The sequence below is a fragment of the Coturnix japonica genome, chromosome 1 (genome assembly GCF_001577835.2).
Source record: "Coturnix japonica isolate 7356 chromosome 1, Coturnix japonica 2.1, whole genome shotgun sequence".
Lineage (NCBI taxonomy): Eukaryota > Metazoa > Chordata > Aves > Galliformes > Phasianidae > Coturnix > Coturnix japonica.
This window is the reverse complement of record NC_029516.1, coordinates 93,398,512-93,470,600: the sequence shown is the minus strand read 5'-3', so window position 1 is coordinate 93,470,600 and position 72,089 is coordinate 93,398,512. Positions and strand designations below refer to the sequence as shown.

Below are 72,089 nucleotides of genomic sequence, written 5' to 3'. Positions count from 1 at the left end.
CATTAAAAAATACATCTAAAGAAGAAAATGCAGAAGATTGTATAACCATCTTTTTTATAGATTAACAAAATAATTTCCCATGAGAAATACACTAAATGATCTTGCAATTAGACAATGAAAATACAATACATAGGGTGAGGGCATCGAATTAATGTTGCCTAGATGAACTTAAATTTTATGTTCCTAAACCTTTGAATGTCTTGCTTTACACCATTAATTTAGTTTAACTGTAGTTAAATTGAACAATAAAAATTATATGAAGAGAAGGAATCTAAAGAAGAAAATGTGTATATACATAAATATGTACATATCTATATATATCTACATACATTTATTCACATGTATATATATAAAAGTTGCCCCAAACCTACCATAACAGTAATGAATATTCTTGCACTAACAGTAGTTTCTATAAGATCTTTATGTTGATATTTTTCTTCATTTTGAGTGGTTACATTTTATTGCTTCTGAGAGCCTGCACCAAACAGTGCAGATAATTTCATGTTATCCTCATTATCATCTTGTTGAATGAGGAATTCACATAAAGATAAAGCAGAAAACAAACAAAAAAGTCAGAAAACAAGATTCAAAGGAATAGAAGAGAATCTCACCTGACGTGTGTATGTCAAGGCTGCTTCTACACTAGCAATTTATTTTGGAACTGTATGTATTTTGAATTATCTGTTTGCCTCCACTTTGATCCAGCTTATGGAGTGGCTTTTGTTTGTGTTAATGGGCACCGCTTTAAGGGAAACTGAACTGGAAGCTCCTTATCAGCAGTGTGACAGTCTTTGATGGGGGTACCACGAGCACAAAAACAAACTGCTTTTTGTACATTTTGTACTCATCTGCTGTTAAAGTGATGGAGTGAGTGAGAAAGGATTGCTTGAGGATTATGGAGAAGTTGTGACCTTTGGCTTGTTGTTCTGTGGAAGTACTGTACTTCTCAAGTTTGGCTGCCTGAATGGATCATGTCTTCTCTTGCTTTTTTGGGCTGATGTGCTGTCACTGGCTGTAGGGCACTGGGTCTTGCCATGTTGTCTTGTCTACTGTTATGGTGGGATGGGTGAGAATACCTAAACCAGCCTTCCTCTTCTGCAGATCTGTGGCATTAAGGCCTGTACAGGATTCTTTTCAGGATCATTTTCTTGTGAAGAAATAGAAAATATACTTAAATCTACCATTACTTCCACTTCCACAATAAGTAAGTAGCTGATCCCATATACCATAGGATCAACAGCAGCAGGGTCATTCTTGACAGAAACCTTTGTGGTGCATCCTTAAATATATTGGTGATATGGACTCTGTAATTTTCTAAACAATCTATTACACTTCCACATTTTTCTTAAACTTAGACAGCACTTTTCAAAATGCCTACCCTAAATAGCTTCCATTTTAGATTAAGCCTATGTCTCCTGGTTGTATCTGCTGAAGTCCCTGAGAAAGATTACTCCTTTCAATGAAAGGCTGTCATTCTGTCTGTCACTTGTGTTTCCTACCTTCCTCTGCAATGAACAGGGACATCCATGGATAGATCAGGTTGTTCAGAGCTTGGTCTAGCCTAGCCTTGATTGTCTCCAGGGACCAGGCTTCCACTACATCTTTGGGCAACCTGTTCTAGTGTCTCTTTACACTTTCAGTATAAGATATTTTCCTTATATCCAAATGAAATTGCCTCTCTTTAAGTATAAAACCATTTCCCCTTGTCCTGTCTTCACAGACCCTGCTAAAGAGGTCCCCTTTAGATACTGAAAGGCCACTATCAGGTCACCTTGGTGCCTCCTCTTTTCCAGGCTGAACAGGCCCAGCTCTTTCAGCCTGTCCTCATAGAAGTGTACCATACCTAGGATCATTTCTGTGGCCCTCCTCTGGGTGTTCTCCAACAGGTCCACATCCTTCCTGTACTGAGGATGCCAGATCTAGATGCAGAACACCAGGTGACTTCTCACCAGAACAGAGCAGAGGGGCAGGATCACCTCCCTTGACCCGCTGGTCACTCTTCTTTTGATGCAGCCCAGGATGTATTTGGCTTTCTGGACTGTGAGAGCACCTTGCTGGCTCATGTCCAGCTTCCCCTCCACCAGTAACCTCAGGTCCTTTTTGGCATGGCTGTGCTCAGTCTTTTTGCCCCCAAGCTTGTACTGGGTGTTGCCATGACCCAGGTGAAAGATTTTGCACTTGGACTTGTTGAACCTCATGAGGTTCTCCTGAGGCCACTGCTTGAGCCTGTCTGGGTCTCTCTGGATGGCATTCCTTGTCTTAGGCATGTCAACCACACCACACATCTTAGTGTAATCTGTTAACTTGCTGAGGGTGCACTCAATCTCACTGTTTATATAATTGATGAATATCATGAAGGGTATTGGTCCCAGCACTGACCTGTGGGGGACACCACTCACCACCAGTCTCCATCTAGACACTGAGCCGCTGTCCACCATTCTCTGGACTCACTCCTGCAGTCTGTTCCTTGTCCATCACACCATCTCTTCATCAAACCTTTATCTTTCCAATTTGGAGAGAAGAATGTTGTGGGGAACCTTTTTCAAAATAAGCACCGAACACCATTTTACTCAAGGAATGTGTGTTAAAAGCTACAGCAAGGGCTATAGAAAAATTCCTTCCCAAATAAACTATTAGTTATCGTTTAATTGTTGCTTGCTACCAATTTGAATAGATGCTGCAGTTAAATATGGTCACACCCAATTCACAACATATGTGCCAGAACAGAGAAAAACAATTAGTCCTTCTGTTCTATTCAAATCACATTCATTGTGGAGGAAAAAAGCTTATTTCTTTATGCAGGAAGATTTTTAAAAGGGTTTCTTTTTCTCTCTAGCTATGCCAACATTCTTTTCACATTAGGAAACTTGAACAGATTTAAGCCCTCATTCAAAGTACAGTTTGTAGTACAAACATGCTACAGTTGTCAACACACAATGCACAAACACACAGGGGCAAAAATAGACAAGAGTGGAGCAGACAAGAGCTCTTATTACTAAACTGCTGGTGGGAGGAGGAGTGAAACTATTTTAAACAGCCAGCCAAACTCATCGAAGTCTCAAAAAGTCTATATTTGGAGTAATTATACGACTATGTTACATCTGGGCTAATTGCAGCAGACGTTAAATAATTACATTATTCAGCCATTTCCCTTTGTGTGAGAAATGGCCTCAGATGGTCACTCTCATCCATTTCATACCAATGCAGCATAGCGGCGCTGCTTATTAAGAGCATATGGAGGAAATATTTTAAGTATAGTGTAAGTAACTTTGTACTGTAGTTCATTTTAAAGAAATAAGCTAACTGCAATAATTCCTTGAATTTTTTATTCCAAAAGGAGAACTACAAAATTCTTGTTACATCCAGACCCTCAAAAATAATTTGACTAGGTGGCATAAAATTAGGTGTTACAGAAACTAATCACTGCTCTGTATGATTCACAACCCAAAAAGTGGGAAAAATAGTGTTGCCTATAAGATTTAAGGTACATACTCAATTAAAAAAAAGTTCAGTCTCTATAAAATACAATTTACCTCAGCACACTTTTGCTTAATCTTCTTGGATTCCACAGGTTGGATTTATAACACAACCAAGGAGTCAAGAGTTATTATTGAAATTCCACCTGTTCCCACTGGTATGTACCCAAAAATGATGCCAAGTCTATCATGTCAAAATGAATTCCCTCACACAAGAGCAGAATTAGCCTAACTGCAATTATTTGACATTATCCAGACACTCTTAGGAAAGGGAGGAAAGCTAAACTGGGATGAATTTTGATCAAGGAAAATATTATGCAAAAATGAGGTGCTAAGATTTCTGCTGAATATTCATCTTTGAAAAATATCTCATCAGTCTTCTCATTTAGTGCTTAGGTACACTGGGTCAGTGTTGTGCGGCAACAGCAATAACATATACACAAGGCTATCTCATTACATCCTAATTGAATGGTTCAATATCCTCTAACTGGTTATACGCATCATTAAAGACAATATTAGTGGAACAGCTCCTGAAAGCCTTAACCTCAAAGATGACAGAATAAAACCAGAGACATGCAGTATTACTACACTGCTAGTCCCAATCTGGTATTAAGGAGATCAAAAGTCTCTTGTTTTTGTATTTGCTGGTGGCCATGTATGGTAGTGTTAAGGTTTTCATGTATGCTGTTTTTTGCAAATCAGTTTTGAAATAGGAACAGTTTGGAGCAGTTCTGGATGAGGTTTTGCAATATTCCTTAATGCTATCCTTAAAAGAAGCACAGGTTGTCTAAAGTGAGGACTTCTGAAATTTAGTGTTGAAACTGAGAAATATTTTGAATTCAGTATCTCAGATAGCATTATTCCCTATATCTGGAAGTATAACTTTGAGAAGAGCCATAAAGACACAGACTTAGAAAGTCATCCTGGGGTATGAAACCAGTATTACCTGAGAAGAGGTCTCTCGCATGAGTGAGGGAGGGAACACTGAAGAAACTGATTAGGAGTACACTGTGGCTGTAACAAGGGAAAACTGTTTTGTGTGGGAAATTGCAGAGGGAATATTAAGTGGAGGAATGTAAATACATCAGGATGAGATTGGAGTTAGGAGGTAAATTAGAAAATGTGAAGAGATTTTAAGGAGGATACAGCCTCTCTTTTACCTCATGACAATCACTTGGCAACTGGAAGGATAGTGCAGGTGCCATTTGTCAGCACAAGTGCCTACAGTGCACTTTTTGGTGGCAATTGTTCTTGATGTTACTGGAAAAACAGGTAACAAATTCATAGAAAGGCTGGTAGTAGCATGCTGTGCACAAGTCTTTTGGAGAACACAAAAGATTGTCACCAGGTTATTTGATGGATGATTTCTGTAAATGATTATTTTGCATGAAATTGCTGAACAATCACTTTTAGTGTCCATGAGGTTTATAAGGGTCTGAGTTTCTTTCTGATGTCATATTGCAATTCAATTGTTTAGTGTAGTAGTTAACCTACAGGTTTTGAATGGTTATTTTTCCCCTGAAAAAGACATTTATGTGAGGCTTCTCACTATTAACTGGGGAAGATTTATCAAGAGGACACAGGACCAAAAAAGAAAAGAAAAAAGAAAAAAAAAGAAAAAAAAAGAAAAAAAAGGGAAGAAAATGAAAAAAAATGAAAAAAATGAAAAAAAGCTCCAGTATTCCATGGCTGATGAATCTGTAATAGCAAAGTTTATCTGATGGTTATAAACAACATTTAGTACGCTGTTATTCCTTGGGAACATAAAATTCATATGTGTATATATTGGAAACATATTGTAATTAAAAATGCTGCTTTATTAATAGGTGGTTTGTGAGCTATGTGATTCTCCACCCCAGCAAGCTGGAAATAAGACAAATAGCCAGATCCATGAGCTGAAACAGTACCAAGAAATTCAACATAAGTATTCAAACTGGGAAAAAGCATCCTTATGGATCAGACTACAGCCTGAAATCCTGTAAGATTTTCAATTGAAGTTCTAAGAATCTTTTAGAAATAAAGTGCAAACTTGAATCTGAAATCTATGTAATTTCCTTTGTCACACAGTACATGAGATCATTTCTCAAAATGCCTTAGGAAGGCTCTATTGAGACTTAGTGTTCTCATACACCAGTCTTTGTAAGACTGAGCATTCCTAACACAATGCCATTACCCAGGCAGTAGAAGGTGCTCTTGTAACAGCAAAAGATGTCCCCTGATTTGATGAATTAGTGCTTAGAATAATTCTGCCTATTGTGTAGTTCAGCATCTTGTATTTCAAAAGCAACCAAGCCAAATGATTGCACAATCTAATTGTTTTTAGTCAAACAAGGCCAGTTTTGGTTATTGAAACTGTATATATATATAGCTATACTTTTCAAACAGTTTCAATTGGTCTCTTGGGTGTCCTCATGCAAGGATTTCTAAATTGTATAAATAGATCCTATTGTTGTCAATGTGAGGGATTTGGCTAAGAGCAAGTAAATAAATATCAGTATCACACGTACTACATGCAATGCTAGAGTTGACACAGACTCTATGGTGTCAGTACATAAGAGAGGGAAATTTTGCAGGATTTCCTCACTGTAGCTTGGGAGAACAAGTAATTGGATAATAGTTTTCCACACATTTATTCCAGGTCTTAACCTTACGTGGATCTTTCTGTAGGGTTAACCACTGATCCAGTTCTTTTCCTTAAAAACTACCCAATATCCTGGTGTGATCTAGCTCTGAAACACAACCACTGCCAGCGTTTCCACCACCCCAAGGCTCTCCTGGATTTACAAATGTACAATAAATTTTTCAACAGAATAGCTTCATGGACTTACCCCATTGCTTTTTCTCCCTTAATCAAGTCTTTTATCTCCAGTAGCTGGCATGTCCCACATGCCAGTAAGTTCTAATGGCAAGGAATATTTTCCTTTTAAATAGAGTAGAAAAAGTCACTTCTACTATGTTTAGTTCAGCTATGTGCCCATTAGGACAGATAAGTGTGAAATATTTTTTACTGTTTCAAAATGCCAGTCTTTACTGCAGTAGGCTTCACTCCATCATTTTTCAGTTGTTTTAATAACTTATCTGGTAGCTGAGAGCATATATAGAATCACAGACTCCTTAGAGTTGAAGGACCTCTGAAAGCCATCTAGTCCAACTCCGCTGGAATGAACAGGGACATCACATCTAGATCAGGTTGCCCAGGGCCTTATTCAGCCTTACCTTGAAGGTCTCTGGGGAATGGGACATCAACCACATCACATCACAGCCTTCTCTTCTCCAGGCTGAACAGCCTCAGCACTCTCAGCCTGTCCTCATTGGAGAGGTGTTCCATTCCATGGATCAATTTACATCCAAGCCTTGCTTCAGTTCTATAGAGCAGCCAGAGCTGACCAAGCACTTTATGTCATTAGGTGAAAAAAGTGGGCAGTTGTGGAAAGAACTTGAGGCTGGGATGTTGTTGGAGCTGGTTCTGAGGTCTGGGATGTGTTTCTCGAGACTCAGAAAATGAGGTCTGCAGAAGAAAAACAGCTAAGTAACACATGTTAATTTAGCCAGAACATTTTGAAAATTTTAACATTTTCTGTAGAAATGAATAGAACAATTTTTGGTTAATTCCTACAAGAACTAAACCAACTGACAACTGGTACTTTCTGGAGGATGATGGCTTTGGTATTCAGACCACATGCAGGAAACTTCCATGTATTTTCATGTGCTCCTTAGTATCAGTATAGCAAAGCTACAACTATTCTCTAAGTTCCATTTTAGGATTTTGATAGATCATGATCTTTCCCTGTTTGAAGATATTTTGCACCAGTAAGAAAACGCTGTGAACTGCAATATTATGAGCTTAAAAGGTAATGAAAGAAACACGAGTACTTAAACTGAGGTGCACCAGCACCTGAGTAGATTAATATCCACCTATGTAGATAAATGCAACCTCATTTTCAGGGGTGTCTGGGAACCTGTGAAGAGATGGAGCAGCAGGAGGTCATTAAGTGTGAAAGCCCAGGTGTTTTGTGGTGAGTGCAGATGCCTATGAATATTTTTGGCCTGAGGGGCTTATTTGACTGCAATTAATTAGAAACATAATTTATTTAAAATATTTTTACACAAGTTTTTAAATAATACCAATATCTATCTGTAAAATAGAGTTAGCTTTTCAGCTTACTTGTGTCATTTTCTATTAAATGTATTTTAAAAGGAAGAGTACCATGTTTTTACAATCTAGAATGAAGTCTCTTAAATTTTTTATAATACGACCAAGTGCTAGTGAGACTACATTAATGACATGGTCCTATATTAGCTTGTTATCTTGTTCCATTGTAAATTAAGGCATTTTAATGCAGTAGATTTGGAAATGAGCCACCAAAGTGAATCACAGTATTAGTAGCACAGATGTGACAAGGCAGTTCAGAAGAACACTGATCAGCAGTAGGTAAATTTTATCATATACACTCAGAAACCACACTCTGATCTGGTAGCCACTGCCAGTTGGAGGGATGTTGTACTAGGGACTTGAATCTTATATGCTACAATGATTAATCTAGCCTGGAAACCTGTGGTAGAACTTCAGTCTCATGTCTAAGCTGTCCATGTCATGTACTATCTATATTTCCACTTACCTTGCTTTCTTTTGCTTTTGTTTCTTAGTGAATCAGCAATTCTGGTGTTGCATTTTCTGCATATAATTGCATATAGGTAGTCTGAACATAGAATATTTTCAGAGAGAGGCTGATAAATGCTCTCAGAATTATCAGAGTTTGTCTTCTCAGTATTGACAGCACCTCAGGACTCAGGTTCACTGCATGCACTGATGTCCGCATACAATGAAAAAGCATCAACATACTTCTACAATTCTTTATTATTTTTTCTGAAGGATTCAGTTTTAAATACTGAATGTAACTGTCAACACTGAAGTGGAAAATATTAACTTAATGCTATTTCATTTGGGAAGAGGCTTTTCAGTATAGAAATAGTTTGGCCATGAAAAAATTATCCTGAGGGGTATTAACTATTTGAACTGCAGTGTAAAGCATTCAAGGTATACTCTCTTTTTATGTAGGGGGAATTGGGTGGTAATTCTAAACATACAAAGTACTTCAGTTTTCTTAAGCACTTGCATGGTCTTCATTGATATAGCACTTGACCTCTCCAGTCTGCAGTCTGTAAATATTATCAGTGTACTTGTAGGGCAGGGAAAGTCTACTGCCCAGTTGTAATGATAGAGAAATATAGGTTCAAAGAGATGAATGGCCTTTGTTCAGGTTGCTGAAGATATATCTGACAGAGCAGGAAACACTTCAGATCAAAGATTTTTGACACAGATGTGCTTACTCTCTAAATTAAGTGATTTTTTTTTTTTCTTTCCTGTTTTGGGTTTCTTATGCACTCCTAATGTGCATTGTTTACATATAGAAAGCAAAAATCAGAAGAAAACACACACCCGCACACAAAAATTATTCTGGCTTTAATTTACTTTAATGAAATAACTTTTTTACAGTGGAAAAAGCTTTACCTACCATTTTAATGTTGCAAAATAACTGATTTTAATCAGACTTAAAAATAAAGAAAAAGGAAAACACCTGGAAAATATACTGAAAATCTTCTCTCATAAAAGTAAAAACTATAGAAAGTTCTGATGCAGAACATGTGGGTCATTGTCAATGACAAATACCACATCAGTTACAATTAAAAAGTAATCCACAATGATTTTACATTATCACTACCCTGCAAAACTTAGTATTTTCTAAGCAAGTTGGAGCTAGAGCAACCATTGCTATGGATAGGCATAACAATTTACTGGGCATAATGGTAATGGGTTGATGGTTGGACGAGGTGATCTTAGTGGCCTTTTCCAACGTTAATGATTCTATAATTCTATCAATTAGGAAGCAACATTTTTTCCATTTTTCCATTTGTAAGGATATATTGACAACTATGCAGTCAAAGGACTGAATAGTGCCTTGCTAAAATACACATAATTTATTAAGTACAGAAAAGGATTGATTATAGTTTGTTGAAACCATTGCTCCTTTCCAGCTGGGACCATTCCTCTTTTCATTAACAGGAAGAATAGAAGGGCCCAGTATCAGGCAAGATCCACCTAATTTTCTGTCCAGGAACCCTCAATATGAAGTCTGTTCTCTATCCTTTTAGTTTTACTGATGTCTCCTATAGGAAATTTGCAGAAGGATCCATGTAGTCTATAACCCCTCTTTGGTGGTGGTATATTGCAATGCTGATTCTCCTTTCAAATTTCTTATTGAACACTGCCTGTAAACAAAGCACCAGATCTGTTCTCAGTTTGGGATGGCAACAAAACTGCGTGTCTGGGATCGCAAGAGAATGCTGCAGTGCTAGTAAAGGTGTGGCCCCACTGACACAGTGAAGGGGGGGTCACTGACATGACAGGTAGACATGGAAAAGACCTGAAGGAGTTTAATACACCTTGGGAGTAAAGTCAGGAGCCCAAAGTGAACCCAAATTACCCTGTGAGAAACTGGGAGTAGACACTTTGTTTAATACGGATGTTTTAATACGGATGGGGAACATCCACCGCTGTCCTGTTTATTGCCATCCATGCAAAGCCACTTGGAGATGAACCAACGGAACTGTTTTTGGGGTCCAGTCCTGATTCGTGGTTTTGAGGGAGGATGAGTGAGTCTGTTTGCATTTATGTTCTAAATGTGAAGCTTTATTTACAGCCTACCGCAGCTGTCCTCATTAGCATTGGTATGTGCTACAGACTGGAAAGATGTGCCAACAAGTTTCCATGCAGGTTTTTTCACTAAAAAGAAGAAGAAAGGAAATTTAAAATGACATGATCATATCTAGGCAGTTGTTTCTTAACTACAGGAAGGATTCCTACATGGCAAGGCACAGGGTTATGAACAGATATTGCCCCAGATGAACTGCCACGTTCCTCTGTATGATATAGAGACATTATTATTGCAACAACTTTGATTTTCAAGAAGGCAGGACAACTCACACATCCTCAAACAACAGCATCAGACCCCCTCTTATCTTTTGCTAGGTGGAATGTTCAAATAGAGAAAATACAACAGATAAAGTAATAAATGCACCTGAAGAATCATTCCTGCCTCCCTTAAGGCAGCTCTGCTCATTATAGGTTGATCCATTGCCCTGACATCTTACCATGCTTGAACTTGTATTTGTGCTCAAGTTAACATGAGTTTATGCAAATGATGCACTTCCATATGAACAGTGTCCTGGTCTCTTCTGCTTCTGACTGAGGATTGGCAGGGAACAGCACCTCCCCAGGCTCACAGTACTGTTTCCATTTGTCCATTCCCATGTGTATTCTCTGTGAGATTCGCTCCTTAAATGGATCTCACATTCCACCAACCGTCCCTATCCCCACAACGGATACCCGTCAGAGGACAGATCATCATGAATGGAAAGGAGCCAGTGTGGTCTTATTTCTTAGATGGATTTCTGGCAAATGAGCAGACAGTTTGGAGCATGCATGAAGTTATGAAGTGCAACTGCCAAGTCACAAGGCATTTTCCTTCTCCTGATCAGCTCCTCTCATCCTGCTCTGATACAGAGGTTTCAGCACAGCTGCCACATAATGTCTGTGATTTTTCACCACCCAAGTATCAGAGTTCTGGTGCTTCCCCTCCTGCAGCCTGCCCTAGCAGCAGTGAGAGGGAGAGAGGGACTACCAGGCAGAGAAACTAGAGGAGGATTCATTAGCCTTTGTGAACCAAGAATGGTTCTGTGTATGAAGGGACCTAAGGAAAATCACTGCTCATAGGCAGACAGAGCCAGGAGTGCAGCCATTCTATAAGCTCCAAACACACTTATACCACAGTCACATCCCCTCTGATCTCATATTCATCCTCCTTTTGTAAACAATCCGCCAGTCGGGTACCACAGAGCACTGCTTTTGCAGTGTGCAGGATGACCTCTGAGGACATCATTAAGATATCTCAAAAAACTGGGCTTCAGATCTTTCCACGTGGAAATGCTGGATATCTGCTTGAAAGCTCTCTGACATGTTGCAGAAATCCAGGCTCCCTGTGCCCCTGCTTCTCCTTTCCAAACCTTGCTTTATACTGAACAGAGCAGGAGGAAGTTTATTTTGTGCTGAACATGAGTTTAGTTCAGGACTTTGTAATTAGTTAGCTTGTTTCACAGAATGTTGCATGTGGCATGCAGCAAATGATTGCAAAATGAATAATAAATTAACTGTAAAAAATGCGAAGCTTTTGCTCATGACAGACTTCCAAACAAAAGTGTTGGAAGTAAGATGTTATTTTGATTCCTAACACCTGCAAGTGCACGAAGATTTATTTCCCCACCACACGCAGATGCTACAGAGACATTTTGCTCACACTGCAAACCTGCTCACCTGGAGTGTAACTTCTGGTTAAGCCTTCAGGCACCAATTCAATAGCAATGATTAAGATGTGCAGTTGTGCCTACTGTAGTCACGCTGTGCTTCTTCAGCAGATTTTAAATTTTTGTCTATGCATTTATTCTTCAGTTTATCATGGCAGTACAAGAACTATGATTCGTCATAGAATCATAGATTCTTCATAGAATCATAGAAACATAGAATGGCCTGGATTGAAAACGGCCTCAAAGATCATCTAGTTACAACATCCCTGCTGTGGGAAGCGTTGGCAATCACCAGGCCAGGCTGCCCAGAGCCACGATTCTCTTGAAATCCTATCAAAATCTGTGCGTATCTTTTGCATACATTCATATAGGAATAAGTTCTCTTAAGTCTCTTAAGAAGTATGGAAACTATTTCTAATCCGAATTTGAGCATTTGTGTGCTATGCAACGCTCTTCTTTATTTTCCTATCCTTTCTCATCCGAACAATTGGCTCCACCAGCTTGTGGAAAATGTTGTGTAGTTACCACATGTAACATCTAAGACTTCCATGATGTGGACAGACAGCAAATCAGTAGACTGGTCTCCCTGCAAGGATACAGTAGATTTTTTCATTTGTAATATATGAAAATAGGCTTTACCTTTTAATATCTAAAATATGCTTTACATTTTAATATCTTTTTGTTCTCCTCTTGCATTTAAACTATTCTCTGAAATCAGAGAAAAACACCGTAAATTCACTTCGACTGATGGAACCCTAAATAATTTTCTCCAGTGGGACTTACCCTGCTGGTCAACACATGTTAAAATATTGCTCTATAAAAGCATTATTAAACTCACTAAATTCAGATAGAAAAAAAAACAACAAAAAAACACAAGAATTTAAAAGAAGTTGAAGAAATAATCTAAGTTTAAAATAAAGTGAGTCCTTCTCTTTGTCTTAAATATGCATTGTTAAAACAAAATGAATAGCTTGTAAATGTACTTTTTGAAGTATTCCACTTGAGTTTTTTAAGACCTGTAAGCACATAGGAGAACCTATAATGCTCACATGTGTTTAACTGAAGATGATAACACCTTCAGAATCATTCTATGATGAATGTGCAGGCATCAGGAGAGTCAGAAAAAATGCTCTCTTAGAGACATGGCTTCCCCGTTGAAATCTCCACCTGGAAAGCAGATCTGAGGATGATTCCCTTCTTCCTCTACTATTAGAAGGTACTTCTGTCTGGAAGGTACTTCTGGGCTATGGTGGGCTCTGGCCAACTTTTAGTAGTTTGTCTTTAGCATGGTGGGATCCAATATGGACTTCAGAAAAATGCCTAGAATCTGTCCTGTGAGCTGACAGTTCTCCGGACTGCATCCAGCCAGGATACAACTAACTGTGCATCACCACAAATTTCTTTCGTTCTTTTGCCATAGAGTATGAAGTGCAGGCCTGCCCTTTGAGATTTAGTTTGAATAAAAGAACAAAGTTTTTTACAATAAGGGGGATGAAATACTGGAACAGTCTGACATAGTACTTGAGTCATTAACGTACATTTTTCTTGTAAATTGCTTGTGGGAGCAACAACATTTTCATCCACCATCTTTGCTATCACAGTTAATACATTTTTGCTGTAAAAACTGTTAGGTTTGATATTTCCTTTAAGAAAGTTTAAAAAAAAAAAGAAGTTTAACACTTCTTCCTAGGTCTCAGAGTAGTGCATATTGAATAGCAGTTTAGCTCCTGAGAGCTGTCAGCCATTTATGTGAAAGAATTTGATACCATTACTTTAGTTCTTTGGGGCAGGTGTTTACATCAATATCTTCTGCCTTCCAGTTATCTCCTGCAAAATAGAGGTAGCATTGTGTTACTTTACCTGCCTCAGAGGAGACTGGGAAATGTTTTTCTTCTTTTTTGTACTATCAGCCATGTTGCCAGGATTTGTGCTCGCTATTTTAAATACTCTATTTAGCTAAAGTAGAGACATTCTATATTCAGGCTGTTTTCTTTTTCTTTTTTGAAACCCCCAGTTTATTTTCTCATCTTAAATTCTGTTTAAAAATGCCATTCAGATTTGTTAACGGTTGATTGCTTATGTTGGAAAACAAGCTTCGAGAAGATATCCAAAACAAATGTTTTTTGTGCAATTCTTTAGATTGTGGATACAAAGTGAGTGACTTGTGTCCTTTAATTAATATACAAAAATCACTATTTATTGAATTACAAATTTAATTGGCAGCATTTTAAGAATTCCAGAAATAACTGAAGATTTAAATTCCTACACAAATATGTTACTGGGTTGTTCTGCTTCAAATCATCAGGAAGAATGCTTTTGTTTATACAGCCTGTACAGTGATTAATCCACATATTTCCAAATAAAGCTGATCTGAGTCTCTGCTAAGAGAAAAGATTCTCTTCAGACTTTGTCAAAGGCTGAACCTCATCCATCCATCTCAGCACGAATGCATAGAAGGTAAATTGTGGTCTCTCAAAGCATGTCAGGAAGAGCAGACAGTGCTGTTCATTTCACTGGACTGTGAACTCAGCTCCATGAATAGGTAACAGGATGACCATACACCAAAACACTTGCCTTGCACTAAGAAGGTTTCACACCATATTAGAGTGTACCTCAGCATACAGTTCAGCCAGACTGAAAAGCCAGAAACAAGCCTCATCTGAGCTGCATGGAACATGAAGTTCCTTGATTTGTTTTCCAGCCTAAAAGAACTCAGAAAGAGTGTTTATTGTGATATTCAACAAAATTGGAGTGGTGCATTCCTGTCTGAAGTGTCTCTAGTGGGAAGTGAGGAAACAAAGGAGCTGGCTTGCAGACCTTGTGCAGACTGTCTTGTTGGCAGTGCTATCCATGCATTTGATTAACCAGGGAGGTTTGATCCCCACTCTGCCCATAGGGTTTTGAATTTATACCCTCTGCACTGGTAAACTGATGGATATCACAGACAAACTCTACTCTGTGCCATGCTGTTTAAGAAATAATTTCCTTGATTAACAAAGCTCAGCTCATCCTTTTGAGTCCTTAGTACTAATGATAGCCTCATCACCAACTGTTCTGATCTGCTGGTCTGCTCTTCCTCTGCTGCTTTGCTTGCTGAAACCAATGGTCACACATGCTTTGTTCTTTAGGCTGGCCTATCCTTTCTTCTGGTTACTTTTTCTCCTGAATGCTTCTGCTCTGCTTTTGCATGGTTTAATTGTTTGCATTTGTCACTCCGTCAAAAAAAGGGGGATGTCATTTTGTGAACAGCAGATCATGAAGTCACAACAGAAATTGCACAGACTGGGATTTTCCAGCAGAAAATACTTTGCCTCCGTATGCTCATTTAAAAAGTATTTGTTTTCTTGATTCAGCTGTTTCTTCTGGTAAATACTGTACTTTCACTTGGGTTTTTCAGTTACTCTTTGTATTTTTGAAATATGTTGGTTCATCTTTGCTTTTGAATACTGGATACTCTCTTCCTTTCTACCTGCACATTGTAGGGCATTCACTCTCACGTTGTTTTATGAAAGGTGTGTGTTTGGTGTGGTGGGGTGCAGCAGGATAGTGTATAACAAAATAAAAAGTACAGTGGGGACATGGTGAGAAGATTTCCAAAGGCTTACTGAATATGCATGAGAGAATGTTTTACTTCTGGAGCTTGCCAGTTGCAGTGCAAGATTCAGTTAAAAGAGGCACTGATGGAGGGCCCTGGCCAGTGCTGGCTCTAGTGATGGCAAATAATTTATGCATTTTGATACCCTGGCTAAATGCAGTCCAGTGAACAGGGCAAAATATTCAGAGCTGTATTTTCTGTTTTGGTACAGGAATTTGAGAATAGGAATCAAGATTGCAACAAAAATGATCAATTTGTATCTGCAAGACCATTTTCTGTTGACAAAAATAAGTTGCCTGTAAATTTTCAAATTGAATGTATAGAGATGCAGTTGAATATGAAATTCATTCTACATATCCTGAGGTAAGAGCAGAGCGTAAAACTTCCCAATAAGAAGCCCCTAAACATCTCAAGTAAATGCTGTCTTTGGTTCTGGTAAACATGGTGATCAGAGGTGGGAGACAAAGGGACTTGCTTGCTGAAAACTGATAGAGACCAAAGAGGGGAGGTGAGCACAGTGAGGGGTGGGTGGTTCATTTCAGTTGTGGCAACAATGACAGTGGGTCACCTCTGCTGGTACAGGTTTTGACAAGTGCAGAATGCTCTATGAGAATTTGTTCTATGAAACTGAGTTACTGTGTTCTTTGTATCTGCTGTAGGTTCCATGGAAATAAATAGGAGGCATTACTTTTGGAGGGAAATATGATGAGGCTTAAGACAGTTCACTCAGTGTGGCCCAGGTAAGCCAAAAGGTTGGACAACCAAATCCTAAGTCATCAAGTTGCAGAACTAAGCACCTGACAGGAAGTGCCAGTAATAGGAGTTTTTAGCCAACTTCTATGCCTCAGAGTTATGATTCAGTTCTACAAATATGTCAATCCCTGTCTCACTTACAGCACATGGCAGAGTGCAAAGCATTTCTTTATTTGATTTATATATATAAAAGAGGATTTATTTTTGGAAATTAGGTGTTCATCTGAAATAGGTTAAATAAAAACCTCACAGTCTTACAGATGTAATAGTGTCTTGGAGAGATTTTACCTGCAGTTTATCAGTGTCTCCTGTTGAAGAGACAGTTTATTGCCCATCCCAGTCTAGTGACATTCCCTTGTGTTGCACGAAGGATCCAGTTCAGCAAATGCATATTAACCACAGCCATAAGCCCTTTTGCTGAATTGGGGCCCTAGCAAATGATGCCTACCACAGTATATTTTCTTTTAAGAGTAACTTCCAGTGATGATTTTGATTTGGAGAGGCCTGAGATTCTCTTCAAACAGAAGACACCTATGAATTTGATTAATCTTTTTCCATACTCCATTGCCAATATTCAATTTAATATTTTTTCACAACCCCTTTTCCACTGCATTTAAACTGCACATTTTAAGTCAAAGTATGCTCTCCTAAATATTCCCATGACAGCTGCAGCTTAGCAGCTCTCAGACAAAAGAACAGAGATACCCAGCACTGTTCTTGGAAAGTGTGTTTGCACTGACGTGTGGAAGAGGTGCAAGGAACACATGCAATTTATATAGACTTACAAATCTTTCACTGTGATTTTTCATCCTGTGTGTTTGCTGTGCCTACCCACTGGCTCAAGCAAAAATTTAGTATGTACATGGCATGACAAAACATGTAATTTGTTTTTTCTAGAACTTGGTTCCTGCAAGGTTCATCTAATGCCCTGTATTTCTTATAGGAGTGGGAAGAGAACCCTCTGTATCATAATGTGATTTTGTAGATTTCCATCATGTTCACTTTCAGATATCTCTTTTCCTGACTGGAACAGAAGCTGCCCCATCCCCTTGATCATGTTTACTGTGCTTTTCTGGTCAAGGATGGCCACATGTAACTCTAGCCCTATTGTAGAATCATGGATGACATCAGTGGCTCCTCCTTTGTCTAGTGATGCAGTTATGCCATCATAGAAGGCCACTAGGACTTGCCCTTGGTAAAGCTATGCTGGTTATCCCCTGTCACTTCTCACTCTTCCATGTGCTCTAGCATAGCTTCCAGCACGATCTTCTCCAGGATCTTCTCTGGTGCAAAGGTGAGGCTGGCAGGGCAGTAGTTCCCTGGGTCATCCTTTCTACCCTTCTAAAAATGGGTGTGACATGATCTTTTTTCCAGTCACCAGGGACTCAGTCTGATTACCAAGGGTCAAATATTATTGAGAGTGGATTGGTGACTATATCAGCCAATTCCTTCAGGATTCTGTGATGCATCCCTTAGGGACCAAATGACTTGTGGATGTTCAAGTTCTTCAAGCAGTCATCAACATGATCTTTGCTTACAACGGGAGGTGGCATTGCATCCCCAGTCCCCACTTTCCAACCCATCTGCTTGAGAACTGTTTGTAGAGCAGTCTCTGGTGAAGACTGAGGCAAAAATTAAAGTTGTTGAATACCTCAGCCTTCTCCTTGTCTGTTGTTACCAGCCTGCCTGTATTGCTCACTAGGGAGGGTATGCCCTCCTGGACTTTTCCACTTAATGTACCTATAGAAGCCTTTCTTATCCTTTTTTGTCCACTTTGCCAAGTCCAGTTCCATCTGGGCCTTGGTCTTCCTAACCCCTTCTCTGTACAGCCTAACAGCATCTCTATGCTCCTCCCAGGCTGCCTGTTCCTGCTTCCACTGCCTGTGCATTTTCTTCTTGCACTCTATTTTGGCCAACAGGTCCAGTTTCAACCATGCCTTCTTTTCCAGACTTTCCACATCTGGGAACGGAGAGCTTTTGTGTGCTAAGGAAAGCTTATCTAGCTTTGCCAGCTCTGCTCTACTCCCTTGTCCTTCAGGACAGATTTCCAGGAGGTTTTGTTGACTCAGTCCCTGAAGTATCAGGAAATTGAATCTCCTAACAATTATCAGCCTGATTTTACTCTTTGTCAGCCCATGCCGAATCTATTGCTTGGCTGAAGAAGTTATCCTCAAAACATTCCAGGAATCTCCTGGATAACCTATAGCTTGCCATCTATGTCAAGGTGGTTTAAGTTCTCAAGCAGAACAAGAGACTGTAAACTCCTGTAGCTGGTGGAAGAAGGCTTCATCAACAGGCTCCACTTGATTGGGTAGCTCGTAGTAGACATTAGCCACGTGTCTCCCTTTTGTTGCCTCAGTCTCTAACTCTCACCTGTGGGCTTTTGACTTACTCACAGCTATTCAAGGACATCTCTTCACACTCTATTCCAGCACAAGAAGCAAGGGATATAATCATGTACATGTAATTTTAATAGGTCACTTAAGCAGACATAAATCATTCAGAGCTGGTGACTGTCCAGGACAACAGACTTTAGCAGGTCCTGTTTCACAACAACAAAAGATACCATAAGATCCTTTACTGAACTTGAAGACTCAAAATCCTATGACTTCACTGTTTCATGTATCAGCATAGTGCATCCTAGGAGTAAGCCAAGGCACTGAACTTATCCTGGTGAGTCACTGACACCCAGGACTGAGGACTCCAAACAAAATGTTGACTGTGCTTGACCCTCTGCGATTTGTACTAGATGAAGTCTTGATTTCGTGTGGCTAGAACAGATCAGTAACATTCTTCATTAGTTTACTGGCGCCTCCTTGAATTTGGAATTGTGCCCAGATGTATCAAATCCCTAGAACTATTTGTTCAAATTGGCAAAGGTTTTGTCTTTTTTAACCATTAATCACTAAATTGTGGAAAATAAAGAGTGGGAGAAAGAGCTAGATCAGTGTATGGCCTCAGACATAATAAATGTCGTACAAAGACTATTAGATGAAGTCACATGTATAATTTGCTATTTATTTATCTTTAATACACATCAGCTATAAATGAATTAGAGAACATTTGGTGACACGATTTGTCTTCCATAAGGATGACATTTTTTAGAGCTACAGCAAGAGTCCCGATAATACTCAAGAATAATAATGACAGTTCTAATGCAGTACCCAAAAGAACTCCTTTAAGTTGTAGGGTGGTTTTAGGTCTGTGGATGGAAAAGACAAAAAATTTGCTTCATCAGAAAAATTTTGAAAGCCAATTAAAACATTTCACTTTCATAAGTAGTGTGATTTGGCAGTTGTTTTGTAAATGTTCCTTAACTCAAGCAAAAATGTTTTCCATTAAGAAAACCCCAACATTATTCTTTTGCTCTCTTGTTGTGTAAGACAAGCCTAAGACATCCATTTTATTGCTGAAGTCTGTTTAAATCTTGTGACTAACTGGGCCTCGATAAAAGTACAATAAAATAGTATCTGTAGGATGAGTTCTATGGTTGCTCTTTCTCAAAAGACATCTTTTGGGCCCACATGATCCAGTATTTCAGGGTTTTTTATTCTGAGGAACTACTGATGCTGTAAGTACTTGCAAAAATTGCTTTCAATGTGTAACATTTTGTGATTATTTGCAGAAAAAATGCACTATAGAGTACAACAGGATGCTTTGCTATCTTTATAAAAATTACCATGGCTTTATTAGCTTGTAGAAACAGCAAATGTTAACTCTCACGATGGGAGCAAGGAATTCCTTGTCTCCAATGCCTTTTGAGAAGTAGTCAAAATGTCTTCTGCTCTGAGCGTCTGCCACAAAATCCTGTCCACCTGCCAACTCTGCAGGCTTCTGACCTTCTTGAAATCCAAGCTGTGGTCTCCTTGAATTCTTCACTATCATCGTAAATTTCCACCACTCAAACAATGCCTTGTGTTGCATTTATGCAAACACACGTTCTACAAATTCTGATTCTTGTTAATCTTTTTCACTCCTTGTCTTCCAGAGGATGATTGGAGAGACAAGGGATTATAGCCTTGCATTTGGGATATATTGAGGCATGATGCAGAGCAGAAAATAGTTAACACACAATGAACAACAGAAAAAACATGTTGATACATGATGCAAAACAGAATGTAACTCATTCTTTCTTAATGGATATGGCTTTGCAGTACTTAGAGGGAGTACAAACCAGAATAAATATCTACTTCAGGGAAATTAATGTTATTATGAATCTAAATATCATCAGGAATACATTTGTTTTACAGATCAGCATTCTAACTTTTGCTATGTTCCAGAGTTGACACCATGTATATTTTAGAGGGTAAAGTAGCATGGTTCAGTGTTTAATACAGGACTCAAAAGGGCTCAAGTCTCTTTCTTGCTGTAATTTCACTTAAATAAGTCACCTAAACCTCTTGTGATTCACTCCCCTGCTTCTTAGAAATAGTATGAAAACAAATGCAAACAATATTTTCAGTAAAAGCATGTAAAATGGACTGTGATAACTAGGCTTGCTTATCTTTCTGTATAGTGATATAATGACAAATAATATTTATTTTGTTTCATTTTCCAGAAGGTTCTATTAAGCATATAATGATGATTATTCACAAATTGCTGAATTCATTAATAGAACACTTTGAAGCTGTTCATCCTGAAAGCGTTTTCTTACAGTTGGTAGGGTAGCCAGTGTGGTTAATTTCATTTTTCTTAAGGTATATTTTTTTCTCAGAAAATACTGATAGTTCTGTTGCCATGTGTTCAGAAAGCATGAATGGTTCACTTAAAATGTATTCGTAACATCAAGGAAGATTACAAATCATTTCAAAAGATGTGCTTCCTGAAAATTTGGTATTCTTGAAAATGCCTCGGAGTGAAAAATTTATGCTCTTCATTGTTATTGGATGTTGCATGGTTATTTCAGATGAGCTGCTGCATGGAAATAAGACAGAAAGTTAAAAGGAGCCATTTACCCGTGCTCAAGAAACACAACTTGCATTAATGGTGCCATTAAATCTGCCAACATTGACAGAAGTTTTTGTAGTGTGAGTGAAGGTGGATCCTGCAGCTCCTCCTTCAGAGATGTGAGTAGTAGTGAGTGGTGGCGGTCGTGCCACGAAGATGGAGTATGGGATGTGCACACCAAGTACCTTGCTAACTGTCCCCTGCACTTTGCACTCCCTGAGTTTGAATGCAATGGGTTTGACATGGCCCCATTCTTCTTCAACCAGAAATCTGAAATCTCTTGATGCAAACAATGCTTTTGTAGACTCATTTAATTGCAGAAGTTGTCCCTTGAAGAACTGCGGTAAAACACAGATTGGTGTTGCACCTGAGGCAAGTCCTGAGGTAGCACTGTGCGACATTAATGCAGTCTTCCTTTTTCCCTGACTTGCAGCATGTTTCCTTTGTTGGCTCATGGGTAGATCTCAGACATTTCAGAAATTTAAAAAATAAATAAATAAGGAAGAGAGGGTAAGAGATCACAAATCAAACAAAACTCCAACAATAGAAGAGTATCAAATAATATCTAAGTAACAACATTTCATTCAATTTGAACATCTGTGTAGATTTCTCATTTAGGATACTTGTTTCCCTCCCCCAACACCCCCCACCTCACACACATTTGATACTATGGAAACTTCAGTATTTGACTCGCATTAACCCATGCTCATGTATCATCTACAAGATGGTTCTGCAGGCTGTAAGGTGTTTGGGATGTTTCAGAACCAACAGAGATGAAGCTCTGGGCTTTCATCACCGCGAGCACCAAAATATTTTCAGCAGCACATTGAGAGATGAAAGGCTGCTGGCAGCTCAGCTTAAAAGCTTAGAGTGAGTGCAAAGGCCTGAGTTTGCACCCATTTCTATTTGCTGCTGACCCAGGCTGTGCGTCCTGGCTCTCAAGTATTCAGTTGCTGTTTCCCAGACCTGTCTCCCAGCCAGTGCTGTCTCCTGACCAATACTAAGTCTCCAGCAATCTCCAGGGGGTCTGTATGTTTCATTTACCTCCTGGTTTACTCTGTCCTATACATGGACAACTTCCTCTGGATAGCAACCACCACTTGTTCTCTGGGCACTATCTAACATCATGGTATGTTGTTCCATGGCTGAATTTCCTGGGCATTGTGATGAGGTGAAAAACAGAACAGTTCTAATTTCACCAGGGAGGGAAGCCTACATAATTCATTGTTCTTCAATTGTATTTTGTCATCCACTGAACTTATCGTATGTTTGTCTTATCACCTGCCTACCCTGTCTTCTAACCACTTTCTGAGAAGACATCCAGAACTTGACAGAATCACAGAAAAACCAAGATTGGAAGGGAACCCTGGACCAACCCTCTATTGGAAGCAGGGCCTTTGGTTTGATTATCCAGGGTCCTGTCACCATCCACATCTGTAGCAATGAAGAATGATTCTGCCACTGAAGTGAGTGACTCTACCACTTCTCTGAGCGTTCAATGTCTAGTTCTCATGGTGAATTTTTCTAATTATTATTTTTTGGTGGGGGGACAAGTTCTTGTGGTAACTTCTATCCATTGCACCTTAACTTGTTGTGCGTCCCTGTGAGGAGTGTACTCCTCTGTACATCTACATACCTCTCTAAAACTGCATTTTAGAATCATACAATCATCTAGGTTGGAAAAGACCTTTAAGACTGTCAAGAAGAACCCTCAACCTGAACTAACAAGTCTCATCATTAAACTGTGTCCCTTAGAGCTCATGTTTCGAAGTGCTTGTGGGTGTTAGAATACAATGATTAAATTCTTTATGTTTTTTTCTAGGCTGAAAATCACAGCTCCTTCAATTTCTCTTTTAAATCAAGTTCTGTAGCACTCTACTCATTGGTGGTTGTCATCTACCAGTCTGTCTGATTTTTTAATGTCTCTTTTGAGCAGAGAGAAAGCAAAGCTATCAAGCCAGGTGCGGCCTGACAAATGCCACGTGCCAAGAATAATCACATCCCTTGGTTTGCTGTCTGTACTCTTGCTGATGCAGCCTAGAATACAGTTTGCCTTCTTCTCTGCCAGGGCAGGCTTCTGGCCTATGTTCAGCTTGCAGCCTGCCCATACCTCCAGGGCTCTTTCTACAGAGCGGCTCCTCAGCCAACCAGTCCCCAGTTTAGGCTGCTGCTTGGGATTATTCTATCCCAGCTGCAGGACTTCACATTTGTCTTCATTAAATCTCAAGTATTTATTGTTTTAACCTCATGGTAAATAACAGTCTTGTTGGCTTAGTCTTCCAGACTATTGAGACCTCTCTGTGCAGTGGTTCATCTCCTTCCAGTGTATTTACCTCTTAATTTTGATGTCATCCACAGACTTGGTGTGGGAATTCAGTTCCATCATCCATTTTTAACTAGGGTGAATAGTATTGAATCCCACACAAACCCCCAAGGAAATCCAGTCATGAATGGCTGTCAGTCTGATTTTAAACCATTAATTAACCATTACACTTTGAGCTTGGAATTTTAGCTGGGTTTCCACCCAGTTTGATTTGATATATTTGTTGAATTTCAAAGAGATCAGTGGTGTCAGTGCAGATCTGTAGTCTACAGAGTCCTCTAGAAAAGACAGATTGAACTTCCATGTCAGAAAAGGCAACAGAAAAAACAGTACATTTAGGTGTAATATTTTAAAGTGCTGTGGAAGAGGAAAAAAAAATGGAATTAAAAGAAAAATGGAGGGAGATGAAGGAGTGATCAAAATGGGAGATAGGAGCAGCATGTGTATGTTGGTCTTGGATTATGACAGCAGCTGGCAACTGAGATAAAAAGTTTTGCAGCTGTGGCAGTCTGAGTGTTAGTTAAACAGAGGGGTCTTTGAGAGGCATTAAACAGGGAAGGAAAGTGGTAAGCACACAGTCTGAAAATGAGGGAAAAGAATGGAAAAGGCTAGGGAAGAGAAGAAATGAGCATTAAAGAGGAGATTCAGTGGGTGAAACTGAAAGTGATAGGGCAATACTGACAGGCCACCAAATGAATAGAACAGGTGAAATGGAAGACATAGTATACTCAACTGTAAACCTATGGGGTAGTTTGAATATTGTATAGCTTTACCACAGTACAGTATTACCAACTAATTCTTGAAGTTTAAAACTGTCGTGTAAACCCACATTGTGCCCCTGAGCTATTTTAATTAAAGGTTTGTGATTTTCTTGGTATTTCTGAAGATTCTTTTTGAACTCACTGTTACCACGTTCCAACGACAAACAGGGCACCTTGTTGTGTAAACATGCCTGTTTATTATCATACTTCTGTAAGAGTCCCCTGTTTCCTATACTGTAATAAGTACTAAAATGTTCAGCTGAAGCCCACAGTATTGTTGGTGTAAAACATAACAGGGTGTGGTCGTAGATTTTTGGCTTAATCTAGCTCCCACTGAAGTTATTGGAAGAATTGCCATTGACGTCAATGGGAAGAGAATTGGGCCCATGATAGGAACTACAGTAGTAACAACAACGCATATGACTTATGTAGCTCTCTCTGCCTGCCAGAGGCCTGTGAGTACTGCATGTAAATGAATACAGAACAATAAAAAAGATTAAAATGTCTCTGATTCCTGCAGGATTAGAACAGACAAACAGTGAAAATCAAAGTATGCCTATATATGGGCCATTTCTTATGCAATGCTTCTGACTGTGTCATCACACAGTTTATGGCAGGTCGCTGTGTACTTGATCTCCACAGAGCTGTTGTGGATGAATTCATAAAGCCATTGCACACTTAGAATTGTCTTAGCATGCAAATAATTACACACAAAAAAAAATGGATATTGATAAAAGAAAATATTTTTAGGCTTGCAAATCAGCCAGAATCAGTCAAATTCTTGGCTCCAGCCATGTGCTGCTGAGTAGTGTCAGATGCTCACACATACACAAATTGACATTTACAAGGCACACTGTGCCTAGTGCCAAGTTCAGAAATAAATTGCCTCTTTTGATAGGTTCACCAGAGCCTCCTAAGTACACCAGAGCCTCCTAAGATTCATTTATTGTTTGCTACTGGAGGGACTGGAATGCTCCTGGACACAGAATGAAAATCCATTCAGCACAGCATAAGGGAAACTGCATAAACCAAAGTACAATAACTGTGAAACTGCAGTTTCATAGGGTAATGTATTTGGAGTGCTGCATATGGAGGATTAGGTTCTTGGCTGTCATTAACAACAGTGTGGGCTGAATTAATTAACTCCATGTGTATGCTGGTGAAAACCTGCTCCAATAAATACCAATGCCACTTACCTGGGGAGCAGAAAGGAGGACAGATCTGACCTCTGGAGCATTGCTTGTAAAGGATACAGCCTAGAGGGCTGCATGGAGGTGATGCTGATTGCTGGTGGATCTCCCCAAAAACACTAAGTACTCTGGCGCTGAGGGAAGATGAAGGTCTTTATTTTGTCTCTTCCCCTATCTGGTACCCATCTGAGATTAACTTTTGCAAATCAGTGCGAGGGAGTCTGTACGTATCTATATTACAAGAAATAGGATATCCTGACTTGATCAGAAAAAATACTGTCCTTTAGCCTGACCAATACCATTCATGGTAACTCAAAGGAAACATATAATTCCCATATACAGTTCTGAAGTACTTTACACAATAATTAGATGTGACATGTGCTAGACACCACAGCCACGAGCTTGATTCTCAGAGACTGCAAAGCCTATCTGAAAATCTCCTTGAGGCTCTGAGAGTCAGCATTTGCCAAATTCAGATTTCTTGGGCTTTGTTCTCTTCCTTGGACAGTATTGCCTCCTGGAGAAGGTACAAGCGTTGACTTTGCTGACAGGACCAGATCTCAGTAGCGCTGTTTTTTTTCATAGATAATTACAGTATGAGTCTGGAAATTTTAAAATGTTGACCTCTGCCACATGATGATGTGATATTTATCAAAGGAGCTGAAGAAGGAAAAGCTTTACCACAGAGTGGCAAAGGTTGGGGTGATGGTGAGAGTTCTGTTCTCTGTTACAGTAATGGAACAGACTGTGAGAAACAGATGAGGCAGAAAACTTTTTCATAGTAATTGTTGTAAAAAAAAAAAAAAGAACTTGCGTGTCTTCCAGCTTCTCTGTTGTTTCAGACCCAGAGAAGGACTTGTGTTTCTGTGGTGCTGCCACTAGCAGTAATCATATTGCTGTGATGGTCTCTCATAAATGAGAACATATTTCTCAGGAGGAGTGTCGTGCTCTAGCTTGTATAGATAGGAAAAACTGAACAAGTTTGGAGCACATGAGCGTCTTTTGGCTCAGAAGAGCACCTCACAGCTCACTTGTTTGTTCCAGTTTTATCAGTATCTCTAATGAAATGCATTGCTTCATCCTGAAAACCTTGCTGTTCTTACATCCACGGTTCCTACTAGCTTCAGATGGATTTGTTCCAGTTAAAACTGGCCTATGCATCTTCAGGCTCTACTATGAAAAGTGTTGAGCGTCTGACCTGGCCTGGACATCAGCAGTGACAGTGTTGGCAACCGTGACTGGGATGGCTGCTCAGATTTTGAGGAGGTTAGAGATCTCAACATGTCCTCGTTGCTTAATGTCTCAAGAATTTCTTGCAGCCACCTGTCATCATTTGACACCTCTGGCTAGGGTGAAATGTGAAGGCCTACAGGGAGGATTTCTGTAGTCACACACTTGCATATCGACTGCCACCCTTGGAACAAAGTGGTCCTGAAATTAGTTATTAATTTCATTGTCACTGCTCAGAATTCCTTTCTGTGGTTGTTACCAGCTGTGAAATGTGTTGACCTGACAGACTGGAAGACAGCACGTGTTGCATCCACGCAGGCATCTGTGTTGCAAACACTGCCCGCTGCCTAGCAATAAAGTCCAGTGGATCTCTGCCTTTAGATAATGCTTATATTTTAAGGAATTATTGAGACCAATGAAACTTAAGGCATAGAATGGTGTTGTCTTTCTCCCTTTATTATTCTTGGTTTTGAAGTTGGTGGGTAAAACGGTGCCTAGCAGTTATGTGAGGTATTGACCTGGCTATGGAAACTCCAGGGGCAAAACTGGGGGACCTCATACAGGTAATATATCCCCTCACTCCCACAGTCCCATACCACTGCTTTTAAATATACTACTTTTAAATATTTCCACTCTTTCATGGCTGGGAGGTGGAATCACCTTGTGGGAGGAAGAAGGAAATATGCTGAGGGAGTACCTTTCCCACCCTTTGCCTTTCTTGCAAGAGAGGGCTTTGGAGACATTTTAGAGACCTTCTGTCAGAAGTGTGTTTAAACAGCAAGGAAGCCTGCAGAAGAAATGGCCTGAAAGCAGCAGGCTGGGGAGGATGGAACACCCTGAGGCTCAGAAAAGTGAACTCCCACTCTCGCCTATTGGTGCCTTAGTAACCGTAACCAAATAGTTCCCATTCGTTTTTATTAGCGGGCTTTATGTGTTTAGGGATAAATGTTAAATGCTACAGTTTGGTGTGAATGTCAGCTGCTGATGGAAAGCAGATCCCAGCTGGGACAGCAAGGACATTATATCCAGATTGTATTTGAGGTACATGAGTGGAGCTGTGTGGGAGAGATCTGACTGAGTTTATTGCTCAAGTCCTGCTCAGGCAGCTTCTCTGTAACTTCAGCTGAAGCCATTTGATCTACTTTGGCGTGTGGCTCCATTCTGTCCTCAGAAATGCCTCTCAGCACAGTGACATTAATTCCTCCCTTTCTGCTCTATCACACTAAAAATAAATGACAAAGAAGCACCTTCTATTATCAGAGCCTTCTGCTTGTGCTAGTGTCACTTGCCATCAAGGACAACACCCACACTCAGCTTCTCTCTGCAGTGTGGAGGATGACTGAATGCATATTGTGGGCACACTTGCCCTGGGGTTGAACCAGAAAGGTCTTGCGAGTACTATTGGAACTTCTGCCCCTAATTTCACAGGACATTACCCAAACAGCCCAGGTTAGATGATGATAGGTCTTTGTCAGCTCCTTCTGCACCCTCCATGAAGAGAAAGGGAGATAAAAACTCCAGACAGATTACATAAATTAGGTATGCTTTTGCTTTGAAATATTCTCTTGAGGATCCTTTCCTAATGTACATGGTATTTACTGTATTAGAAGCTGTGAAATATTCACAACAAGCAGGCCTATCTTCCTTTCCTTCAGTTTCTGTAAGGTTACGAGTGTCAGTGCAGAGCTTATACTCAATATTACAGCCCTGAGACCTCTTTTTTTTTTTTTTTTTTTTTTTTTTTTTTTTTTTTTCCACGAAGGTATGGAAAGAGGGAGGAGAGCCTACATAATGAAGTGGAGCACAGTGAAAAGATTGCAGAGCTCCTTTGAATCCCCAGGAAACTGGGTGCCACTGGAGGGCATAACTCTAAGGTTAGAGGTGATTAGCTGGCTTCCCCAGCTCTGAAATTGACAGGGTCATGGAGGTGCATGCACTGCTAACTTGGCTGCTGGGAGTTTGGATATCTGCTGTGTCAGCTGCCATGGCACACTGTGAATGTGCCCTTCAGCTCTGCTTGTGCACACTCATTTAACCTTTCTCAGGCAGATCCCAAGCAGTCCTTTCTCGCCTCTGCTCCATTATGGAATCATAGAATCACCACAGAATTATTTGAGTTGGAAGGGACCATTGAAGGTCATCTGGTCCAAGTCCCCTGCAATGAGCAGGGACACCTGCTAACCTGCTAGATCAGATGCTCAGAGACCCATCCAACCTGACTGCTGGTCACTGGAGACTGATGGAAGGGAGAAGTCAGCTGACCTGAAAGTGCTGGTTTTTGTGTTTCATAAGCCTTAACACTGACATTAAAAGAGAAGAAAAGTAAAAAGGATCCATGGTTAGAAGTAATCTTTAAAATATCATGAAAGTTTAGCCAGTTTTGGAATTTTTGCTGCTAGATACATCCTTTGAAAGATTGGCTTTAAATGTAGCTTTATCTTTAGATTGAGATGTGCAAATGGAGACAGGGTTAACAAACACATGCAAAAGCAGAAAATGAAATGAGAGTTAATCTAAAATCTTAATGATTGCAACCTCTAACACACTGGGGGAGCCACATACCATTCTGATGAAAAAAGGGTGTATCTCACCATGCTGTAATAACATAGAAGTTAATTCTCCCCAGGTGCATATTTAAATGCTCGGCACAAGCCACAAGATGTCAGTCTGACTACATGAAAATTCAGCCTCAGCACTGCACGCTGATTCATTCAGTGATTTTTAACTCTAATATCTCTGGTAACATAATCTCTTCCTTTACCTCTACCATTTGTTTCGCATTTTCTCTCATATAGCCATAAATCTCCTTTCTCCCTGAAATGACTTCTTCAGATAGGACAAATATATCAAAGATTAAAAAATATGTCAGGGAATGTTATTTACCTCTTTTAAAAATGGTTTTTAATATTAACCTGTCCTTGGTCTTTACATTTTGGTTACTGATTTGCTATGCTAACACTTGCAAGTACACATACTAGCAGCAGGGATTAGATGTTCTATTGTGTACCATTTCCGTGAAGCAGTTTGTGCAATAGAAGCATTATGTATTACACAAGTCATGGGTCACTTTCTGTCCCCATTTCCCTATTTGATCCCTAGGAGAGAGTTTAAATTTGACCATATATTTCCTGAGATGTTTAACAACTAAATGTGTAAGTTTTGTTGTCATTGATGCCTGGGGGCCTACAAGTGCTCAGGTCAGGATGCCTGAACTCATCAGCTACAGGGCTGGATGCCAATCTGGAATCCTTCTTTCCAACTTTCTTGATGTGATGGTTTTTCTGGCCATATAGCTGTGTCAGTTGGGCCTCTAGGTCTACTCAGTGCCTCCTGAGAGATTCCTGAGGCTACTCGTTTGAGTGGACACTGGAAGAAGCATTTGGCTCTTAATACAAAGCTGATCAACAGCTGTTCCCCAGCAGCAAGGATGGGGGCTGTAGCTGCAAGTGTCTGGAAGGCAGAATCTGGACCATTAGCTGCTAGTGAGACAGCATTAAATGTTTCAGAAAATGTTAATCATTCTGAATTAGTGTCTTGAGATTATGGGTATTTTCAGGCTCATTCTTCATTTTAGACTAAAGTCTACAGAATCCTTATATTACACTACCAATATTGAAACAATTTACTTTGAGTATTTGCCATAGAGGTGTTAGTGCAAGAAGTGGGAGTCCTCAAGAGGGGATGTGGGTGGATTTTAAGTATCAGGCAGCAGGACAGAGGCAGGAGCTTGGTGCTATAGCAGCTCAAGTAATGCATCTGAACAGGACAGCAGCCACAGCTCCTCCTGTATGTATTTTGAACACAGTGAGAAACAAGAGCTGCTGCCTTATTGAGAAGGAAAAAGTAGTGTGATTAGAAAGTACTGTACCCCACTAGCTTGGTATTCCCAGCTATGCCCACTCACTTTTCAAGAGCAGCAACCTATCTTGCATCAGGAACGTACAGTGCATTCCGTACCTTCAGATTGATATGTTGCTTCTGAACAACAGAGAGAGGGACAAGAAGTGCAGAAGAAGAAATGCTAAGCTTCCACTCAGTCACTCACCTGCTGGCAGGTCAGATTTACACTTGATCTACATTAGGGGTTAGAGGAATTATGATAAATGGTGCAAGTGAACTTGAGCTGCTCCCTTCAAGGCAGAACTTGATGTTCCCAGCTGCCTTATTTGCTCTTTGACACCCAGCGAATATTCTCACTTTAGCTTGCAGCTATAAAACAGTCTATTCTTTCTAAACCATGTTTTTATGTTTATTTTCTCTTCTTAATCCTTTTTCTTTGGCTAGGAAAGTTCATTCTGAATGTCTTGTAGCATTCCTGCTCTAGCAATGACTATAACCCTGTAAACAGTGCTAATTCTCTGCCTTACAATCATCAACCAAGATAAATTCTTTCCAAAAGAGAGAAGGGGATTGGCCATATGAACTAGCAACCACAGCTTATTACATTACCACCTCCCAGATGATGAGTGGCCAGAGGCATTACCTGTGGTACACCTAGGTGACTCATTTGTTTCAACAACCCTCAGGGGCTATTTTACTTCACAGGCTGGGGGAAGTCTCATGGAAAATCATGGTCCACTGTGGTTGCTTACTGTTGGTACACGGTACCCTGCTAAGACACCCTACCTCTGTGCACTCAGCCGTGGGTCTGCTCCCTGATGGAATATGGCCCAGTGCTGTTTTTGCTGATCCGTTTCCATAACTCAGAACAAAACAGAGCTGGAGACAGTCATCATCTCCACTGAAAAAGCATATTACAGGAAACTTTTGCATACAAGAAAAGAAGCTGACATGTCTCCAGCTGTAGGTATCAAGTGATACATTCTGTTAAAACTCAGGTTAAATTCTGTAATAATAATGACACAAATTAATATATATATAATATATATATTAATATATATATATATATTATATATATATATTTATATATAAATATAAATATCAGCATGTAACAAAGGCATTCTGTGTGACTTCTGAAAAGGTCTATATAATATGTATCACCTTTGGTCTGACATATGTCTTCAATTAGCAAAAACAACAGAAAGGTGAGATAGAAAGCAAAGAAGGCTGGAAAAAAGAGCAAATATTCAATTGAAAAAAAAAAAAGTAATTATTTTTTTTTTCCTTTTCATAACGGTGGAAAAATAATCATCTGTTGGCCATGGAACACTCATGCTTTGGATCAGACCATTGCTAAAGTCTACACATGCTTTCTGTTTAGAAATCTTGCTGCTATCAGAAGGCTGTAGATGGCACTAAAGGACTGTGAATAGCTCTTCAGTTGTGAAATATTTAATAATTCATCTTTGCAATTGTTTGGTTTTGACCCAGTTTGCTGTTTTGCAGATAAGTTATTCAATTATTCTTCATCATTAATGATGAAATTCATTTCTGTAATCAAGGCTTGCTACTGCTATGCTTACTCTGTTGTTTGAATTTCAATTAATTTGCCCTCAGATGGCCATCCTCCTTCTAAGTCTATTCCAGCAAGTATGGGAAGTAATCACAGCTGAGAAGAGTGACAGTTCAGCATCAGATGTAAATGGAAATTTATCTTTTTTTAATTAGAGATTTGAAATATCTCTGATCCATTTATTTGTGTTTCGAATGATATTCACTGGTCTTCTATGGAGCTAATACACCACTGCTTCGGGAGACTTGAGAACAGGTACGGGCTCAAGCTCTGGCAAACCTTTATATTTCCTCCTAGAACCTTCCAAGATGCAGCTTAGCTGTGCTAGAGCTGAATCGTACCTTGCAAGAATGACTGAAAACAAATCCAGGCCCTGATCTTGCACACATGTGTTTTAGTAGTCTGACACTGCGTAGGATTAGTTACATGCAGAAAGTATTTATGGAACTGATGCTGATGACGAAATACAAAAACCAGAAGGACATACTTCCAAATAATAAAATAAGATGCAAAACATTTTTGCTACATAGAAGAAATTAATTACAGAATTATAGTCAGTTTGGGATTTGAGAGACCTGGATATGAATTCCAGCTCTTTTATGGACATTCCCCTGTGACCTTTGAACAAGTCAAGTTGCTTATTCTGTAACAGAAAACAAAGTTCTTTGAGAAAAGCTACAAAAGCCTTGGAATCTGTATTATTTGTTTCTAATGAGACAAGTTCCAAGAGATATATTCACTCTGTGCAAGAATCTGTGCGTGACTTCTGATATTCTGCCAGTGCAAGCAGGGACACATACTATAGCTACCACACTTGAAATAAAAGCCTAAGAAACTACAAAGGAGAACCTGCACACTCTATAAAAGTTTTTGTGCCTGTGTGCATGTGTGTCTCTCTCTGCCAGCACTGTTACATCATTAGTATCAGGTGCTCTCCATTTCCTGAGGTGCTTACTGCAAATGCTTTGGAAGAGCAGAAACACCGTGTACTGAGCCAACCATTGACTGTGCCTCCACCTACAAGAAATCACAGTTTGTGACTGTAAATGGTGCTTGCAGAAGATGCACTTTTGCTGGGCTGGAAGATTTTTATGAAGTGGAAGCCAGTATTGTGTGGTTTGGATGAGGCTCTTTTGAGATTAACAGCAGATCAGTAGGTTTCTCCATGGCCTCTTGTTATTATGAGCAGAGGGATGGAGATGAGCCTGAGATGAGGAAAGCCAAATTTATGCCCAGTGCTCATCCATGTTCTCCTTGGTGACCTTGTGGCAGGCAGCTGGAGCCCAGAACTATGAGCTAGGGCACCCTGGGAGGAGGACAGGTGTGGAAGAAGAAGCCCTCACCCAGCCAGGATTGCTGCAGCTGCTGCAGTGGTGATTTCATCCACACCTCAGTACACCTCTATGTATGTAGCTAGAGGTAGCAGGGCCTCTTGACACCTCCATCACCTCTGCTCTGCCAGGTTAACCTGTTCTCCATTGATATCCTTAATCTTCAACACTGTAAGCAGCAAGTCTGAGCTCCTCCATGCTGTTTCCCTTCAGCTGTGTGAGGGAGAAGCTACACAGACAGTTATTCAGGCAGACCTGAGTGGATGTGAGCTGCTGGCAAGGGGAAAAATAGGAAGAGCAGCTGGGGACAAGGATACTTTACCTCGTACAGCTACAGACAGGGTAGAAGATGTAAAAAAAAATTCTGGCTAGCTTACCAAAACCAGAAGATACCTAACAACCATTTATTTTGGTGTCCCTGTAGTCCCAGGCCTGAATTTATTCCCCTTGATAAAGTACAGACAATGGAGTCTCCATGCCTCACCTGCAGGAGATGATGTAAACATGTGTTGATGTAAACATTATCGAGGCAGTCAAATAAGACGTGTATGTGTCCTTGGATTGGTAACAAGTTGAAATGCATATGAATGTGGTTATTTCAGTCTGATTCAGAAGCCAAGTCAGAGTTTGAGTTACACTCAGCTCTGGGATGGAGCCGGGAAGCCAGTGTTGTGGGTGGGTCATGGGCGTGCTGTTCAACTCACCCTGATCCATCTGGTAGATAACAGAGAGAAGTGAAATGTTTAGACAGACATGGCAAAAATGCAAATATTGACATTGACTACTACATCTGAAAAAGTGCCTGCTGGTGAGAAGATCCAAACTTTAAGCCTGTGAGGGTGTACTCCTCTATTTATCCACAAAGCTGGTCCAGCATGGGCAGTGACTGAACAAGCTTCTTAGGTTTCCTCATCAGTGTGCCATCACTTTGTCCTACAGGGACCATGTGTTAGCAATGCCGTATCATTGCCTGGTAGGTGGCCACTAATTCATGGCACAAAGATTTCTCCATAGCTACTAGATGGCCTTGGGCTACTGCTGACCATACCAGGACTCAGACCAGTGACCGGGCTGGTGAAAAAGATCCTATTTTCCTTCCCACTATTCATGCTATTCAATGTCCACTTCTCCCAGGGCTGCAATTTACCAAGCTGGAAAAAGAAGCAAGTGAGCACTGAATCTTTGCATAGTGTCAGCTTTCCAGTATGAGGAAAGGACACCTTCTTAATTATACCTGTAATGGTAGTGTGATGTTTTCGTGTTTTTACAGGTTGGGAAGCACATGTACAGCAGTGCTCACACACACACGATAAAAAAGGTGTTTTGTTTGGTTTTGTTTTCCTTAAGAAATGGACCAAGAAACTGTGGTTGTTAAGGTATGGATAGCCTATATGTAAGACAGAGCTTACAGTAAAAAATACATATGGGATTGGGAAAGTAATCTGTATATGTAGAACAGAGACAGATAAGACACAAGGAGATTTTCCAAGTGATAAAGAACACCACGAAAGGACAATGGCATTAATCACAGTGAGTTCATCTCAGTACCTTGGGATGGTATTCAGCTGAGAGTTTTGAAGAGGTTAGACTGATATATCATATTTTAGAAAAGAGAGTCTAATTCATTAACTTTACTTGAGTCAAACCTGTTGTCCCACCACTTTAAGATAATGGATACAAGCTAGTTGTAGAATCTTGTAGCTGGTGGAAGAAATCCATTAGATTTTGCTGTGTTGGAACAGTTCAATTCAGTCATCATATGCAAACATTTTAAGCAAAACATCAAAATTTTAAATTACAAACAGCTGGGGCACCTTGACTTTTTCAATACCAATACTGTCTTTCTATCTATTCAAAAAAAGCAAAATGACTTTCCAGCGGTGGTAGCTTTGTTATGCTTGTATCCTTAATTACTTTTAAATAGGAACAACTGTTTGTGTTTCTCTTCTACAGTACTCTGAAATGTTTATTATAATGATTAAAATATCATCAGAAGCAATTCATAAAGTTATAATGTTGAATCTGAAGGTTTGTAAACGTCCTAAGCATCAGACTATTCCATGACTCTAAACAGCTACCAAATTCACCTCACTGAATGATTGAGATCAATGTACTGCTGTTGGGGTGCTTGTATTTTTCCACAGAGAACTGAATTTTGATATATTAAGAGTTACCAATGTTGAACTCATGTGTGAGTTTCAGCTGTAGAACAGCATTACACTTCCACAGTCATGTAACATTTTATAATCTTAATTTCCTTAATCGTCTTTTTAAATACTTGAGCTGCTCAGCTAACAGTGTTAAAGAGATGTCCTCAGACAATTAGAAAACCACTAGAAGACAGTAACTTTTGCAAGTACCTAATTACGTTAAACTGAAAAGTGATCTGCCTGTCATACAACCTAAATAACACAAATAGCCACATAACAACTGCCATCCTCTTGGGCTCAGTACTTACATATTTAGTTGAGATTTCCTTTTATTCTTCTTCATTCACTGCATTTCTTGCTCTAGTCACATGGCTGCAGAGTTCCTAGGAGTATGGACATCCACAGAGAGGCACAGACTCCCTTTTGGCATACATATAGGGGTATATAATGGTATAGGTATATATTTGGGAGTGAGAAGTGTGTACACAAAAGGTGAAAAAAAATAATACAATACTACTTGCTTCAGATTTGAATTTCCAAACTTCTGTCTATCTGAATCCCAGTATAAAATACTTTGTAACTCATATTGAGATGGGGTGAGAAAAACATTCAACTGCACTTCATAACGACATAAAACCAATGGTTTAATATCACCCATCATTAACCAAATTCTCCAAAATTATACCCAATACACCTTCCTATTAAATTTTATACTAAAATTTGGATAGATTTTTTACCTAACAGTGTAACATTGGAACTCCAAGCACAAATTCTTTACGAAGCTGGAAATAAAAACCTTCTTTGAGAACCTGAGAAGGAAAAACAAAGTAGAAATGATGAAGAAAATTCTTCACAGTTAGAAGCTAATATTTTGTGAAATTTCCCAGATAGTGACCACTTACTCATGATTATTTCTAAATCTGCTTTTGAATGCACCATCAACTTTGAACTCCCTTCTATTTAGTATCATACAAAATCATCTTGCCACATGGGCTTTCACCATATATACAGCTTTGTTAACAACATTCCAAATTCGAGTGGCAAGAACTGTTGGGTTCATATGGCAGTGTTTTGGTAGCAGGGGCTGAGAGTGGCCATGAAGAATTAGCAAAGATGAATCATTGCAGGCTGACCATAGCCCCCATTTTCCCCTGTTGGTTTGTTCTTCATATGGGCTTACCGCCACGTTCTGTCACTTTCAGCAGTGTTTCCTTTTGAACATCACTTTGTTTAGAATTGCTGCTGTTATTCTAATATTGTTGCATTCTTGTATATTTGTACTATTTTTCTTTTTTCTTTTTTGAAATCAAGTTATTGTCAGTTGTACATACACGTTTGATTTTGGCTTTGCAACATAAGCTTTTTTTAATGATACTAGCCTAGGAGTATAGTGTTTTTTCTTAGGCTGCTTATTTGTTTCAGTGACATTTTATGACTTTTGTCATAGCTGTATTTATCTGACAACAAGCACTCCTTTGCAGCAGCTCACAGGTATCAGTAACATGACAATAATAAGCAGTAATGAGCAGGAAGCAGCTTATCTCTTTACTGGAGAAGTTTACCTCTGTAATTTCAAGGACCTTTCAGATTTGAGGAAAATGCTCATTTTGCTTCAACACACAGCAATGCTTTTTGTGACACATTGTATCATCAGTGGCAAAGGCTGATTATTTTTTTTTTTTCTTTTTCTTTTCTTTTTTTTTTTTTTTAATACTGGAATATGCTCAAAAATGAAACTCATTGTCCCAGTACACTAATTTTGACAAAGACTTTGCTGGAAAGTTTTTGTGGCCTGGGATATAATTCCTTTTTGTTCAATGGAGAAATAAACAGGACAAGAACTTACATCTTCTGTGCCTGGAAAACAGACTTTATTAGTTTTATTTTCCTTTTTCTTTTTCCTTTTTTCATATATCACCTTAGAAGTCCTCATTTTTTTTCCTGTTGTAGGCTAGGAGTAACATGGGCCTGTTCACCTGGGGAAAAAAAGACTGAGAGGGGATCTGATAAATATTTTTAAAATATCTAAAGAGATGGGAGGTAAGTGGATGAGGCCAGATTCTTCTTAGTGGTGTGTAGCAATAGGACAAAGTAATGGCCTAAAAGTTGAACATAGAAAGTTCCATGTTATCATGCAGAAGAATTTGCTTGCAGTAAGGGTGATAATGTACTGGACCAGGTTGCCCAGAGAGGCTGTGGAGTCTCCTTCTATGGAGATATTCAAGACCTGCCTGGATGCCTATCTGTGTGACCTATTGTATGGTACCTGCTTTAGCAGAGGGGTTGGCTCTATGGTCTCTTGAAGTCCCTTATAAACCCCACAGTTCTCTGTATTTTTTTTCTTCTAAATCCCAAATGAGAACTACTATGGTGAAGTAGAACTCTTATGCATTCCTCCTCATTTTATAATAAAAGTTAACAGAACAAAATATTGTGTTAGAGAGACTGCTATGCTTCTGTCAGACAAGCTCCAGCAGATCAGGTTGCATGCTGCCATTAAAGCCTGGAACTCAGCTATGCAGAAGAAAAGAAGGAATCTTGCATGATTTGGGAACTCTTAGTGATATTAAAGAAGCAGGAGAACTCCTGGAACAGTGACAATAAGCAATTACCAGTTCATAGCCTGATTTTTGTGGCTCCTCAGCGCGATTACTATCCAGATCTAAATCAAAGTAACGCTTCCTCTAAACTTGTCATCACGAAGACCTTGTGCCAGCAGCTGCCTGGCAAGACCAAATGAAAGGGCAAAAAAATGCATGATTGAGAGTTGTATGTGAAATCAGACTTCTCAGCAACCTCATGTCCTGTGTGGTTGTGTGTCAGCTATGGAAGGGATAGCAGGATTTTGGAGGCAGGGTGTGTGTGCAGGCTGCCTGCTGCCCCATTTGAAAGGGACACATGGCAGCAGAGGGAAGAAAGGACTGTAGCAAGAAATAGGCCTAGAGGATAGTAAAGAGAAATTCAACACCGTTTGGGTCCTCATTCTGGTAGCAGAACATGCCTCCATAGAGCTGACTTTGAAGAGCCCCAGAGAAGACAATTTTCTTCTGCACACTTGCCATACATCTATGGCTGCCCGCATCAACATTCCAATTTCTTAAACTTTGTTCCCCAGAGAACAGCCACGGCTTCAGGCTGAATCCTGCAGGGTCATCTACTTTCAACTCACTAACCTGGATGCAGGTGCAGTCACCGACTGTCACAGGAAGAGGTAAGCCCCCAAATCCTGTAGCCATTAAGCAATGCCTTTAGCAACATTACAAGATGTAAAAGATCTGTTTCAAGAGCATACTGTTACTTAGAACCGTGGTCTTTAAAAAAAAAATAAAAAAAAAATCACTCCAGATTTAATCTGATAAGGTAAAAAGGGATTCTGATAAGCCTGAGAGTTTTTTTTGGGGGGGGTTAAGAAATCAGATGACATCTGATCATTAAATGCATTGCAGCAAAAAGCTTAACAAAAGCAGTTCTTGTTAGGCAAGAATAGCAGATCAACAACGACTACAGAAAGAAAGAAACCCAGAAATCTGTATCTGGTTTAAATACAGATGAATAGTGTAATGGTCAGAATGAATTAGCATGTAAAAAGGAAAATCTCATGTTGCCTTAAAGATGATAAAATAGATTTACTGGTGTTCATTGCTTGCTCTTGGAACTGCATGCCCAGTGTGTTAATGCATTGTGCCTTTCATGTATTTTCTAGGCAGAAAGATGGTTGGTTGAATTGACCTGCTTCTAGGAGCTTCTTTCATGTTCTCTCCCATTCTTCTCTAGCATTAACGTCAAGTAAATAAATACAAGGTAAAAGCAGATATATAAAGTAAGAGAGCTAGTTGCTGCACTTAATAGTTTTTAGCTGGAAGCGCTCCCAGGCTAGCAGGACTTGCAGAGGGAATTCTCAGCTGTGCTGCCTGACTCTGATCAATAGTAGCACAGGATTTCTGTGTTGCCACACCCTGCTGGGTGGTATGGATGCATGAATCTGCACTTCTCAGCATCTGCTCCAGCATGGGCATTCTCTGGAGCTGAAGAGCACAGCAGGAGCCACTAAGGGCTGCTGAAGCAAGGCCAGGCCATCTTGGCTAACCCATGAGATGTTCCCAGCTATTTTTCCCTCCTAAAGCAGCTGCATATGGTGATCTTTGATCTCAAGAGCTTAACTTTGGAAGGAGCTGAATAAATCATGCATGCCACTATAACATATATCATTATTTACATAGTATTAGCTTCTCCGTTCACATTCTGCAGAACGGAAAGCACTTGTGAGTGTTCGTGGTGTGCCCTGAGTGGTGAGGAGGGGTATCAGCTGGAACTGCCAGATGGACACAGTCAGATCCTGACTGCACAACCCATGGGGCCATGAGCCCTTAGGAAAACAACATCACCCTTGAAGACTAGGGAAATTATGGAAGATGATCTAGTTTACATAGTCCTTCCTTTTGATTTTGCATCCACACCAACATGCAAAGAGCCTAACTTGGTGGGCTGTAAAAGGGCAAATCGGTGCAGGAGGAAATGACATTTACCCCCTTGGGGACTCGTGACACATGATTGACAAGCATTCTGGTTTCCATCAGGATGAGTGGGCTAGCTGTCCACAGAAGTTAGTGGAGGGTCCTTTCGTTTGCCAAAGCAATCCTCTAGGACAACAGAGAAGCTTTAAAGAATAGAGACAAATGCTTGGCACAGGGAGGAAAATGTATTATTTGTGACATATGTTCTCCACTGGTTCTTTTTGTGGGCCTTTACTGAGGCTGTTCTTGTTAAGGATAGGAATGTAGCATTTGCTGTGGATAAAACTGTATGCAATAAAGGAACCTCCTGAAGCTGTTTTTATTTTAAATGCGTGAGTTGTAGGTAGCTCATTTGAAAGACTTATCACCAGTCAAAGGGACTGTTAACAAGACAGTTAATTACATGGAAGTTCCCTCAGTTCTAAAAGGCCCAATTCAGTATGACTCCCTGATAGCTGAACGTGCAAACTTGGTAAGGTCCTGGCTTGGGAATGCATTCTCTGCTTATTTTTCAGTTGATACAGTGATTTAGTCCAGCAAGAACTGTGTTTTTGGTTTTTCTTTTTCTTTTCTTTTTTTTTTTTTTTTTTTTTTTTTTTTTTTTTTTTGTGTGTGTGTGTGTGTGTGTGTTTTTTTACATGTTTTTTATTTTATATGGCTATTTTTCAGATAAGTGGCAGAAAAAGATACTTCTGATAAGACATGAAGCAAGATACTCTCAATCATGCTGACTTTCAGCCTTTTTTGGTTAAAAAAACTGACACATGCTGACATCTAGCACTGCCATATGACTATTTTCAATGTTTTCCATGACTTTTTTCCTGGATCTCGTATGTTTTTAAGTGATGTATTTCCTAGCCAGGAATTTTAACTGTGCTCTCTATTTGTTGAGCGGCACATTGTGAGATTCTGTCAGAGCTGCTTCAGTTTTCAGAGAGCTTCTTGGCCAGTTGGCAATTCAGACACATATGGAGAAGATATCAGCTGGAGAGATTGCACAGGCACTCATTTTTTTTTTTTCCACTTGAGACCTGTTTGAAAACTCCTGTCAATTTTGTTTTTAAATGTATTTATGGAAATAGTCTAAATCCTCCATGTTGATTCAGTTTTCTTTCTGAGACCACAGCAGTTCATTTACTGGTTAGTTACACTTGTCCAGATTGAGAAACCCGTAAAGAGTCAGTAAGACCTGGAAATCCAATTATTAGTTGCCTGCAGCTGCCAAGGGTGAAACCTTGCTCTCAAGTCCTCACCCCTTGCTACTGATTTTATAATAATAATAATTTACATGTAAACATATATACGTATTTTGGTCAAAAGTCCATGTTGCTTGATTTGAACAATTTTAGATGGGGACTAATATATTGTCAGGTGCTTCTGTGCTTCAAAAAGATTTGAGGGGACTGTGCACTGAAGACATGAAAGCAGAAGAGATGGTCTGTTTGTGGATATTCTTGGAGTGTTTTGGTTATCTATTGCCAGGGGACCCTCTGGAACATGGTAGTAGTGTCGTGGACACGGTGGTGATTTGTGGGTGAGATCTAGGAAGGCAAAGGAAATGGCATATTTTTTTTATGTTGGTAATCATATCTTTTAACTCAATGTATGAGGGTTGCTCCAAAAGTACTGCCTCCATTTTTACTATGTTGGCCCATGACAGCAGAAGTGGATGCTGGTGGTATGGCAGTTGAGGGTGAAACTTGCCACCAATATTCCATTACATTGTGTTGCCCTGTGATAGATTGCAGCAGAGGGCCAGTATAATAAAGTAACATCTGACATAGAAGTGCATGTGGAGAAAAGGTGTATCACCAAATTCCTCCATGTAGAAAACATGGCACCCATTAACATTCATTGGTGCTTGCTCAACACTGATGGAGACCAAGCATTAGATGTGAGAGAAGTGAGGTAGTAGGTGGTGAATTTCAGCAGTGGTGGCAGAGACAGTTGTCACCTCCACTGGTGCAGACTTTTCTGAGCACAGCATGCAGGATCTAGCTCATCACTGATGAAAATGCACAGCCAATGGTGCTGACTGTGTTGAAAAATATTATTTTGTAGCTGAGAATTTGCTCCATCAAGCAGTGTTATTGTGTTCTTTGTATCTGTTACAGTTTCCATGGAGATAAATAGGAGACATTACTTAAGGAGAAATGTACATACAAACTCTATCAAAATTAGGTATAAATTTCTGTCAAGTACAAGCCTTAACGTGGCATGTTTAACAATATAGCTTTGGGATATATTCTGATGTCAGCAAGAAACATAGTAGTAAAATGTCTAAGTAACTGGCTCTCAGCAAACAATTAATGCAAGGTGGCATAGTAAAGTCAGCTTTCAGTCAGCCTCCGGCTACTTTCACACTTTACTATCTGTTGCTGCATAGTTCTGAGATTGTGCAAGAAAATTCTTCCAAATAAATGTTCTTCTGGATGTGCACCAGTAACTGGCTGAGATGCTGTTAGTATTTTGTCCAGAGAGCCAACATCATGTTTGTAAAGAATTTTCACAGATGTAATCCAGTTTGTGTTGCTTTTTCAATTTAAACTGCCCAGAATCAAGGTAAATGAAAGAATTACTCATAAAAAGTAATTAGATCTCCTTCCTCCTAATTGTACTCATAGAAAGAAATACGCAAAATATTAATTTCCTGAACATGGCAGATAATGATGGTAGCACAGATATGAGGTGGGAAGCTGGAACTCTCTTTTAAGCTACCTGAAGTTGTTCAAATAGCTATTTACATTGAGTTATTTAATTTCAGTATCCACTGAACAGTGGACCAAGACACATAAAGATTTATGGGTGAAATCACCCTCTTGCAAGAAGACAGAGCTACTTCAATTTTGCTTTACATCCACTTCGCAAATTCCAGTTAATTTAAATGTTGAATGGGCCACAGAATGGCCCTTGCCATCTGGAAAAGTTTCACAGTGGGTGAAAGAAAAGGGACAAGTCTCACTGGAAATGGATTCCAGCTTAGTGCACAAAAATCTAATCACCAGAGAAAGGATTTAATCAAGAGAGAATTAAAACTAAGAAGAAAGCGCCCACTCAAACAATAAAATTCAAATCCTGTTCAGGAAATGTGAAATCAAGGTTTCTCTTACTTTTCTTCTGTATTCATAATCATTTACTGCCCAGAAACTGAAGTATTCAACTATTACTGTTTAAAATCAAATGAATACCTGTTGACAGTAAGAATTCTAAGAGCATGCTTATCCCATTCTGAGATTTCAGAAATACCTTAAATGTATGTGGAACTTCCTTATCACTGGCATAGTTTCTGTCTCTGGGCTTAGTTGATTAAAGGATAGAAAAAAAGCTAAAGCAAAGCAATGGCATAATTCATGAAGGAGTCAGGCAGAAAATACATACATTTCTTTCATGTAGAAATGTGTTCAGATACATAATTCACATTTTATCCTTTATGGCTGGCTTGTATCTTCTGCTAAGAGTAGATTTAAATCTGGTTGGTGCAATCAGCAGATGTGTATAGTGAGATGCTACTCTACACAAGTAGAAAAAAATGCCTAAAAACTTGACTTTAAGTAAATAACACGTAAACATTAATTCTGACTTGTTCACATTCTATTGCGTACATGAATGCATGCACCTCTACACTGCAGTAGTGCCGCATTGTCCAGAATCTCACTGATGTTGATCAACAAGGAAGTTTGCTCCAAATGTAAAATGAAATCATAATTTGCAAGATAATGGGCAGTAGAATCAGCCCCTTATGTGGCTTGTTTATTTTAGTATTTTACAGGAAGGACAAAGTTCAGTTTTAGAAAAAATTTGAAGAATAACAGCAGTGTGGTTCATCATGTATTTCTACGTATTTTCAGATCTGAATCTATGTGCTTTTCCCTGGTAGACATTGAAGTGTGAAGTGCTACCTTGAAACAATTTATTTTTATGTTTCGGCTCTTCAGGTCCTCAGGTCCTTTCATTTGTGACTGTGTCTGTGTTCGCTCTTCAGATGTGCAGGTGAGTTTCTTGTCTTTTTAATTCTGCAGAAGGCTGAATACACTTGAGTTTCTGGAAAAAAAAAAAAAAAAAAGGAAAATCTGGAAAATCTTCAGTGAAATATAAGTAGGAGCCTTTCTGCACTGCACTTCTCTTGCAGTAAATGAGAGTTACTTATGCTCAAGGCCTTGGGAAGTTTGCCTAAGTAACAGATGAAATTAGACACAATTACAGAGAATTAATGAACAAAAATTACAGAGCACTGTACTCAGTAAACGCAGGGAGCTCAATTTACTGTAATTAATGCACTATGTATATTTTAATCATGTTCTGGAAGCATCTCTAGAAATATTATTTCTGAAGTGAAATGCAATTACAGGTAGAGAGTATGAGAAATTCTTATTTATACTCCTATGCACTGTGGAGAAACAGTTGAAAAGAGCTCTTTCATTAAACGAGCCAGGACTGAAAATGAAGAGGAGGACTGCACAATGCACAACTGCACGCAGTCGCTGAGAGATGAGATCATCAGCGCAGCTTGGAGTTCAGACATGTGGTTTGAATTAGGGATACCTACTTTCCAGGCGGTTGATGTATTTGGTAGAAGATGATGTCTCACAAGCACATGCCAACTGCACTATGGAGAGTAACACCTCTAGACATCTTGGAGTACCAGTGCGCTACAAATAACTGTTTTTTTCCATAGCAGCATCTTTCCCATCATCAAAAAATATAATTCCTCTTGCCTGTAAGATAAGATCAGAATCCAGGCTGAATCTTAATGCATCACAAGAGGTATTTAGGAGAATGTTTTTTGGTTTTTTTTAATATAGACAGTTAAGTTAAAAAAAATTAACAGGTGAGTTTTGAAGCACAACAGTTTAGATATTCAATACCATTTAAGCATACAGGATTGTTAGACAGCTGAGCTGATGAAAGAGAATAGAAAATAATGTGTATCTGTTCTTGTGCTAAAAAGTATAGTACAATTCCATGAAAATTTAGAATAGTATTTTTGTAACTGCTTACCCTATTGGAAAAAGTATAATTTATAACACCAATATTCTTTAATCCTCTGTATATTTCCACTCAGTGATACACAACATCAGACTATATGAGTGCCAAAAAGAGTAATTTAGACAGCTGTCAGATAATTACAGAAGACAAACTATTCTTTTTTGACTACATTCGGTAATTAGTTTGGACCAACAAAACTTTGATGCTGATGTGAGGTCAAGACACAGGCACTGCAGAGACCAATATTCGGTGGTACAAGACCTCTAGCCCATTCAGTAGGGCACTTTTCTGCACCCTCAGCAGTCTGGTTGTTGTTGTGGTGCCTGATTATGCACCACTGTGCTCAAGGATGTGGAAAAGCTTGTAATGCTGGGTATGTTATTGCAAGAAAGTGTCAATGTGGGGTAGTGCTGTGACACATCTATGCTGAGAAGCCTTCCTAGACCTTGTTTATAAACAAGGTCTGCAAGATCCACTCTGGATCTGAAAGCTAGTATTTTCATTACTGGAAATGTCTGTGTCCCTCTTTACAGCGTAATTGAGTAAATGACAAAATTGCATAAACTCAAGTATTTTCCTCAGATTTGCTGAAAATTTCATGAGAAATTTCCAAATCTATGGATTTGGTTTTAATATACACATCTCTTGAAGCTGTGTTTCTTCAGAGAAAAGTGGACCCAGAAAGCCCTGCCAGACTCAATCACTCTGTGATTTTGTGACTCTATTTCTTGTTGCTCTTCTGGTTTCACAGAATGTTTATTTTTGATGTGTGGGTAACATTAACTGTAAGCATTCTGAATGATCTAGTCAAAACTGTCCATTGGATTTGTCACACAATTTAAGTTTTCCTACATCTTTGATTCAGAACAGAAATTCTTTGGGTTGCACTCTTTACACTCTCATTGTCCAGTGTCAGACACTCTCCTAAGGAGTTTTTCTTATATAAAATACAGACCCAAAATGGTACCTCATGAAGACAGCAATGCATTGCAGTCCAAACACACACTCCTCTTGTGTAGTGAATGTGCATGCATGCGCATGTAAGAGGAAAGTTCTCTGTAGTGTGTTCTCTATGATTGTAATTCTGCAATAGGAATGAGTAGAAAAGATTCACTCAGGGAGGAGAGAGGTGCTGGCTCAGCTTATTAAATGTACTGTTTTTCTCTTCTTTCCGGGGTGGCTGTTCATGGGCTGTTAATCCACTCATCTTGTGCGGTTCAAAAATATGTTATTGCAGGGCTGTTCTGTGTGCACTGGAAATACAACTACTCTGTACACCTCACGGAGATTATATTGCTTGGTTATTCAGCAATAATTCTGTACAGTGTGAAGGGGTGCTTAAATTCTAAGTAAAACCTACATAGTTTAGATTCAAAACTGTCTTTAGAATAGTAATAAAATGAGGCTAATAAGCTACTTCCCTCTCCCAGAGTCTTTCCCAGTTATTTAAAGTGTTGAACTGAGAAGAGAAAAAGAGTGAAAAAGAAAATGAGAGAACAGGAAGGAAGGAAAGAAAAGCAAGAAAGTAAGAAAGACAGTAAGAAGAAGAAAAGGGACAATTCTCCCCACATCCTCACAGACGAGGGAAGAGCTCACAAAAGGGTTTTTCAATGCTGTGTTGTAATATCTTATTTTAGGTTCTGATCTGAAATCCTTTGACGTCAGCTAACTTCCAGTGAATTTAATGTACTCTGGATCAGGCTTGTCATGTGGATCTCAGACTTACTGTTTGTGGATTAGCATGAATCTGTGGATTAGCTTTCCAGAACAAATACGTAACTTTAAAAATGAATTAGGCTATTGTTTTAACATGAACAGGTTTCAATATACATGTCCCTGTGTATGTAGATGGGTGGCACAGTATTTTTGAAAGGTGGGTGATCAAGTCATTTTAACAACATGTTTGCTGTTGAGGTTAGCAGTGTTTAGGTTAATGGAAAAGGATCCTGTCTTGTGAAGCATTTCCACCAGAAATACTGGAGTCTAAACAAAAACCTCTTCCTATTCTGAAAAACGTGGAACTGCAGACTGTTGCTACTTTGCCTTTTACATACTTACCTATGTATATACTTTATGCACCTAGTGAGTATATCCGTATCATTAAAAAACATAATCTTCATCAGTTTATAATATGTATCACCTCTGTTTGGTCACAGAGGACAGTATACAAGTTAAAATACAGATGCACCTACCTTATGCTTGTATAATATTAAATTTCTTTAAAGCTCTACTGCCATATATGATTCCAGAATCATGATTTCTTGACATTTTGGAAATTCCATATATTATTTTTTTTTAAACATATCATAACTTTCTTAGGCTTTACATCATCCAGTCTTTCAGTTCTAACTCATGTCTCTACTCCAGTTTGATAGCTTTATGTGCATATGTTGGTTGGCAACACACCAGCACTGCAGAAATATCACAGACTTGAGTAAGACATAATACTCAGCCCTAAGATGACCAGAAAATAGCCCTTGGGTCTCATGGTCTCATGGGTGCAGGGTCATTGTTCGCATGTTGGAGGAGGGAGGGGTATGGTTCAGAAGATCCCATGCCTTCTCCATGTGAAAACCCAAAGACAAACGTCAGCCCTGAGAAACACCTGATTGCCTGGAAGCAGCAAAAAAAAAAAAAAAAAAAAAAAAAAAAGACGACCCTTTCCCTCTGGAACACTTCCTCGGAAAGCATGACAGTAATGAAAACTTGGTGACACTGCATCAGCATTCAGCAACAGGAGCTTAACTAGGCTGTGTGGCAGAAACTTAAGATTAGCATGTCAAAATAACTGGTGTGAACAGAAACTGAGCTACAATCCAGAACCCAGATGAAACTAAATTATCCAATATGATCTGAAAATGCCAGGTAGTTCTCAAACGGAAAGGCTGCAGTGCTTCTGAATAAGCTGGCATGCATTTCATATATTGCTTTCCTGCTCACTTGATAAACTTCTCACTGTATATTTTGGCACATTCTTGCAATCTTTTATTAGAAATGATTTCCAGTTTATTATTAAATGATTATTTCCAATTAAAATATGTCCCATCCCCCCAAACAATCAATTTAAATAATAAAATAAAAACTGTTTTGTTTGTTTGCTTTACACAATTATGTTTATATATTGTTTTTGCTTTAGGAGGAAATTTTCTGATTCAGCAAAGTCAATACAAACATTTTAAAATCCCACTGCCACTTATTGAGGCCTTTTATATAGTAGTATTTTATGGAAACTGCAAGGGATGCCTGTATTTGTGTGCAAACTAAGAAGATAAAGATTTTCTTTTTTCTTAGCTTACTAATGCTAGTTTTATATGTATGATAATTTGTATTATATTTAAATATGGAACTGCTTATTTTAAACCATTTACTAAATTTGTCTGATCATTGTTTCAAGCAGTGTCATTTCATGTGGCCACATCATATTATATTGCAATCTCTAAATTGTATACACTTGAAGATTCTGCCAAAGTATGCAATTTAGCACACAGAAACCAATGGTTTTGGAAAATACATATATATGTAGAAGTTAGCATATTCAATATAATTTCTATGGATTTTATAGTTGAGTATGTTGGCAGAAGCAACTAGAGGGAGACCAAAATAACACCTATTGAGTAGAAATGAATTCCAAGGTCTCTTGTGTTGTTATTACATGTGTTATTTATAAAACCCAACAAAGCACATAATACAGCCCTTTGGAAGGGAGTCTGGAAAAATCAGGGAACAATAGAACAGTGGTTCTGTTAAAGGTATGCCTGGCAAATTAAGTTTGCAGCTTCATGAAAGGACATGAAGACACATAGGGGTCTGTTTATTATTCTCTTTTCTAGAGTGGTTCCCGAAAGCAGAGAAGAGTATGACACAGCATGAATCATAAATACAAAGATATAGCATGCAAATTGCGCCGTAACTGTTGTATTTCTCCTATCAAAGACGAGACTGTTCTAATACACATTGCACAGCAATGCAGTCTTCCTCCTGAAAGATGAGTTGTTCATTGAGTCAGCTCTGCTCACCCAAGTGCCAAATGAGAGCCAAAGCCAGCGGAAGGGAAACGGAGCAGTGTGAAGAGAGGTCAGGACTGGGGTACAGTGGGCTCTACCTTGCTGGGACCTTGCACCTCTACTGTCCTTCACCAGCTTCCCAGCTGAAATCTTCTTGTTGCTTTTTACAGAGATATACTGCCATGCAAAGATTAAAGAATTGGCTTGTTCAGAAGTGTTTCTTTTTCTAAGTTATCAATTTATTTCCCTTCGGGAATTTATGCTCCTCAGAGCAACTGCGTGCAGAAAATCTATATATTGACTTAGAATTAAATTAGCCCTATTAAAAGAGGGGAGCAAGATACAGCAATACAGTTTTTAAAACTGTTTGGAGACAAAAAGGCTCTATCTGGTTCAGATTAGAAGTGGGATTTTCCTATGTATTGGACATCGTTACTTCTATTTTGCATTCTTCTTTGTTATGGTGGTCACAAAAAACATACTGAAAGCCTGGAGGCCACTGAGACTCTGCTATGACCCACATTCTTCTTTCTACACATGCATTCAGCTTGTGGTGTATAATTAAAACACATTTTTATATTTTATTCAAATAGAAGCATGTAACAGCATAACACTGACCCATCAGAAAGAACTTGTGTTCTGAGGTTGTAAGGGGACAAGTGGTTAGTGTGCTTAAAACAAAGACACATTTTGTCATTGCATACTGCTGCACAACTGCCAGTAACCACAATTGAAAACTCCTTTCTTGGATGATGAAATAACATTGATTTTACCACATTATTCTGATATTTTTCCCTTACAGATGTCAATCATAATCCTGTGTTTTCTGTGGCTTTTCTTCATGAGATCTTGACTCCTTGCTAGGGTTTACAGACCAGTGCTGCTGGTGATAAACTCCTAAGGATTTAATGGACTGTGGCAGGGAAGTTCACCTTTGTTCCAGGGAAGATCACAGAACAGATTCTCCTGGAAACTATGCGAAGGTATATGGAAGAGAGGGAGGTGACATGGGATATGGGATAACTAGCATGGCTTCACCAAGAGCCACAAAGATGATCACAGGGCTGGAGCATCTCTCCCATGAAGACAAATTCAGGGAGCTCGACTTGTTCAGACTGGAGAGGAGAAAGCTTCAGGGAGACCTTATTGCAACCCTCCGGTACTTGAAGGGAGCTTATAAGCAGGAGGGGTGTTGACTTTTTACATGGTCTGATTGTGACAGAACTAGGGGGAATGGCTTTAAACAAAAAGAGGGGATATTTGAATTAGATGCTAGGAAGAAATTCTTCAGAGGGTGGTGAGGTGCTGGCACAGCTGCCCAGAGAAGCTGTGGTGCCCCATCCCTGGAGGTGCTCAAGGCCAGGTTGGATAGGGCCCTGAGCAGCCTGAGCTGGTGGGGTTCAGTGCTGCTCATGTCAGAGGGGTTGAAACTAGATGATCTTTAAGGTCCACTCCAACATTAGCCATTCTATGACTCTATTATTGTCTGACATGCCTAGTGGCCTATGATGGCATAACTGCATTAATGGACAAGGGAAGAGCCACTGATATAATCTATCTGGACTTCAGTAAGGCCTTTGACACAGTCCCCCATAACATCCTTCTCTCCAAATTGGAAAGATATAGATTGGATGGGTGGACTGTCTGACGAATGAGGAACTAGTTGTGAGACAGCACCCAGAGAGTGGTAGATAATGGCTCTGTATCCAGATGGAGATTGGTAATGAATGGTGTCTGTCAGGGGTCAGTACTGGGATCAGTTTTTTTTAGAATCTTCATCAATGACATCAACCATGGAATCGACTTAAACAAGTTTGTGGATGACAGCAAGCTGTGTGGTACTATAGATATGCCAGAAGGACACGATGCTAACTACAGAGTCCTAGACAGGTTGAGCAGGCAGTCCAGAATAATCTCATGAGGTTCAGCAAAACCCAGTACAATGTCTTGCACCTGATTTGTAGCAACCCCCACTAACAATACAGGCTGGAGGATGTAAGGATAAAGCACAGCCCTGTCAAAAATTACCCGGGGGTACTTGTGAATGGCAAGCTGGACAAGAGCCACCAATGTGCTCTTGCAGCCTGGAAAGCCAACTGTATCCCTGGCTGAATCAAACGAAACATGACCAGCAAGTTGAGGGATGTGATCCTGCCCCTCTGCTCTGCGTTGATGAGGCATAACCTGGAGTGCTGCATCCAGCTGTGGAGTCCTCAATGGGGAAGAGACATGGGCCTGTTGGAGCATATCCAGAGGAGGGCCATAAAAATGATCCAAGGGATGGAACACCTACCCTACAGGGACAGGCTGAGTGCTGGAGCTGTTCAGCATGGAGAAGGCTCTGGAGAGATCTGAGACTGACCTTTCAGTGCCAAAATGGGGTTTACGAGAATGAATGAGACAGACTCATCCAGTCACCTCCACTGGTACAGGCTGTTATGAGCATATCATTTAGGCTCTTGTTCAACTGTAACAAAAATACATAACTAATGGTGGCGACTATGCTGAAAATGAGTGTTCTGTAACTGAGAATTTTTTCTGTCAAAGAGTGTTATTGTGCTCTTTGTATCTGTTGTAGTTTCCAGGAAAAGAAATAGGAGGAACTACTTGTGGAACAGCTTACGTAGTTCTAGTGAGTTATATGTAGATATTTGTAATGAGGAACTTTAAACAAATGCCTGCTTCTGTTGAATTTTACTTGTCCCATGGTGTCTGGTTCCTTTTGGTTCCTGTGGAAAGATTTTCCTTGTTTTGCATGCCTTGAGCTTTTACAAACCTTTGCACAATTATTGTTAATGATTTCAGTTATGGCTAAATAACGCATCACCTACTTTCAGTTCAAAATCTATGAGAAAAATGTACAGAAGGGGAAAAGGAAATCCAGAAGGTACATACTGTAGCTAGATAAATACTGATGAAGTTAAATGTGGAAAAACAGGGAAATTACTTAACACATCTGTAAAATACAAAATGTCTTGGAAATTAATAATCTTTTGCTTATAATAGTAGATGAGATCAAGGTGTAATGATATACTTCAGCTTTCTCTGTACCCCTGATCACCATATCTGCTATGTTTAGATACCAAACCATACAGATGTCTCTCCAAAAGTTGATTCTCTGTCATAATAAGTGAATGTCTGCTTGGCCTAAAAGTTTTTTGGCTGATAGACTCTGCTATAAAGAGATAATAGTGTTAGCCAGTGAGCTGAGATAATAAATTAAACTAACCTGCCAGAGTAAATTTGAGACAACTGAAGCTTTACAGAGGGTCAGTTATGCATTAGGAATTCCTATATAAATGTTTTACTTAATAGATCTATGAGCATTTAAAAGAGAATTTACCTGACATGAAAGGATTACAAAAATGTTGTTTATGGAGTAAACTAGTAATAATTTTTCAAGTCACAGAGGTACCTCATGAATTTCTGTAGTTAGAAGGTACACTGAAATCAAGCAACTTTTATCCATAAGGTAGAGGGAGTTTCTTAAAGTAAGGTTAAAATTTCCTTTTGATTTCTATTGCCTTATATCTTTAGTGACTCAAATTTTTAAAACAAAAACATGATTTAACTGGGAACTTAGAAATATTGAAAATAAATTATTTTAGATTCTCTAATTAAAACATCTATATGACACTCCTGGAAAAACAGACTAAATATCCAGTATCACTAATCACTATTCAAATGCAAACGTGATTTTCAACATGAAGTTGTAAAAATGCATGTTCTAAACTCAGGAGACCAGTAATTCCCCAGGCAAATCTGATAAGATCTGACAAATTCTGGTAAGCACTTATCATTGTACTTGATATTTCAGATTGAGTTTCACTCCACAAAATCTGAGTAAAAACCTTTCAGTAATTACAGCCACTTTCAAAATTATCTGCAGTTCTGTAATGTATCATAATTCAACCAATTCATTGTTAACATTTTCGTTCAGGCAATTTAGACAATAATTATGCCTAATCTTTAGTCTTTCTGAGACCAAGATCTTCTGGCTGAAAAACTGAAATCTCCCTTTCTTGGCTCAGTAAGTGAACAGTCAACTAGGAGTATGAATACTGTGCATTTTATTGAGCAATGTGATGATATTCTGGTAGCTGAAAATTTGGCTACAAAATTTGGTTGCAAAATCTATATACAAGCAAACAGCAGTGAAGGAGATTATTTCACAAAGAAAAATGATAATGTCATTTGAGACATTTTCTGGGGCTTAGAATAAAATAAAAAATACATCAAACTAAATTTTCTGCCAGTAACATCTAAAAAAAGTCAGATTATACAGTACATTATAAAAGAAAAATAAATAAAACAAAAAACAAAGAAACCTCTCTGGTTTCCCAGAAAGAAGTCTTTTCACTAGAGAATGAGTGACTCTTTTACCAATTTTTCAGGGCTAGCCCATGAAACCTGTGTTTAAATTTTGAACATTCTGGAAACTCCTTTTGGCTGAAGATCTCATCTGTACTCTCCTTGGTATCATACAGAAAATAGGACAGGACAGCTAGATCACGTTGCTCAGAGACCCATCCAGTCTGACCTTGAATTTTGTCTCCAGGGCTGGCACATCCACCACATCTCTTGGTAATTTTTTCAAGTGCCTCACCACATTCACTGTAAAAGACTTTTTCCTTATATCCAACCTAAATCTACCCTCTTTAATTTTGAAGTCATTTCCCCTCCTGTCACCACAGATTCTGCTAAAGAGACTGTTCCCTTCTTTCCTGTAGCTCCTCTTTATATATTGAAAAGCTGCTATTAGGTGATTGCCAGGTATGAAGTTCTAGTCAGTGGAAAATTTTGGGAATGATTAGTTTGGTTAGTACCTGTTACAGGCATCAGTAATGCTGTGGTTCTCTATTATATCAAAGATTTGTTTTCCCTTTACTCAAAGCCCCAGTATCATAATGGCTCATACAGCACCGCATAATGTGGCACAGGGCATTCCTAATATCATCAGCATTATTGTCAGAAGTTATAAAAAAACTTTTGAGTAAGATTTATGAGGAAAGGTCTGAAGACCATTTCACTCAATTTTGGATTGGGATAATTTTACCTTCCTTAGGTTAATCAAGACGTAAGTGCCTCTCCAGAGGAGTTACATGCGCTTATACTGGGCATGAATTTGGCCTACCTGGCACCAGTCACTTTCTTGGTGCTATTAGGAGGCACTTCTGGGAATTCAGTTTCAGCAGCAGAATGTCAGAGCTCCCAAAACTGAAACAGCATCTTCCAGAAGCCAGGACAATAATTTGAGCCCGAAGTCTCAGGCTTATCTGTGTAATTAATCATGAGATGAGAACAGCTTTTGCTTTGGGATGTGTTTATCATTTCTTGCAAAACTTTTACTATGTTTCAAAAAAAGGCTTACTGCAAAAAGTTCAGTGTCTCACCTAGATAAACTAATCTCACATTGTGAATATCTTTGACATCATGAGATGGTGGTGCTTATCCACTATGCGCCAGCCTTCTCTTGAGGAGACCGACCTCTCTTGGAAGTGGCCAGCTCTGTCTGCTAAGGCTGTAGCTTGGACAGTAGTTGGAGATGATAAATCCTGCTTCATAGGAATGGGCCAAAGACTGCAACTGTACCGTTACAAATCTGACTGGGACTAAAATCTGCCAGGGCGTATTTCAGGCTCTGCTGGAGTCATGGAGTGAGTGACAGTATTCTTGTGGGGTTCAGTGGATCTGAGATTTCCTCTCCAGCCATCATTAACACATTTATAATGTAATAATAGCTGGAAGCCACAGACAGAGGCACTCTATGAGACAGAAGAGTTTGTAATGCCTTCTAGCTGGAGAACAATGATACACTGGGCCAGGAGAAGATCTGGGAGGAACAGAATAGGAAAAATAGCAACTCTGTTAAATAAGGGCTTTCCCTTTTCTGCAGAGGGCAGCTGGCTCATAACTTGACTAAATCACCCTGGAAAATGGGAAAGCACTGCTTTCTTCTTTCAGCCCTCTAAAAATTCAAAACCATCTTTCTTCACTGTTTGAGCAATATAAACAATGAAGTGATAGATAATGTTTTGACTCTCAGTCCTCTGCTTTCCTTGACTTTTCATTTGGGCAGTCACAAAGTCCTTCTGTTTTGACGTGAACAGATTGTTTCCTTTTCTGCTGCGTCTCTTCTGGTCTGCAGTAAAAATGTATCCTCCTGAAAACTGAAGCTTTTGCCTGCGTGTTGGCTTTGCTCTTTATGTTTTGTTCTGCTCATCCTTTAGCTTCTCCCTTACTGGGGCTACCGGAGATGCAATCAACCAATCACATTATTTCCAGTCATTTTTCTTGCTGAGCTAATCTGAGAATAGTTCTTTCCAAACATAATGTCTGGGACCTGGTACTGGATTATTTCCTCTCCTTTTATCATGATAAAAAAAATGATAAGGGTAGGAACAGAAAAGTCCCACACCAAACTTAGCTAAAAAAATTAGCCTTAATGCTCTGTGCTGTCAGACTGTGCAGAGCTGCACCAGATGTGCAGAGCTTCCTATGGCATATGGTATTTGAATAGAAACAAGAACCCTTAGAAAACAGCAGATGTAACTGTCAGGACCACATATATGAAACATACTGAATGTCATTTCTCTGCAGAAGATCTAAAACTGATAAGCAAGTGTTTTCCTGTGTTTTTTATGTGTGCGCATGTGTTGGTTACATGCAGAATTTGAAATAGATATTGCTGTTCTTTTCTGGTACCTGTAAATTTATCACAAATAGTCTCATTCAATCCCTCTTAGTCACCAGTTCTAAAACTGCATAGAAGTATAATTTATGAGAGCACTGACAGGATCTGTGTTAGATGGAGTTGGGGAGGATAATAAAGACTGTATCTATGGAAAAAAAAGAGCCATTCTGGGCAAAATTGCCAAACTTGACTCATTCTATGCACAAAAGATTGGAAAAGATATGAAAATTTGAGTGTGGAAAACAAAGAGAGGAAATGACTTTGCAGGACAGTAGCCAGTGAATTATTTAGTTCTTTTTAAGACTGAAACACAAAGCAGCTTTAGTTTTGTGACTTGGAGAAGTCTGAGAAGTCTGAGGCTTTATTTTCAGACATAACTACCTAAACACATCAGATGTACTTCCACTTTTAATGCTTTTTCATTTTTTTTTCTTTCTTTTTTTTTAAACTCTACTGGTTTTTTTCAGATATCTTTGGATCTTTTGGATCTTTACTTGAGAGCTACAAAAGTACAAGGAAAAGGTATATTCTGACTAATATTCTGTTGTTTGCTTTCATGTTGGGATTTATATAACCTAGTGTAGTGAATAAAGGCCTTTTTTCATCCCCTATCCAAAGAGATGCACTGGAAAGTGACATATTTTCCTTGCAGGATTTGACAGTATCCTGACCATTTAGTAAAAATGGGAAGGAGTGAGAATATTCTGTGACTGTCATTAGCATTGTTATCTCAAACTGAAATTGACAGGGAAAAGCTTTTATTTTAAGAACAAGAATTTCAAGGACTAGATCCATGAAAATAACAGTGAAGGAAACAGAGGCCATTATCACATTGTCTGACCCAAGATAATTCTCCATGTTTGCCACTGAGCTAACTTTTTGCAGAGATGATGGCAGAAGGCAATGTGCAACATCTTCTACTGGGTACCTTGGGGCAGAAGCTCAGGGAGGAACAGTAAGACTAAATCCCAGATGAAGTTTTAGTCGAGAAAATATACAAGAAGTCAAGAGAGAGCAATTTCTTAGATTCTTGGTTCATATATAGCCATGGTTTAATTAGAAGTTATTGATCTTGTTGACTTCTCTCCTTACTTTTCTCTGCATGCATCAGTCTCCCAGACATGAAAAATTTGGTTAGATTGCTTGTGGTACAATTTGATACACTATGCATCTAAGTATAATATCTCTGCTTTCTCCCTTCCATTAGACGGTTCAAAGCCTTGAAAATGTACTTTATAAAAGTTATGTGCACATACATATGTGTGTGTAAACAGCTGTTTCCTTCAGAAGCAGTTAGCTCATTGGCAGCAGGTGGCATGGCTTCTGAGTAACCTATAGCTTTCAGAAAACCTGGGTTGGTTTTGATCAAGTATGAAAAACCAGGAAAAACCTCATGGATTGCAATGTCTGTGTCTGATTGCTCAGGATTCAGAGTGGACTGCAAGGCATGATCAGAAGTGCAGATGCCCTATACTTCTCCTCAGTGAAACATAGGTGTTTCCAGACAAAAACAGATGATTGTGGTATGTTTAGATCACCTAGAATGCCAATAGGAAACATTCAGCTGTTGTGTGTGCAATCTTTCCTGTTTGCTTTGACAAGTAATGCAGGGGGAGAGATGGGCAGGTAGTGTGGTCAATTAGGATCTAAAGCCAAAAGCCACCTCTTTGTGCTGGAGTCTGCTCCACCTACTGAAAAAAAAATAATCTCAGTTTTCTTTACAGAGGTGGTTGTGGAGTTGCCAAGGCTTGTAGCTTTCTACTCTTTATGAAAGTCCCTCCTCAGTGCAGTGCTGGTCTGTGAGAGGCCTGTGAGTTTTCCCGCCCTAGTTCCCAGTGTGCTAGTGAATCTATCCAAAGAGTGCCACTGTGCAGATAGAAGCAAAAGAGCCATGGACCCCAGAAAGAAAGCTCTTCTTCATTGGGAAGTAGGGAAAGAATGATAACAGCAATGCTGCTGCCTTTTAAACTAAGATGTTTCTGGAGGAGATTCTCTGCCCCTCCCTGATCGACTCATAAATTGTTGGAGATGCTATCTTTTTTTTTTTCTTTTTTTTTTTTTTTCTTTTTTCCATGGGATGGAAATATTCTCTTTGGAAGTCAACTGAATATTTTGCCAGAAAAATAAGATATGAGGATGTTATGCTTTTGATAAACCTCACACCAGACGAATGAAGAGGAGAGACCTGTTGGCTTCCATACTCTAGCACAGAATGGGAAAAAATTCATTTGGCCTTGGCGGGAGTAACTCCCATCAGACAAAGAACTGGCTTTCGGGAAAAAAACCCCACAGTCTTCACTGAAATATTACACTGGTGTCCAGTGTCTTTCTAGAACAATGAATCACTTATGGTGACTGAATTAACAGTTACTCTCTTACGCTGATTCTCTTGTAAGAACTTACACTTATTTATACTTAACTTGGTTAAGTGCAAGAAATAGTTCCAGTCTGCACATAATAATGCATTTCTGCACATCTTTTTTTCCCTGACCACATGAATGATGACTTGTATGGAATTACAGGATGCGTGGAGAGAAAGAGTTTTGGACAAAACCGACTAGTTCTGTTTACAAGACAGAAACATTTCATTTACCTGTCTGTGCAGAAATATTAGCTTATTATTATTATTTTTTTAATACTAAGCTTTATATTTAATTCCTGTTGTAGTTTCAGCTTATTCCTTCAGATATGCATGTTTGTTCTGAGATTTTTCAATTGATTATAAAAGGACAAAAGGACAAGTCTCTGCCCATCCCTCAGAAGCTCTGATGCACATTCCAAAGCAAAGCAACAGACTGAGTCAGAGGATGTGACATTTTCATTTGTGTAAGTCAGTGTTTCTTGACGCCACAGGTAATTATTAATTAGGTGTTTCCAAAGCAAAACATGGAAATACTGAACAAACCTCTAGTGCTAGGACTGGCACACAGAAAACTGTGATTGGGAGTTCAGGATGGTTGACAAAAATACAGAGGAAATTCAGATATATTCTGGACCAAGAGCAAGTTAGAATCTAAACATGTGTGGCAATAATTGAGTGGGTTAATAATGATTATCCGTTAACACAGGAATATTTCTCTTCTAACCTGGCAGCATAACAGTTAGAGGATATGAATTGAGTTCTACAGTAATGTGTAGTCAACCAAAGATTTTTGCATGGTAACAGAAAACACAAAATGAATTGTGTACAAGCTATACAGATTGAAGCAACATATATATACAAATCTTATAAGCCATGTGACCATTGAAAGCCTTGATATTAGGATAAACTTCTTCCAACAAGGTCTTTAGTACTGTATTCAGCTGAAAATTTTGAGGAGAGTAGATCTATAATCTTATAAGTATTAATACTTGCCAGGCTCTTTGTAAGTATAGTGGTGAGTAGTAGTACTTAGCAAATGGGAGCTGTATCTATGAATGTCACTATAACTTTCCCTTAGCTCTTGAAAAGTTTTCAGACTGCTGATTAATGTGATGTGCATTTAAATATGAGTGACTATTTCTAATCCTTGCAATAACTAATACTAACTGCAGTCCTGTTGACAAGGAGGATGATTTACAGGCGGAGCGGGATGGTTTCATTGGTTTGGCTGAGAGACTATGGCAGCTGCAGGAAACCTGAATTTTCTTTTTCCCCATGAATCTGATGGCTATTGACTTATTTCTTAAAATAAAACTACCAGCTTTGTGGGATGTACCAGCAGATGTACCACTTCAAGAGGGTGGCCTCTTCATTTGCCATCCCCAAAGCAAAGGGGCTCTTCACTAGTCAAGCCAGCAGTTGCCAAGCATTTCAGACAAGACAGAGAATTCTTCCAGTAAACCTCCATGAGTGAGAAAATCATTAGATCATTCACTGAAGGGGCTACGGACTTGAAGAGCTCTTTTGTTCTTTTCAAGCACAAGACTTTTCAGGGCTAAACGCATAGGAGAACACAGCTTTTGGAGGAATTCAGAGCAGTACACTATTCTCATGCTTACTATAATTTTCCAGTACACAAGTTACTAATCCAATTTGGGAAAAGCTGTGGCTTGATGAGAACTGGGAGAGAATATGTGAAAGAGCAGTCTCTTTGGTATTTTTTTGCCCATTTGTGTCCATTTGTAAGTACTAAATAACACTCACTTCCACACATGTGACTTGGTAGGATATTGGATGAACAAGTAGGTGGATCAGTTCTCACATTTCTGGCTTATCGCTTCAAGTTCTCAGATTTCTCTGACCGAGACACAAGCTACCCCCTAAGTCAGTGGTGGGTGCCACTGGCTGTTCTCTGGTTTCCTGCCAACAGCCTGATCTGCAGCACGTGTAAATCAACTCAGCCAGACACTTCAGTGATGATTCACATCAGTTAAGGATCTGGCTCATCCTTTTCTCAGATTATTTCTTGCTTCCCACATTTTCAATTTGTTTTAATTGAGTTTTCCCTTAGGTCATCATCTGTGTTGGCTTCCTGCTGTCCTCATTGACACTGCATTAGCCCAGATGAAGAAATTCAGCCATCTCATATTTAAAGCTCAAACTTTCTATAGGACTTTTTAATTTGAGTTATGAAATCTGCTTATTAAAACCTGTGTCCTGATAGGACTCTGTTCCTTCTTTACCTTCCTCTTACTGGCATGTAACATTTACTGGGAATAGGTCATAAATTCTTGGCAGTGACAGCACAGCAATAGCTTAAATAGGCAAACAGTTACTTCCAATTGATTAACATATCTATTTGAGGATGAGTTTTCCTCTTGTGAAGTGTCTGACAGCGTTCCATGTCCTTAGAGGCAGGACACAGTTTTGAGTGTGATTCAATTTTACATTGCTGTGTTTCCAACTTAAATACAGAGCTATGCTGGTTACCCTACGGGAGGACATCTGTTCTTTATAATCCTGCTTAACATTTTGTTGTCATTTAGATCTGGTCATGTCACCTCAGTAACTTTGTACCACCTCCATAATGTTGATTAGTGCAGTTGTTAACTGAGAACTGTAGCCACTGCTACACTTAACAAAATACTCCACTTTTCTCTAAATTTATACCTCATAAGCAGGAAGAAAAGGTGAAATTATTCACCTGGCACCTGCTGAGATGTGGCAGAAAGGTCAATGGAATGACTAAGTGATGTATATCCTAACTGTAAAATGTTAAAATAGCATGTAAAATAATACTTTCACAGTGAGAGAATCATAGTTCTGCATAGGGATTAGACAAACTAAATATAGAGAATAATGGTTTCACTGTTTTATGTGGTCGCAACATAATTATTGCCAGTTTGTTCCTACACTAATTAGTTTTATTCAAAATGTACCAGACCCCTAAGATTCTCTCCTTTGGGCATAGATACAGGTACATACTGTCTGATTTATAGCTGCATGACAACTAAATTAATTCAGTTTAATCACCATGAAAAAACAATATTTTTATTTAAAAAACAACAACAACAACAACACCCTGTAAACCATATTATGTTAAACTTGCCAATGAATCTGTATTTATATAGATGATATCTTTCTCAGTGGTGTGAGATAAAAATGAAATTTATTCAATGAATTTGATGAAGTTGTAGAGAAAAGCTGACAATATTTACACAAACTCTGCTGGAAGCATAACATTATGTAGTATTCATTGTATTCATTTTACTAAAGTACAACTCCAGAGAAAAACACTTATATGAAACACAGAAGAAGTATGGCAGCAGCATAAGAGGGTTCTGATAGCTGGTTAAATCATGCACTATCTTCTGTTTGTTAAGATAATGATGACGTTCATAAAATGGTTTTTGATACATTGATTCGATTACTTTTTTTTTTTTTCCTGTTAAAAGGAATCAGGCATTAAGCAATGTGGAAAATAAATAAGTCCAGATTAAAAGAAAGTCTTCATAAAAAAAATAAAAAATTCTTTTTTTGTTTCATGAAGTTTCTGAGCCATTAGCTCAACTGTTGATGTTGCTGAACTATTTAATGTCTTTCATTACAGACTGCTGTCTCAGAGGTTGCTCCACTGGGTTATTTCCGATGTGATATGGCAATATATGATGTATTCTCCAAAAGCCAGGTAATGCATTTCAACTGGCAGGTAACTTTGCATGTAGAAAATAAAGTACACTAACCATATCCCTAACAAGTGTAATTGGAACAACATTGACAGGCTAAAATGGCGGTTACCTTAACAGAGTGGAGAAGGTTTTAAATAGAATTGAAGTGAAGCATTAATTTGAGAGTGGTTTGTGTTTTGGTAAAAGATTTATTGGGTGAGATGTCATATATTTTTTGAGCTTTCAGATAAGTGATTACCCTTGTTTTCTGGTTCAGCTCTTCTTCAGCCTAAGCTCAATAGTCTAATCTTGAAACTTCATAAACTGTAAGTTGTGCTTGCTTCTATCCATGAACTTAGACCCAGTTCATATTGTGTGCATGGATGAAAATGGGAAGGACTTGACAAAAATCAAATGAAAAATCAAAGCTCACTCTGTACCAGAAGCACATTCAAATGATGTGTATTTAAACTGATTCAGTGTTTGTATCAGGTTGTATAGGGTCTTTAAAAGATAGCAAGTCAGGCATGTTTTCATTAGTTCTTCCAAGTAAGTTGTATCTTTAACATCAGTTGTGAACCTGACAATTTCCAGGAGACGAAGACGATTGATTGTCTGGAAACAATGAGATTGATGGGGCCAGGGGAGTGCCAAATGCAGGAAAACTTGTCTGAGCTCCAGTGGTTCTTAGAAAGACAGACCTGTTAGGAGAGTGTTGTGTGGAAGTGAAACAAGATAGCTGAAGTTAAGAGAAAGATGAGCTACTGACACAGCTGTAGTGTCTTGGTGTGAGTTTGGACTGTTTGAAGGCTGCGTGTCCACAGCCTGTGAAAAGTCTAAACTGACTTTATTTCAGCTTAATGCTTTATTTGATTATCTCTCTCTCTCTCTCTCTCTGTATTCTACAGCCAAAAATGTATTTTGTGAGTTTGTTGACATTCTACTTGATTAGCTTTGACTTAACTGTTCATAGGGGCAAAAAAGGATAAATTTCATTCTTTTCAAGCATTCTCCAACACATCTATTTGCTGCTTGAGAATTCAAATTTTGATTTACCTTATTGTGCCATCCCTGATAAGAAAAAACACCAAGGTCAGTTTTTCCTTTGATGGAGAGGGTGACCTAGAGAAATATTATGTGTTATAGCTATATAGATACGCAAAAGCTAGCTTAGATAATGTAGCTTGACCACCAGCAGCAACAGAGACGTGTTGGTATAAGGGCCTGATAAGCCAGGCTGCGCATCTACATGCTGAACTGAGCACACCCTAATAAGACATATAAGCAAAATCTGCAACTGATGCACCTGGAAGAAAATGATATCTTGCATTTCATTGCAGGGTTGTCTTAGAGCGATACTCAAATCTGTAATTTCGTCTGGTCAGCTAGGAATTGCAATAGTCCCTCTTGTATTCCAAATAGATTTGCATCACTGATCACTTCCCTTTACTTTAGTGATAGCAAGAAGGAACATTTTGCCTTAAGAAAATCTCTGCTAGCAATTTTGGGCATTTCAACACCTTTTTGCAATGAATATCTCACAAAATGTGGGAAGGCATTTTGTGATGCAACTCTCTCACCCGTACCTCCCTAAATTGGAACTCACTGTACTGGAGAAGTCAAAGCAGGTCTTATTTCTAGACACAGTAGTCATATTTCACCTTGGGCATGAATTTAATCATCCTAGAAAAGATATAAAATTTCATCAGTTAGCTTTTACAGACTGCACACCAAAGGTGGAAAGCCTGAGCTTGTGATTGGTTGGATCATCACTGCTGTCATTTCTGGCAACTGTATTTGAGCCTCTTGAACATCTCAGCCACATGGCACTGTTTCTGGATTCCTGGCTGCATGGCTATTAAATATGCAGTGAGCTTTTCAAACAGATGGTCATTTAACAGTTCAACTCAAGGAAATCTACCATGCTTGCACATCTGAGCACAGGTGCTCATGAGATTTATGACACTGAGAAAACTATTGAGAGGAAGAAAATGTGTGTTAACAGGAAAGAAATATAAGTTGCATATTCCATCAGTAAGGCAAATCAGCTTGTCTTCCTGCTGTCAGCCTGCTGGGCCTTATGACTCAAAATACACTCATTCAACCTCTTGTGAAGGAAATACTGAAATCCGATTTCTCACGCCACTAGCAGAAATACATTTCGAAATGAAAGAGCCCATCCAAAGCCAAGCCACCACAGAGTGATCTCATTCTGTGGTCTTTTTAAGGATTTTGGGAAGGAAATGCACCACAATAGTAATTAATACCACTACATTTCAGTTGTAGTTGTCTGACGTAGAAGCTGTCTGTATTCTTGGACTATTGTTTGGGCTTATCAAAGAGTGTTATGCAGAACAGTGCAAACAGTGATTGCTATATTTATCCACCTATCACCAATGACCATCCTGAAGACAAGTGCATATAAAAAGGACAGTATTGGAGATGAGGTTAGGCAGTTTTCATGCTATTACTGAAGTGATGTATCTGCTGACAACACACTAAATTATCATCGCACCAAATTGTGTCTGGATGCTCCACTCATGTGCAGAAAAGGCAATGTGCACTCCTAGCATGAATGACAATTTACAGAGCCTCCCCTTCTATCACAGGGTCTGAAGAAATGAGGAACTGGAAGGAAGGCAGGAACAATGTAGAACTTCTCTAAACGTGACACTCAAATTAATCAGATGCTTTGCCACTTTAAAAACTTTATGTTATAGAGATTGACCCTCTCTGGGGTTATACAAAGGGTGATTCCATAAACAAAGCTAGCATTGTAATGCTTGGAATGCAGCTACACAACCTTAATAGATGTTGTCAAAATCTGAATTCTCAGTCTTGCAGTGTTTGCTGTAGCTGATAATAAATATCTTTGCTAATACTGCGTTTTTAATATATTGAAAAACCTACAGTAATCTGATTTTTCTCACCATTATCCCCTGAAACAGTGAAAAGCTAACTCAATGATGAGTTAAGAAGAAATATAATATTCCAAATACTCCTATATAACTTATAAATTATACACTTAGCAATCATCAACACCTATAAAAAAGCTCACCTTTTAAAAAAAATCTAATAAAATATCATTAATCCTATTTTGGTTTTCACAGTATATTTGGCATCAATTTCCCCTGCAGTTCATAAATACTAGTGGCCTCTGTGTTTGTTATTGCAGTGAGAAATATTTATTGCCTTCAATACTGGAAACTGCAATGAGATCAACACTTAAATATATTCATAGTATCTAAATTCTCTGATGTAATAAAGTCACAGCATGTGAAAGCCAAAGTCAACAGCCTGGTCTTTTCCTAACTTTTCCTTAAGAATTTTTTGAATCCTTTGATGCATTTTTCAAAATTTAATCCAAGAATAACCAAAAGGCAACTGGCAGAAAAATGGTCAAATGATGATTCTTGCCCTATACATCATATCCGAGCAGTTCAGCTGTATTTCCCATGTATTTGTTGCAGCTTGTAACCTGTGCTGGCAGAAAATCTCCGGTGTAGTATAAATGATGAACAGATGAACAGAACAGGCTGAAGTGGCTGTAGTGACCTGGATAATCCACTAAGGTTTAAGATGGGCTCACTATTCCTGGATCTACTCTGTGCTGCCTGGATTTCACATGGCTTCTGTTTGGAAGAGTTTGTTTGTATTAAGATTTTGCATGGCAAAAAAAAAAAAAAAAAAAAAAGCTCTATCAGAAGAGACATCCAGCCTGAACAAGTGAGGGAATGATTGGCCCATTGCTTTCTTTTCCTTTTATATATATATAATATATATATATATATCCACTCACAACTTTCAGGGAGGTTTAATTTGATGTGTGCTAGTCTCATGTGTCCACAAGCCAACAGGTGCTCAGGAGATGCATTATAAAGGTGACAAGCAAAGGCACACAGGACAGGAGTGGCATTTCTAGATCCTGCATTCTAGTGAGGAGCAGGCTACAAGACATCTGGAAATCTTAAACGAATGTGCAACATTCTTTAACTTTGCCAGGGTAAGATCTTGAGTGAATAACAAGGATGTGTATGGAAAAAGCGAGATGCATGATAGCATTAAATATAATAACAAAATCTAATAGGTGAATAAAATAACATTGTTCTCTCCTCTCCGTTTCTTACCAAATAAACTATACTTTTTTTCCTCCCTGCCTTTTTATTTGTGGTCTTTAAAGATAATGAGATTATTGAAGTGATGCATATGAGATCCTGGGGCACCTTGTCTGTGGTATGAAGTGAGATTGTCAAGAGATTCTCAGCACAGGGCAGGAGGCACTGTAGCGTGAGGAGGGAAGGACCGGATGGAGAGAGAAGATGCCAGCTAATGTTCAAATGTAGCATATAAACCTCCTTGGGAAGAGAGGGGAGAGGGTTTTTGATGAAAATCAGAAATCCAATGAATTGACTGTTACCACACATAGATGCAAAAGAATACCTGAAAGGATACAGTGGATGGGATAAATCGTTTTAACTTGTATTCCATCTTTCTAGTCACATCAAATTTCCTGCATTCAAAAAAAGTTAAATATTCCAGTCTTCCAGACTACTTTGAGTTTCAAAGTGATTTGGTTTTATTTTCAAGAGCTTGTTATGAATACATGGTATAAGTACTTCCACCTCAAAGTCCTGGTTAACTCAAGGTCAATACTCTCCTTTCCCTGAAGTAGTCACCAAGAGAGAGATCTTAGAAAGCACAGAGTTCCTTTAAGATTCTGGCTCTCAACAACATGCAGTGGATTGAAAATCTATCTCGTATGGGAAGGAATAATATGCAAAATGCATTAGCACAGGTTGTATGAGGAGAGGCTGAAGGAGCTGGGAATGTTCATCCTGAAGAAGAGGAGGCTCAGGGAAGACCTCATTTCTCACTATAACTTCCTGAAGGGAGGTTGTAGTGAGCTGGGGGTCGGCCTCTTCTCTCATGTCATTAGTGATAGGACCAGAGGGAATGGTTTCAAGCTGCTGCAGGAGAGATTCAGGCTGGACATTAGGAAGTATTACTTCTCAGAAAGGGTGGTGAGGCACTGGAATGTACTGCCCAGGGAGATGGTGGAGTCATCGACCCTGGGGGTTTTCAAGGAAAGACTGGATGCTGTGTTGAAGGACATGGTTTAGTGGGAGCTATTAGAATCAGGTGAACGGTTGGACTGGATGATCTTTTAGGCCTTTTCCAACCTTGGTCATTCTTTGATTCTATGAAAATGACTGCTTCAGTCATACAGCTTTGTGCTAAGCTAATGGCACTTCAGTGGCATTTTGTGCAGTGCCCACTTAACAAATTATTACAATCATGACTTCAGTGGCAATGGTTGTGGAACCTAATGAGTTTCCTGGCTTTGAAAATGATAAACTCTTACATAACTCACAGATGGGATGCAGTAACAATTTTTGACAGATAATGTTTATCCAATCTAACTGTTACAGCATTTCCCAACATTAAGATACTGTTGCATTGCAGCAATTTAAGCAAATTTCTGACATGGCTCTGAGACAGAGGCTGTAGTCTCATTTTACAGTAGAGAAGCTGAGACACTGGAATACCTATTCAAAACTTTATCAAATCTACTGCCAAATTACAATTAAATTTATGTTTCCCAGTCTCATGCCTCAATTAAGATAATTTTCTATATATTTATCTGCTCAGTTAACAAAGGTAGGATTTGTTGCTAACAATTGTGAAGGATAATAGATTTATTCCAGTACCTGACAGATTATGTTTTTATGATTTCACCACTTTATGTTATGTATTAATTGATATCTATATAAATATAGACATCAATTGTGTCAAAATGCAGCAGACAAAGGCACAGACAAATATGTGGGGGACAAATTATGGAGTACTCCACCCTTTCCTGTATTTAGCAGATTGCATGTTCACACAATACAAGTTGTGTTCTAACACCCGAAGTCTGTCTTCGTGCCCTTAAGGAACTTTGCATTTCAAATGGAGAAACTGTGGGATGTGTCTTTATATGTCTAACAACAACAAAAAAAATTGTCTGGAAAACTGACTTGGAAGGTCATAAACAAAGCCAGTCATGAATATTTGTAAAGAATCCAGTAAAACTGTTACTATTAGTTAATCACTAAAAGCATTAGGCAACTTTTCTTTGCTTCACAAGCCAATTTCTAGTGATTTGAAGGAGAAAGCAGTACATCTCAGTGTCTTTTCCTAATCCAGCTAGCAGGAAGTAGAACTTTGCTTCAAGAGAACATGGTCCACTTATTGTCAGAATATTAAGATAGTTTGGGAAACCACGTTTTGTCTGACTTGGGTTGCTGTAAAATAATTTGAAAACAGTAGGAAGTAAATATAAATGTAAACAGTGTAATATATGTTTTCACTTATATCCAATAAGAACCAGATCAGATGAGCAGCCATTTTGGAAGTACAAACAAGCTCATGTGCAACAGCTACAAAGAGTAAACTTCACATACTCTTTGAGAATGAGATTATTCCAAGACCACATCCTCTTTGACCAGATTTATTTTAGTTAGGGAAAGGAGCAAAAAAGAAAACTGCGTACTTTAGCTGAAGAAGTGTTGAAGTGCAGGTATTATTTTAAGAGCTAAAGAAGAGATAGTTGGAATCTTGGTGAAAAAGTGACATAAAAACAAAGAGAAGAGTTGCCTCACTGAGTATATACTGTGTTTGTAAAAGTGATTTTACCTGCATCAATTTTATGTGTCAAGGCATCCCCTTCATTAAAGGAAGGATATGCATCCATGTCTGAAATATATTTTTTTAATAGTGAAAGACTAAAAACTATTATTGTTATCCTTTTTTTGTGCTGACCTTGGGTCAATACTACATGGACACTTGAAGGTGCTGCACCCACAAATCTGTAAAATAAACTCATGCCACGGATCCAGCCTCTGGGCAGGATGTATTCTTCCATGTAGCCTCTGCAGAATGGCTCTTTGCTGATGAACCTTCACATGCACAGCCATAATATCTACTTTTATTCAAGACCCATCTGTACATCTACCTGTGTGACTTGCTGTAGGGAACCTGCTATAGTGGGGTTTTGGTCTCAGTGATCTTAAGAAATCTCTTCCAATCCCTATAATTTTGTGATTCTGTGAATAGTGGCACTCCAGACCCTAACATCTTTCTCTGTGCTTTATTTAGACATGCAGCTGTCAGCCATCAGCTTTCTTAGCAATTAAGATCTAATCTGTACGTATCTATTAGATATATAAGGCAGATTTCTCATTATGTCCTCTGCTGCTGAACATGTCCTTACCTTGTAGATTTACTTCCTGTCCTTTAGTTGGCAGTCCTAGCTGCTTGGCTCTAGTTTCTGACGTGGTCAAAGAGGTGTATCTTGTCTTGCTGTGCTTACTCCTTATGTGAACTCCCACCCTCTGGTGCTGGGTTTCTCCATGTTTCAACTAGAAATCAGTATAAACTGTGATCTTACTTATTTCTTTTAACTGGTGACTTAGTCTTTTCTTGGCCCTAGCCTGGCTGTAACCTGTAGCAGCTGAGTCTGCACTGTTTCCTTCACATGCTCATTCTTAAAGATTCATTCCACTTTGGAAACTGCAGAATTAGGCCAAAAGGTGTCTCTCTGGGTGGAAATCATTTACTCACTCATGGTCATTCTGGGGTGAGGCAGCTCATGTACTGGTTCTGTTCATCACTTGGTTCTGCTCATTCCATCTGCTGGCCTTGCTTATTTGTGCATTCTTGTATGAGTCATGTTGAGGAAGAGTTTATGCCTAGAAATGTGTTGCAGAAGGGCAGAATTACTGGGCATACTGCTAAAAATAAATAGCTGTCTAATAAAGATACAACTGTCTATGTGATGCTTCCTATGAAAGCCCCTTTATGTTCCATTTTTCAGTCATTTTAGATAAATCCTCCTATAGTTTCTGATATATATATATATATATATTATTATTTTTTTCCCATGAGACATTACTATTATACATGCCCAGATATTTATTATGAGTAGGTTATAGGAAGGCATACTTTTGTTTTGATGAACTGCACTGAAAACTTCTAAGGCTTTCAAAGGTACATGCTGCCCCATCCCAGCCTGCTTAAGAAAATATGTAATCTCAGTTAAATGAGAGTTAAATATTGAGCTGGCAGCACTTGCGTGATTTATACATTTGACTTTGGCCAAGGCTATGTACTGCTTTTTTTCAGTTGGAGTCTGATTTATTCAGATTTCCATTGTTAATAGACTTGTGCATTCTTAACTGAAGTTGTCTTTGAACTGTAAGTTCTCTCCTTTCTAAGGCTAGCATGAAAGAACCTGCTTTGGAGTGGAGTGAACAGCGTAGTAGTTTGTCCTGCTCATGTGTACAGCCTTAGATAGGCTTTGCTACAGTCTCTATGGACAGTGTTCCCAGCATCTGCTATGCTGGGAATGCAGGCAGTGACTAACTCATTTCATTACTTTTTAGCATGGATTTCAGACCTCAGAATACAAAATAGCAACATGGAGCACATCATAAGAAATGCCATACTAAGTCAGTGTTCATCTGATTCGCTGTTTGCTTCAGGTGAGGCAAGAGGAAATACAAAGATCTAGCATCCCTTAGTAAGGCAGGCTTTATGAGGTAACTCATAATCCTAGCCACCTTTACTGTGTATGCTATTTCTGAGGTTTTCTTTAGAATTTTGTCTACAAGTTCAATTAGTGTTGGACCTTTTCTTGTCTTAAGTAATCCAAAATAAACTGTTATGAGGATAAAATAATGTATGACATAACTGTTTATATTTGAAAGGATATAACAGACAATTACTCTTCCTCCTTCCCTCCTGAGCTATGTCTCAAAATAACCACTGTATATTGCAGTTCCTAGTAAACAGTGAAATGAAACAGAAACATATTTAGGAGATGGATCTCTCAGTTTCTTTTTTGCTTGGTAAATATCATAGTCTGAAAGCACAGGAGAAAACATAGTTTTACTCTGGAAACCATTCAGACAGAAAATGATGTAAACAAATGAGAGATTGAGAAAAGGGAAGTAAATACTGCCAGATTTCCTCTCTCTCCTTCTTGCTTTCAGCACTTACACCCCTTTCTGGGAAGACAAAAAATGACAGGACCTAATTTCCTCTATTTTCTTTTTTTTCTGCATGTGTCTTCGTGTGTATGTGAGTGCATTAGTCTGTTGCAGTTGTTTTCCTGCGCTCCTTATGTTTTCAGCTGCCTGCATGTCTTTATTACAGGTCTACAATGTCTATATTGTCAAAATACCTTCACAGTAAAAATGGCCTAGCAACCAGTAACCAGTTTGCAACCCAATAACCTGAAAGTTAATGTATGAAGCTGCTCCAAAAGTAATGTCTCCTATTTTATTATGTTAGCCCACAGTGTCAGAGGCAGATTTTGGTGGTATGTCAGTAGAGGATAAACTTTCCACACCAATATTCCATTAATGTTGTTTCTGTAAGACAGATGGCAGCAGCAGAGAGGCAGTCTGGCAAAATGGCATCTTACATGGAAGTGGATGTAAAGCAAAGGTGTGTCATTGAATTTCTCCATGAAAAAAGAAAAAAATAATTAAATTGCTCACTGATATTCATTGCAACTTCCTGAGTGTTGATGGAGACCAAACAGTGGATGTAAGCACAGCGAGGCAGTGGGTTATGTATTTCAGCAGTGGTGACACCACCAGTAACAGCAAGAGCCTCCATAGTGCGATTTTTTATGAGATCAGCACACAGGCTCTTGTTCAGTACTAGTGAGAATTCATAGGTAATAGTGGTGACTATGTTGAAAAATAGTGTTTCCTAGCTGAGAATTTGCTTTATCAATTAATGTTATTGTGCTCTTTATACCTGTTGCAGTTTCCATGGAACTATATAGGAGGGAATACTTTTGGAGTAAAGTAGTATTTCTGTGTTAATGGAATGTAGACACATCATTTCTTTATATTGTTTTCCCTTGGTTCCTTAACTTGTATATACTGGCTTCCACATACTGAGATAGGATTTCTGCCTCTCACTGAAATATAAGTGAAGAAAATTGTTTTAAATGTCAATTTTAGTCTGGTTTATACCAAATACTGTCTCAAATAAGAATAACCTTCACTTTTTCAGATTTTAGTTCACTTCATAGTAAACTCTGAAAAATAATACTAGAAGTACTTGAGTGGTTTTAGGTGTTGTTGGGTTTTGGTTTCCTATGTTAGCTTCTCTGTTACTTAAAGAATATAAACTTATAATACCAGAATAAGACTGTAAAGAAAAATAGCCTTACATATTTTAAATGTCTCAGAGCTATTAATGTTTTTTCTTTACTGGTATCATAATTCATCCATGACCTATATAGATACTGCCAAAAATTCTGGAAACATTCTTGT

At 38.9% G+C, this 72,089-nt stretch overlaps 1 long non-coding RNA gene across 1 annotated transcript; it reads left to right on the top strand.

The window, feature by feature from the left end:
- The first annotated feature begins 17,361 nt into the window (after nt 1-17,361).
- On the top strand, nt 17,362-44,052 carry LOC107323967. Its single transcript, XR_001559382.2, has 4 exons — nt 17,362-17,479; nt 38,646-38,741; nt 39,234-39,331; nt 43,980-44,052. It is a non-coding gene; the product is annotated as an uncharacterized LOC107323967 (long non-coding RNA).
- Nucleotides 44,053-72,089: the final 28,037 nt, after the last annotated feature.